A 72,089-nucleotide genomic window follows, 5' to 3' on the forward strand; every position below is an offset into this window, starting at 1 on the left:
AAGGATATTGGATTTTTCAAAGGCCTTTTCTGCATCTCACCAGGGGATCATGTAGTTTCTGTCCTTGGTTCTATTTATATGGTGTATTACATTTATTAGTTAATGTATGCTAAACCATCCCTGCATCTCTGGGATAAAGCTGATTTGATCACGGTTAGTAATCTTTTGATATGCTATTGAATTCAATAAGCAAGTATTTTCTTGAGAATTTTTGCATCTAGGTTCATCAGAGAGATTGGCCTGTAATTATTTTTTGTTTTATCTTTGTGTCTAGTTTGGGTATCAGGGTAATATTGGCTCTGTAAAAAAAATTGGAAGTGTTCCTTCCTTTTCTATTTTGTAGAATAATTTGAGGATTATTGATGTTCTTTGAAAGTTTGGTAGAATTCTGCACTGTATTCATGTAGTCCTGAGTTATTTTTGGTTGGGAATTTATTTGTTTGTTTGTTTTTGTTTTTCAAGACTGTGTTTCTGTGTACAGCCCCGGCTGTCCTGGAACTTGCTTTGTAGAGCAGGCTGGCCTCAAACTCAGAGATCGGCCTACTCTGACTCTTAGTTGCTGAAATTAAAGGCATATACCACCACCGCCCAGCTAGTTGGGAGAGTTTTAATTACTGCTTCCATTTCACTGGTTGTCATTGCTTAAAGACATTATTTTGATTTAACTTTGTATGTCATATATATCTAGAAATAATTTATTTTTGTTAGATATTCAAGTATAGTAGAAAGCATATTTTAAAAGTATCTCATGCGTCTATGGTATATCTATCTACCCTGGTATTTATTGTCATGTTTTCCTTTTCTTCTCTGATTTTATTAATTTTGATTTTTTTTCTCTTTCTTACTTGGCTAAATACTTGTCAATATTTTTAATTTTTTCAATGAAGAAACTCTTCATTTTGTTGCTTTTTATTTTTTGTTTGTTTGCTTCTATTTCATTAATTTTAGCTGTGATTTTCATTTTATCTCCCTGTCTAATGTTTTGGGGTATGGCTTACTGGTTTTTCAAGGCCTTCAGGTATATTCCTGAGTTATTAATATAGGATCTCTCTCTCTCTCTCTCTCTCTCTCTCTCTCTCTCTCTCTCTCTCTCTCTCTCTCTCTCTGAGACAGGCACATAGTACTATAAACTTTCCTCTCCTGGTGGCTTCTATTATATCCCATAGATTTTGATATGCCATGTTTGCATTTTAATTCAGTTCTAGGAATTTTTTTTCTGACCTTTTCACCCGGAAGTGTATTGTTTAGTTTTTGTGAGTTTTCTACTGCTTTATTCCTTTGTGGTCAGATAGAATGCTGGATGTTGTTTCAATTTCCCTCTATTTGTTGACACTTACTTTGTGTCCTAATATGGGGTTGATTTTGGAGAAAGCTCCAGTGTCTGCTGGGAAAAGTGTCTTCTTTAGTGTTTGGGTTGACTATTCTGTAGATGTTGGTAGAGTCATTTGATTTATGTTGTCACTTGAGTCCAAAGTTTCTCTGTTCATTTTTTGTCTAAATGACCTATCTATTGAGTGAAAGCAGGATATTGAAGCCCCCTCCCCCATCATTCTCTAGAGTAAGCTTTTGGTTTTGATCTAATAGTATCTTTTTTAATTGGGTGTCTTTTTTGTTTGTTTTTTTTTATTAAGAATTTTTTTATTCATTTTACATACCAATCACAGAACCCCTTTTCTCTCCTCCCATACCTCTAGCCTTCCTCCACTCACCCACCCCGCATTCCCTCCTCCAAAAAGGTAAAACCCCTCATGAGGAGTCAGCAGAGCCTGGTACTTTCAGTAGAGGCAGATCCAAGCTCCTTCCCCTGCCTCAAGGCTGTGCAAGGTGTCCCACCATAGGTAGTGGGCTCCAAAAAGCCAGCTTATGCAACTGTGGATGGATTCTGATCCTACTGCCAGGGGGCCCCTTAAGCTGATCAAGCTATACAACTGTCTCGCTTATGCAGAGGGCCTAGTCCAGTCCCATGCAGGCTCCACAGCTGTTGGTCTGAAGTTCATAGGTTCCCACTAGTTTGGTTTGATTGTCTCTGTAGGTTTCCCCATCATGATCTTGATGCAAATTGGGTGCCTTTTTTTTTATTTAACTTTTTTTTATTTTATACACCAATCCTAGTTCCCCCTCTTCCCCTTCTACTGACCCTCCCACCCTTTCCATCCCATGCCCCATCCACTCCTCAGAGCTGGTAAGGACTCCTTTGGGGAGTCAACAAAGTCTGGCATACTGAGTTGAGGCAGGACCAAGCCCCTCCCTGCTGTGTCAAGGCTGAGCATTCCCTAGTGAATGTGTTCCAAAAAGCCATTTCCTGCATAATTGAGTATCTTTTATGTATTTGGTGTATATATGTAATATCCTCTTGGTATATTTTTCCTTCAATAAATATGAAGTGTCCCTTATCGTTTCTGACTAGTTTTGGTGTATAGTCTATTTTTTCAGATGTTAGAATAGCTATTCCTGCTTGATTTTTTGATCTATTTGCTGGGAATACCCTTGTGAATTCTAAGGTGGTGTCTATCATTGATTGTGAAGCACGTTTCTTGAAAGCAGTGAAAGATGGATCCTTTTTTCTAATTCAATCTTTTAGTCTGTGTCTTTTTATTTGGGTAATTGAGGCCATTAATATTGAGAGTTATTATTAGACAACGTTTATTAATTTTGTTTTTTTTTCTTTTGTGTGTGTAGTATATTTTCCCTAAACCACTTTTAACAAACTGTTCTGGATTTGTTTATGTAGGGAGCCGCCATTCAAAGATGGCACTGGCTTCCTGGTAGCCTAGCTGTAAACAACTCCATATTTGGCTATGATGCACGAGTATGGTAATTGGCCTTATGTCCTCAGCCTATCCCGTGGCTCCCCGTGCTAGCATTCTGGTGGGACCCAATCACAGTACGGCACGTTTGCCTGATTCCCTATATAAGCAGCTGCAGTTTAGTCCTCAGGGCCCCTCATCTCCCGCTCTCCCTTAATCAAGAGGCGCTCCAATAAAGTGTGATCTGAGACGGATCCTCGCATGGTGGTCGTTCTTCCTCACTGGCCGAGGAGCGCGCCGCATGTTTATTCTTTGTGACTTCTTGTGTGGGTTGACTTTCTCTTCAGACTGAAATATTTTTTTCCAATATCCTCTATAGAGCTAGTTTAGTGGTCATTAATTTCTTGAATCTCTTTTTATCATGAAAAGTTTTTCTTTCTCCTTCAATTACAATTGATAGTTTTTGCTAGGTATAAAAGTCTGAACCCAGGAACTAAACCTCTGTAGTGTTAGAAGATTCTTGCTGCTGATTTTCAGAAGTGTGTGAAGGGCTTACTAGATTCTTTGTTGGTCCTTAAGTGGCAGGTCTTAGGTAACATCAGGCATGGGTAGTGCTCCCAGAAGGCAGGATGGAGGTTGCCACACTGTCCTCAGGTGGAGATGTGTGGGATGGAGGCTGGGCTGGTAGTTCCTACGTGGGTTCAAGGCACAGAATGCAATGCAGTCCCAAAGACATCTTGGACGCTGAGGTGGCAGGTAGGCTCAGGGACTAATAACTTGGGGTTGAGGCTACAGGAAGCCATGCAGTTTTCAGGTAGCATTGTGGGTGGGGTGGCTGGTTGTAGCTGATGTTGTCTCTAGTCCTGCCTGGTCCACAGTCAGGACAAATCTCTCCACTGGCCAGTCCCGCAGCCACTCAGACCCAACCAAGTAAACACACAGAGACTTATATTATTACAAACTGTATGGCTGTGGCAGGCTTCTTGCTAACTGTTCTTATATCTTAAATTAACCCATTTCTATTAATATATAAGTTGCCACATGGCTCGTGGCTTACCAGTATCTTAACATCTGCTTCTCATTGTGGTGGCTGGTTCTCTCTCACTCAGCCTTCCTGTTCCCAGAATTCTCTTCTCTGTTTTTCCCACCTATACTTCCTGCCTGACTACTGGCCAATCAATATTATTTATACAGAGTGATATCCACAGCTGGTAGTCAGTTCAGGTGCTGGAGATTCTGACTAAGGGTTGGACTCATAGGATATCATCCTCCTCTTTAGCTTTTTCTATTGTTTCTTTGCTTAGTATTTTTGGCATCTTGAATATAAGATGCTGTGGAGAGTTTCTTCTTTTGTCTTTTTGGACTTCTATATGCCTCCTGTATTGTGTTGTGTTTTTTGTTTGTTTAGTTTTTAAAGACTGTTTTTATGTCCATTTCATTCTCTAGATTTTTGGATTTTTCTGCTATTTTTCTTCTTGAATAGATTCTCAATGACTTTTGTTTCAACCTCACTTTTTCCTTCTACTATAGGAATTTATAAGCTTGGTCTCCTCATAATGGACTGTTTTCATGTTGCCGACTTTCTTCCTCTGTGTTTCTGAATTTCCTCTAAGGTATTGCATTGATTCTTTGATTCATTTGTCTGCTTGTTTCTAGCCCCATTGATCATTTTTGCTAGTTAGCTTTTGAGATCTCCAGCTGACATTTCCCCAATTTTAGTATCTTTGAATGCAGCCACGCAAGAGTTATATTCTTTTGGAGGAATCATGTTGGCTTGCTTTCATATTTCTTGTGATTTGTGTGTCTGCTGGTTTGGAAATCTTTTCCAGTTTTCTTTGATGATCTTGTTAGTGTTCAGTTTACTCTTGAGAGTACAATTCCCAGTACCACACAGAGAAGATAAAATAAGCTTAAATTTTTCTTTATTTTAATCTTCTGCTGCTTCTCCTGCCCCTGCTGGAGATCAGCACAAGTGACACTACTTTCATCATGGCTGTCTTCTTTTGTATGCATTTCCCCTCTGTTTCTCTTCATTTTTCAACTGTCTAATCACGCCTGTCCTTTTCTGAATCTCTTCTCCTCTTTGGAATAGAGTATTTTTGGTTTGGTTTATTTTATTTTTGTTATACTGTCACATATCTTTCACTGAGTTACATGGAAGCAGTTTCTAGACCACTTCTTACCAAACTGACATTGTCATCATTTTTAAAGGTTGCATTTACTCTGTGTGTGTTGCACACATCTGCCATGTTGCATGTGTAGATGCTAGAAGACAACTTGCAGGAGTTGATTCTCTCTTTCTGCCATGTGGGTATGTGGATTTTATGAAAGTGGTCAGGCTTGGTGGCAGGTGCCTTTACCTGCTGAGCAATCTTTCCAGTCCTAATATTGTCACTTTTGAATATTACATTTTGAGATGAGTTGTTACATTCTGATAAAAAAATCTCTTTTCTTTCTTAATCTAAGATAAGTAGACAGGCCAAATAAAAACACTCTCTGATACATCTGAGATATCCTGGAGCACTTTAGGGTTTACAAAAGTCACACACTGGTTATTTGTCCTACTCTGAGATAATTCAGCTACTCCAATGCCTTCATTTTACAAGTATAAATCCTGAGGCTTAGAAAGCATTGATTTGTCCAGTGGTAGGAGATAGAGCTCAGTATGAAAAGTGCTTATCCCATATGCTTGAGCCCTGTGTTCAATCTTCAGGATCATACAACCTGGACATGGTGTTATATGTGAGTAATTCCAGCATCTAGAAAGCAGAGCAGTAAGATCAGGAGTTCAAGTTCATCCTTAGCTATGGAGACAGTTTGAAGTTAGCCAGGCTATATGAGGTCCTGCCTCCTCCCCATAAGTAAGTGTTAACTTGCCCAAATTCACATGTTTAGGTCTCCACATTCCCTAGCCAAGTTTTCTTGCTATGAAACACCATCAAGCTATCTTTAGTTTTCAAGTGCAATCTGAATTGATGTGATGTCATAGTTACCTCATGCACAACAGTTTTCATTTAGTACTAAATAACATCCCTGTGAGTAAACACAATCTGTTTCTAATTTGAAGTCATTGAAATATCCAAACCTGGCCCAAAGGGTTCATGTCTATAGTCTGAGCTACTTGAAAAGCTGAAACAGGAAGATTGTAAATTCAAATCCAGCCTGGCATACAGCATCAACTCATGTTTAGCTTAGGCAATTTACTGAGATTATGCCTCAAAAGTTCAACACTACTGCATTTTCCTAGCATGAGTGAGGCTCTGGATTCAAGTGCCATACCTATATCCCCACCATGATATACAATGACCGTCATATTGGACATGAAAACCACCTGATAATTTAGTTATGAAATGAAAATAAGATGCTTGCAAGATAAAGAAATATTTATAACAATTCTTGCTAAAAGTTGTACCATACTTCGGAAAGTACAAATTACGGTTCTCCCAGTACTAATATAGCAGCCATTGACTGGGCACTTCCTTTGTGCCAGGCAATGTGGTGGATTTCAACAATATACAATGAATGGGACAGTTCCTTGCCCTCAAGAAAATTTAACTTAAATGTTAAATGACTTGCTCAGGTTCATATAGCTACCCACTGACAGATTTGGGTTATACATGAGGGCAGACTACCTTCAACTACATACAATTATCTTGCTGAGTTGTTGGGCATTCTTAATTTTAGTCATTATATCTTTAACAGGAGAGTTTTCTCTAAAGTTCTGTATCTCTGAGGACCCTTTGGCATTTACTCTCTGTAGGATTTCCCATTACTAGCTTTTTCTAGATGAGATGCAGATTCATCTTTCCTTGTGGGGTTGGTGTATCCTGTGCTAGTGTGTGGTAGCTGCATTCCTGAGGGAGTGCCTTTATATAACTCACACTAAACATAGTTATTTCAACAAGAAAATGAGGGATTTGGAGATGTACCATTTAAACTCACACAATGGAGTAATTTTCCCTGCAGGCATTTCAATAACACCCTGTGTTTTTGTAGCTTTAAGTCTATAGTTATGATGCTAAACACCCCTGGGCAAACTCAATCTTGATTATATCTAGTTTTTGACTAGAATGAATAGCCTTTTTAAAAAAAAATTCTCTAAGATTATCACATTTTAGTCACTTTTATCACATTTTTGTCAATTTTGGGATAGACATATCACAAAGCCCCTCAAGTGGAGAAGCTGACAAAGTTCTTCCCTCCTGTCAGTTCCAACAGTATAGCCATGGATATAATTAAATTTCAGTAATCAGTGCCTATTTAAACAATACTTTTGGATGCCTGCCTAATGCCAAATCCTTAACTTGATACTAGATACTTGATACTAGAGATATAGTGGTGCGTGCGCGCATACATACTGCTGTTGTAAGATATACATTCCAATAGGGTAGATGGCCTGTAAAAAGAGAAACAAAAATGTAGGGTAATACCACAAGGTGGTTAGTGAACAGAGAAAATGAAATAGTACCAGATGATAGCCAGATCATACAGATGCTGGGAGTTGTTGAAAGACTTGAATTTTTGTCTCTAGATGTACTACTCCCCTGAACACGTTTGATCTTGTCTGATCTCAAAAGTTAACTGGGGTGAAACCTGGTTAGTACTTCCAACAATGGACTTGTTTTTTTTTAGTCTAAGTGTGGTAGAAGCTACAAGAAGATTTTGAGCTGGAAATGCCATGCTGTGATCTATAACTTGGAAGACCCACTCTGGCTTCTGTAGAACAAATGATAGAAGATTAAAGTGATAGCTGAGGAAAATTACGAAGTGATCAGATATGATTCCTCTATAAGATGAGAAGGTTCGGGTGCAGCCAACTCATTTTTGCACAGGAATTAAGGGAGCATATGTGGAAAATAAAGACACATTCAGAGGGAAGCAATGGAGGCAAAGCCTACTGATGTGAAAGATGCCGATCAATTCTGCAGGCAGCTAAAGCTCCACCCCACTGTAGACCAGCTAAGAGTTCAGCAGAAGTGAACCTAAACTGTTCAGCTCCCAGTTCCTATTGGTCTTGCTTGGTGGCCCTTTGGGGTGTTCTCTCTCTGTCAGGCTTGTGTGTGAGGAAGAGTGACAGAGAACTTCTCTTTAAGAAAGGGACAGCAGAGGCACATAGTTCACACCACCGAGGATTTTAGTGGGTATGAGCAGACACATGGTGAGAAGTCATCTTTGGGTGACAGTATGAGGTGGCAAGAGAGGGACAGATCCATGAGTCATTTTAAGATGGCTCTCTGAACATTCTCATAGGGACAGAAGTATCTATTTTTTTCCCCACAGTAAGCATTGGTCACTAATTTCATGACAACTTATCTCTGGTTTTAACTTCAATTCACTGTCATATTATCATTCACAACTACTTTTACCTATTTAGTTTGCATCAAAGTTTAGTATTTGAAGCAAAGAAATTGATGAAGACTTAATAACATGAAGGGGAAGGTGACGGATGTATTTATTTACTTGGGTATAGTCATTGTTTTGTTATATATATATATATCAAAACACACATACTTAACACATATACTATGAAAGTAAGTTAACTATGGGCTAGGGATATGACTCACTTGGTAGAATGCTGGCCTGGCATGTACAAATTCCTGGGTTTGAGACCCAACGTTGAACAAATTGGGCATGGTAGCAGATGGCACTTGGCTATAATTCAACTCTTGGGAGGTGGACACAGGAAGATCAGAAGTTCAAGATCATCCTTGCCTACACAGTGAGTTTAAGGCCAACCTGGGATATACTACACTTTGTCTCAAAAATATATAACATTAATTAATTTTAAAAAGTTTAATACTCTACAACCAAATTTGTGCAGCTTTGGGTGACTTCTCAGTGTAATGTATTTGATAGATTATAGAATTATTTGAAGATGAAGCAATGAGAACAAGTTTGAGCTTGCTGTGATTGGGACCTTAAAGTGCATTGAAAGAGTAGGAGACTTACAGCAATATCAGAAATGTCTGTTTAAAGGTTAAGAAACAGAAGATTATCCGTCCATTGGTCATGGTTATTCAAGTTTCTTATATCATGCTAACTGAAAGCCAGGAACATAATTCTCATAGCATGAAATTCGACTTTGTGAAAAATAATATATATCAGGACATGTCTTGGGAAAAGAGGAACATCTGCAAGCTGTCAAGACAGAACGTTCCTTATGGCTGAAGGTGCCTAGGAGGGTAATTCTAGAGAAGACCACTTCAAATAATGTTGGTGAGAGCCCAGGTGGAGACGCTGAACTGAGGCATCTTATGGTGTCAAAGGTAGCCGAGCATCTTCTGCAAAGCTCTGTGGTATGTTCTCTTGGCAGCGTTGTCTCTCTGGCCCGAGACAGGACCTTTTTGTATTTCTGTCCTACACAGTCCCTGGAAGTTTTCTGTGTATCCTGGTTTAAGCAACGTGACAATGGTGCTGCTGATAATGACTTCTATTTGACGAATCCTCTTTTGTGTTATATTCAGCTGTATATGCAGATATGCAATGTTAAAGAACATTGTTGAATTAGCTGGACTACAGCCTATAAGTCGTTCTAATAAATCCCCTTTGTGTGTGTGTGTGTGTGTGTGTGTGTGTGTGTGTGTGTGTATGAATATATATATATATATTCATACTATAATTTCTAGTACTCTACAGGATCCTGACTAATATAGGAAGCAATGCAGCAGTGTTAAGACTATGTATTAAAGCTCTGTAGTTTTCTTCATTCAGCTGTCCTCCATAGCTCTTCCTTATGTAGTCTCAGATTTATCCGTGTCCTATGATGTTGCTCTCTATGTTCTATGTCTCCCAAACGCTCTTGACTTCCAGTTGAGTGTGATCAAAGCAAAGTACTGACAGGAGAGGAACTAGGAGAGGGGAAAGTCAGGACATTAATCTCCTCCTTTCCTGTCTTGCTGTGGTTTGGCCACTGGTAGAGTTTCTCTATCAAGGCCCATCTTTCTTACATGCACAGCTCTCATCTGGTTTCAACTATGTCTGTCTTTGTCCTTGTCCAATGGTTGAAAGGTGATAATAATTCTTTTGGGGAGTCCCTTGATCTGTTATTCTTCTTTTCTTAATTCTCTTCATACTTTATCAATTTTAAAAATTTTTTACGGTACTAGGGATTAAACTTAGGCCTGCAAGCATGCAAGGCAAGTGTCCTGCAATAGAATTATTTCCCAGCCTCTAGCCACACTTTTATTAATATTCTCAGTTTCTTCTTTGAATATATACCTGCCTCCTGTCTTAGATTGTTCTTATTACTATAACAAAGATACTTTAAACTGTGTGTCTAATAAATTGCAGAAATTTATTCTCATGCGAGTTCAGGAAGACCGTGATGCAGATGCTGGAAAATTCAGCCAGGTCATGTTGGCACACACCTTTAGTTCCAGCACTCTGGAGGCAGAGGCAGAGGCAGGTGGATCTCTGTGAGTTTGAGGCCATCCTGGTCTACAGAGTGAGTTCCGGTGCTGTGGGCCGCAGGAATATATCATAAGAACTCAGCAGGTTTTGGCAAAGTCACTACCTAGAGGAATCAGGAAATTCCTCCAGAGGAAGCCAAATCCCAAGGAGTTTTTGGTGTTACTTGGCTTGTTATATATCAGCTGTATGCTGTTACAAAATTTATGTGTGCCTTCATAGTTTTCCCAATTGGCTTTTCCCTAAGAAGGGCTAACAGTGTGGACTGTTCATTCTCTGGACATACACATTCCAGGCATTTGGAGAACAGCCTCAGGAAAGGCTTTCTCTTGAATCAGATATCTCCCTTAGCCACTTTCAAGGACTACAGGAAACACTGCCCAGGTGGGTGCCCAACTTTCAAGGACTAACAGGCCCAACTTTCAAGGACTAACAGTGATAACAGCCCATATACAAGTCTCCTGACTTAAGGTAAATTCCACAAGGGGATACCACCTAGGTCAGGTGGACATTAAGTAGTAGCTTTACACAATTTGGCTCGGACCCTCCCTTTATATACCAGGACTTCAAGGGCACCAGACAGAAAAGAGAAAAGAGAATAGAAGAACTATATTGGTAAGAACTTGAGAGGAACAAACTGAGATGAGGAAGAACTAGATTGAAGGGCTAGAAGAGAGGACTAGAGGAATGAGATGGAAGATGAGGAGGAGCCAGATGGGAAAGAACAGATGAGGAAGAATGAGATGAGGAGAGAGTAGGAGATGGGAGAGGAGATGATATGGGAAAGAAAAAGATGGATGAGAACCTAGATGGGGCAGAGCTAGATGAAGGAAATAAGATAGAACCTAGAGGGGACCGAAGATAAGTGTAGAGAGAAATCAGGCAAGAAATGAGCTAAATATGAGAGCAGAATATAAGCTTGTAACTGACACAGAATAATGAAGTATATGGGCTAAGGAGTTCCGTGTACATAGATTCATTTCCTTTCATCAAAGATTAATTATCAGCTGGTTGTAGATTCTTCCCAGACTCTGGGAGGGGACTATCGAGGGGCTGGACCCACATAGTCCCCAATATTCCAGGACAGCCAGGGCAGTTATACAGAGAAACCTTGTCTTGAAAAACCAGGAAAAAAAAAGATGCTGGTAAATTTGATGTCTATAAGTACTTTCTTACTGTGTACTTGAATGGTAGAAGAGGGAACAGATGTTATCCATTTGTTTATAAGGGTCCAAATATTATTTGATGCCTATGCTTTCATACACTTGTGATCAGCACCCAAGACACTCATCTCACATTATTGCTATCTTGGGGCTTAGGGTTTTGACATATAAATTGAGGGTGAGCTGCCTGAGTTTTCAGTTAATTGAACTACCAGGGTGTTACAGTGTGTGACCTTGAAAACATTACTTGTTTTCTACCGCTGTGTTTTTATTTTCAAAATAAAGTTGAGAATGACATTATTGTGGTATTGATTGTTGCAGGATGAAATAAACTGACAGACCTAATGTGCTCTGCATATAAAAAAATTAGATATTATTATGAATACGATTTCTCATGTAATCATTAAAACAAAAGTACAATGTAGGCATGATGAAGTTTAGGTAACAAAGCTATGATTCAAAAAACTGGTCCTATTTGCAAGCTAAGTTTTACATTATTCTGTAAAGTGAGGTTTCCCACATAGCTTTAAGGGAGATAACAAAAACAGTAAGATTAATAGCAAGCAAAAACATGATGAAACATTGTAGAGATGATGGAATGTTGACTAGCTTTGCGTCTGAAGAAACTAATCTCTCAGAAGTGACACTAGACAGTGAAATGTTGATTTAGTGCCATGCCAATCATGCCATAGAATATGGTGTTTTACTTTTTTTCCCTCAAAGAATGATTGCCATTCACATCTATCTGTCTATGTATCTATCTATCCACCCATCTATCTAAAGTCTTCAAGCTCTAATTCTAGAAAAGGACTATTCTCATCCTCCTCATTGCTTGGAAAGATGTGAAATCCTGTGATTAGCTAGACAATTCTCATTCTTCTTTTCTAAGGTAAGACTCTTTACTGAAGGTTGGATAGAAAAAGGGAAACTGGATTATCTCAGTTTCACATTAACCCCCTTTAAAAACGCAACTGTGGGTGAGGAGAGACAAGAAGACAATGCCGGTGATTTAAGTTGGATTTATCTAATCTATCTGGGCAGACTCACTTGAAACTTGTTTTGAAGGAAATAAATTCTTCTTGGTTTCTACAGCTTAGTAGAGGCATTATTTTTCAGACTGAAAACAAAATGATGGATCCTAGATGAAGATAACCTGGGACTGTGTGTGTGCCACAAGTCACTCAGGCTTGTTAGAAGACAGCGGGATCAGAAGATGGCAGCACAAAGGAGTGTAGCAGGAGATTGGTCAGAGGTTCAGAAAATGGTGTTACTGTGAGAGAAGCACACCAAGGATAAAAACAAATAGGAATTGATTAAATCCAAATTGAAAATTGAGTTTATGTGTGTGTACATGTATCAATTTAATCTCCCACATAGAGAAAGAACTGATTTGGGACCATAGTAAATTAGGTGGCATGGGAGAGATGCTAAGCAGGCCTTGAATAATTTGGTGAGGTCATCTGTATAAACCCACATGCAACTCACCAAACTCACTGCTTTTAATAAGCCCAACCAAGCTTTGTCAGTGTGTAGGGACGCCTGAATCAGCACACATAGGCTGATTGTAACAGGAAACATTCTCCACAGCTCAGTCCTAGGATGAAGACCAGTAGAGATTTCCAGAATTTGTTTCTCTTTTTTTTGAGGAACTGTGTAATCAGTTCCTTTTCATTTCCCTCAACTATTGGAGCTCTACAATCAGGTATTTCCATTATTAGAGTGGCCACCGCCACCATAAAGAGGTGATCAAGGGCAAACACTTATGGGAGTCACCATATCAGTTCAATAAAACATCTCATTGAGCCTGTTGAGGGAGTTTTAGGGTAAAGGCCTAAGTCTGGGAGTCCTCAAGGACTAGGTTTGGCCATATATACCAGTACACTAGTTAAAAGATGAGCAACAGTGAAAAACAGAGAAAGGAGGTTCCATCAGTGTGGCTCATAAAGATGGCAGAACTCCAGGATGTCAGTCTGTGGGTCGTATAGAATTGTTTCTTTAAAGATAAAAAAATAAACAAACAAAAGAGAAGCAGATAAAGGTATCGGTGACCTTACTGAGACCAGGCAATTCCTTGCTCTAAGTTTCCCTATATTGCATCACATAGCAGTTTTCCAGGCTGTGCCTTGCCCACAGAAGACCCCATGTTACAAGAAGCTTTTGACCAGTTTGAAGGAGAAGGTACCATCCGCCCAGCACATACAAATACATGAATTATTCCTGAGAGTAGAAAGGGAGTCACCCAACAAATTTATTGAAATGAATTAAGACTGTAGGGGAACATGGATATATTCAAAATTGTAGTGAAACCAGGCCCAAGGTCTTAATGGACATTCCAGACCAAGGAATGAGTATTACTCCCTTATCCGGAATACATAGATGCCTAACATTGGGTACTTCACGGTCCCCCATAAATCTGTAATATGATATCTGTCAGAACCAATATCATGATATTGAAACCTGATATCATGAGCCAATAAACAAAGAACTCTCTGACTATCCCTGCACCATGGGTGTGCCCTGCTAGATGTGAACAATTGCACTGCCTGCCTATCCACCTGTTTACCCATTTTGACCTGACTTTCATTTCCTGATCTGCACCCATTTCTGCTCTTGGAATATGGTTTTTCCTTTCACCTCTCAGCTGAAACCTGCAGCTTCTCTCTCGAATCCTAACTCCAGCAGCTCCATCAGTACCACCCTCCCAGCACTGGTACGGTTTATTATCTTACTAATACATACCCAGTCCACCTCCAAAGCCTCTTGCATTCTGCTGCAACCTCATTAACTTATATTCATTCTGTAAACCATATATATGCATATAAATATATAGATACAGTTAATGTGTGCTCTGTCTTATGAATTAATATTGGTAATTAGGATTTGGGAGAAATAATAGCATTCACCTAGTCCAGGTTACCAAGGTAGACTAGATTATATGACAAGTTGTTGTCCCTAAGACTGCTAAACAGTATGAATTTATTGGAGCAGATGGGCAAGAGTCTTGGTCAAAGTGTGGTCTGATGGCTCACTGTCTCTGTTCTGGCTCTAAAATGTAGACCAACCTATCCCTGTTGATGGAGGGGAGTGATCTAATTCCCATAAGATGATTAACCCTGTTGCAAGGTGCAGCCTCACCATCTAAGATAATCACACTCATGTGTCTGGTTATCTAGTCTACTTTGTTCTACCTAGAATCCAAGGTGGCTATGTCTCTTAGACAATGAGTCTTTGTGTTTTCAACCTTGAAGGGGAATAAGATAAGGTAGTGTTGTGAGCTCTGTCCTCTGGTCTTGACGTGGCCATTGTTACCTAGAAATCAGAGCAGCGTGACTACCTGCAGGAGATACTTACAAGATGAGACCTATTAATATTCCTTCACTGAAGGGGAGGAGAGTTCATGAGTAAGTTCATGAGACACAGGAGACACCCCTCCTAACCCACTCCTACCCCCACTTAGAGGGTATATGCCTTTCAATGTTCCCAGAGGATGACTTTACTTCACTGGTCTAGCTGCTTATAAGATGTGCATGCTCCTGGAAGCAACCCCAGCTAATCACTGGCTGTCTAAGGTAGACTTAGATGAAACTGTTCCTTTGGATTTTGTTTCTGTCACCTCTGGGGTGAATAGATATTTATTCATGTCCCCCTAGGGAAAATGTACCAACAGGCAGTGATCACCAATGTCTTCGATGTACTGAGTGATGAACATATTTGTGCAGAGGAGAGAGCTGCAGAACAAAGCAGAAATTCCAGGCTTCCATTCTGGCTTTAGTACCTTGTAGGCCCAAATGAGTGAGGAGTCAGTCATTTTGCATGACTGCTGTATAAGATAATGCTTTTATAAAGATGACCATGAAAATACCTGGCCATGCCTATAATCCCAGCAGTGGGGAAATCTGAAGCAGGGGGATCTTGAATTTGAGGCCAGTCTGGACTCATGAATCTATGTCTCAAAAAAAAAAAAAAAAAAAGAAAGAAAGAAAAGAAGAAAGAAAGAAAGAAATGTTTCATATATTCCTGTGAGAAATGTTTTCATTTTTCCTATCAAAGATAGCTAGTCTAACAAAGGCCAAAATTCCATGAGTCTTCCCCACCTTGTAAAACTTATGTGTAAATCCTTTACTGTCCCCAACATGGTAAAACTTTGATTATTCAAGGTCCCGCTGTATCCCAGGAATGTGATGGCCTGGAGTGACTGACCTCGGCTCTTTTTCCTGCATTTCCTTTGCACAAACTCTTTTAAAACCAACGAGTCTCAAAAGATTGTGATGTTGGACCCCAACCAACGGAGAAGAGACACAGTCACCGCCCACATTATACTAAAAGCCAAGAGAAATTGCTGCTCCGGGGGGCTTGCTTGTCTGGTTTGGATCTTGACACACCTTTTTTACAAAATGGTTTGTGTGTTTCTTTCTGCAACATCAAAAATGTTTGTTTCCACCATTTTCATTTTCTAGATTAAGCAATGGAAGCATAAACTCTCATTACCACAGAAGTCAGTCTAGAATTCTGACCCGTTTATGTTTAAGTCTGAAATTTGTACCCTTTTCTACTTTTTAATAATATTTTAATATTCAGAAATAGAGGAAAAATCAGAGAGGAGATCTGACAATTTAATTCCCTTTCCACTTAGAGTAATGTGTGGAAATCTCTGGAAGGCTTGGTCAATTCCTAAGAGTTACCCAGTGTCATCTTGTTCTCAACACTGTGTATCTCAACACCCAAAACTTTGCCTTTTCCAAACTTACCTAGAAACTTAGGTCCTTTCTGTGTTTGCACAAAAGCCCTACACAGACAAAGCATTCTCTCTCTCTCTCTCTCTCTCTCTCTCTCTCTCTCTCTCTCTCTCTCTCTCTCTCTCTCCCACACACTCCCCATATATACATACATTGTAAAATTTGCTGAAAAATTGAGCCATGTGTTATGTTGTTAGTCAGATACCAGACAGTTTGAAGGTCACCAAGGATGGACTCTTCTTTTGTAAAGCCAGGATCAGAAAGAGCAGGACTTTGATTACTGTTCAAAAGAATGAGATCTGAGTTCTCTCTCTGGCCTTGGGTGGAGACATGACATTCTGAACTGCCCAAAAGATTATAGGATTGCTCTCTAGCCAAAGACCTTCTGGTAAGGAACAAAGACATACTATTGTACCTTCCCAAAAGAATTCATCAAAATTGACCTGTCAGTTATCCAGACAGGAAAATGCCCTTAGGAAAGCCATTTGTTCTGGGGACTTCAAGAAATGGTGTAAAGCTTTCTGGAAAATGCAGGGTTACACAATGGTCTCTCTGGCCATTGACCACTTGCACCCAACTCTGCTGTCTGTGTCCCATTTACATTCATTCAGTGGAGATCACGAGGACTGGTGAGCTGAGGAGAGGCAAAAGCGAGATCTCATTGAAAGTTGGGAGACAGCAACACAGCAAAGAGCAAAGGACTTCCATGTGAACATCAGGTTCCCAGATTCCTTAGCCTCAGCACTTTCAACTGAGAGCTTTGTCCTAGCCTCAGGCTGTTTATTCCCCTGGTTACTTTCACTTTCTGTCTTCTGTGGCTTCTCAAAGTCCCTACATTGCTAATTCCAGTAAGTGGTATCATTGTGTTTTCTATGCTTTCAAACTCTGCTTCCTTCCTTCCTTCCTTCCTTCCTTCCTTCCTTCCTTCCTTCCTTCCTTCCTTCCTTCCTTCCTTCCTTCCTCCTCCTCCCTCCCTCCCTCCTTCCTCCCTCCCTCCCTTCCTCTCTCCCTCTCTCTCTCCCTTCCTTCCTTCCTATTTCTTCACCTAAATCCTCCAAAGAACCCAATGGAACAAGCCTTTCCATTTAATAGACAGTATCTTAGAAGACAAGGGACAAAGACCTGCCTAACCTCAAGAGCCACTGCCCTGCAGTGTGGGTCTGTTTCTGCAAGGACTTAGCGGAGCCTGGGGTCGACATGAAGGACCACTCCAGTATTCCATGCCTTTCCCGATGGACTGGATCAAGCTGATTTCCTGGAGACTAATTGCACTGGATCTGGATCTCTCTGTCTTCCGCTGTCTCTGGGTTAGGCCGAGGTTTTTGAAACTCAGGAGATTTCTGTGGGCTTCTGGGCTCCTTTAAGGGCATTTGGCACCCTATAAAAGAAGCTCATTAAAGGAAACAGTTGGAGTGCTTTCCTTTTAATAGTCTGGCCATGGAAAGTTGACCCACTCAGAGTGTTTGGAGGTGGAAAGCTGGAGACTTGGAGACAGTGGACAAGCCTGTTTGGCAGGGCAGAGCAAGACTGCAGAGGGGATGGGCCAGTCTCTTGGAGTCTCATTCCTGGTGGTCAGGAAAGCCCACTGAGGGCTCTATAAAGAAATAATAGCAGCAGTTAAACCAGTCAGGGGTCCAGTTTGGGGTTGAAATTCCAGATCCTGCTCCCTCAACTCTTGAGGTTTGGCTCTCTACATCCCCTCTTCTTCTGAGGTCCTGTTAACTTGAATGTTTTTGAAAGCTTTGAGGGTGGGAAAGGGTGGCCTTGTCACAAAGGAAGGCTAATTGGCTGGAACTCCCCAGTCACTCCCTCCAGCTGGCCTGAATCTCTTTGGGTTTTAGGTCTTCCTAAAGAACTGAAAAGAGAGTCCTGCCTCTCTTTTCAAAATATTTAAAACCAAATAAATTCAAATTAGGTCTTTTCTTGCTGTCAATGGTGTTTTACCCTTGTTTTCAAGGAGGAAAGCAGGGTGCCACGGGGACATATTGGCTTCATAGTAAGATATGCGCCCAGTTAACTCCTCCCTGCAGAAAAATGACCAGGTTGTGACATCCTTTAAGCAAGAATAGCAAATTCTGAGCATGCATGTGGCTCTTATGATTCTCTAAGATATAGCAGATACACCAATGGACCAAAGCCTTGTTCCCCCCTGCTGAGCATGGAAGTCTCATAATTCTTCTTGATATAACTACCCCTTGACTGTGGCCAGTAATCATTGTAGCTCCAGGCCTGGAGTCTGTTTTACCTCTTTGTCTTTGTCCCAAGTTGCCCCAGAGCTGAAAAGGCATTGTCTAAGTGACAGAGGCTCAGCCCATGGCAAGGTCAATTGGGTAAATCATAGGTTTGTCTCCAGATCCCAAGTGTTTTCATCTTAGGCTTTCAAGCTTCTTGTGCCTTCCTTTTCCTCCTCCCCATCTGCCGCCACACTTCCTTTTCTTTGAAATGTATTGCAGCTTCTTGGGAAGGACTCCCTGGTTTCCAATGTGCTTGTTACCACGAAACCCAATATTAGTGATGAAAAACGTCTATTTAATCCAACTGAGACTATGCCAGCCTGGAATTTATATCACTCACAGAGAACTTTTGGGGACAGGCTTCAATTAAAATGAAAAGAAAAGTTATCTGGAATGAACTGTGATCATTTTGGACCTGATGTAGTGTTGATTGGATATTGCAGTATAGTGAAAACAGCATAGGTGGACAAATAGAACTGTTCTCACATTGCAACTACATCATTTCCTTGAGTGTCGTTCAAGAATTTAATTAAATTTATTTAAGGGTCTGTTTCAATGTCAGTAAAATGAGGGAAATAATAAGCCCTTATTTCAGATTGTGAGGATAAAATCAGTTTCTACCTATAAGATGACATTTGGCATTGTTTTGAATATGAGGTGTTCCTTAAGGTTCCTGTATTGTGGTCTTGGTTGTTAGCCAATAAGTGATTGGATCCTGAGGGCTTTAAGAACTGATGAAGGATTAATCTTTTGATGTATTCATGATATGATGGTCTTATTGAGACGAGGTACAAGCAGGAAGCAGGGCTAGTGCCAGGAACCAGGTCATGGATGTTGCATCCTTGCAAGTTATATCTTGTCTTGGTCCCTTCTTCTATCCCTTTTTTTTTTTTACTTCCTAGTTACCATAATGTAAGTTATTCCAATCTGCCATGCCCTTCCTTCCATGATGAACTGACACTATGACCTCTAAATACCATCCCCTCTTTAAACTGTTTACATGAGGGGTTTTGTCACAGCAACACAAAGTCTCACTAACACATTTAAGATATTTTGGCAAATTTTAGGCTTACGTCAATCCTTGTTATCCCTAGATTTATGGAAGAAGCTTCATGGACCAGGACACTTGGGAGAGTCAAGTTAACTTTATCATTTACTCAACAGCCACTTGACAAAGAGGTAAAATTGGTTGTCCAAGGTTGCATAGCTAATACGAAACAGCTAGACTTTGTCTCCTGAATTTCATGGACCATGTTCGTAGTCACTTCAATGCCTTCTACTTGACCTTAAGTAAGGCATTATAATTTTCAGCTTCTTAGAGGGAAAGTGGAGATGAGTGAAAGTTAATCTCAATGAGGTATTCTAAGGATTAAATCAGTCAGTACTTGTAACGTAGTGCTTGGCCTGTTAGGATGCATATTATTACATAATCATCATCATAGCTATTGTTTTTTTTTTTTTTTTCTGAATCATTCCCTATGTCCCATCATCCACCCTTGTAGTTGGCACAGAGTGTCAGTGTGTGTGAGCAGCCTGTTGGAAACAGCATATGATATTGTTATCCCAGTAAAAGAAGAGGAGTGGATGGCTTTCAGAATGGAGAACTCTGGCTGACCTTTTGGCTACCTCATAAATAATTCTAAGAAATCTCTTTCTGGTTGTCCTGGGGAAATCCTGGAGGAGTAAGTAGCTCAGGCCACGCAAGCATCAGAGCTTGCCCAGAACATCCAGACTCTTTGCCATTCATGGCTATCCTGTAAAAGCTGACCTTCTTAAAGACTATGAAACAAAGCCTGTTCTCATGTTTAAGAGGGAATAGCTCCAGGACCTCTTGTTTGTAGACAGGGCAGGCAATGGTGGAGATCTCATTAACCTTTGTGTTCTTGTATTTAACACTACATGCCTGGAATTGACCACTCTTACTGAAAATTTGTTACTCCATCAAGAGTTTGAAGAGATGAATTCCCAGAGAAGATTTATCATTTAAGTTTTTATAATTCTTCTACCCAATCCAGAAATGACTAAGACAATTAGTCTTGCTTAGGTCCTCAGTAATCATTTTCTTCTTAACAATATGTGAATTCCAGGAATGGCAACTTCATATTCTACTGGGTAATGACAATGGCATGCGATACTACATACATACATACACACACACACACACACACACACACACACACATATATATGTATGTGTGTGTATGTATGTGTATATGTATTTGTATATGTATATATGTATGTATATATAAATATGTATATGTATGTATGTATATAAATTTATTTATTTATTTTACATCCTAGCTGCGGTTTCCTTTCTTCCTTTCCTCCAAGTCCCTCTCCCCAACCTCCCTCTGTTCCCATTCCCCAGTCCACTCCCCTCCATTTCTGTTTAGGAAAGGACAGGTCTCCCATGAATATCAACAAAACATAGAATATCAAGTTGCAGTAAGACTAAATACCTCCCTGTGTATTAAGGCTGGATGAGGTGACCCAGTATGAGGAGTAGGGTTCCAAAAGCCTGTAAAAGAGTTGGAGACAGCCCTTGTTCCCACTATTAGGAGTCCCACAAGAGGACCAAGCTACAGAACTGTAATATATACTCAGAGGGCCTAGGTCAGTCCCATGCAGGCTCCCTAGTTGTCGATTCAGTCTCTGTGAGCCCCTAAGAGCCCAGGTTACTTGATTCTGTGAGTTTTCTTGTAGTGTCCTTGACCCCTCTGGCTCCCACAATCCTTTCTCTCCCTCTTCTGCAGGATTCCCCTCAAACTATGCCTAATGTTTGGCTATGGCTATGCATCTTTTTGCATCAGTTGCTGGATGAAGCCTCTCTGATGACAATTGGACTAGGCACCAATCTATGAGTATAGCAGAGTATCATTAGGCATCATTACATTGACATTTTTTCCCTTCTAGTTGTTTTTGGTTCTTTCCTAGGTCTCTGGGTCATCCAGCCTGTGGGACCTGGTGCTGCAGGAAGTGTCAGAGCTGAGCTTACTTTCCTGGCATGAGTTTTAGTCTAGAGCAGTCATTGGTTGGGCACTCCCTCAATCTATAGGTTACCCTTACCCAGCACATGCCATAGGCAGAACAGACTGTAGGCCAAAGGTTATGTGGACACAGAGTAATCTTTGTAAGATTAACCTAAGAAATGATAGATAGCTTCATGTCTACCCCTTTGAAGGAGTAGCTACATGTATTATATGGCATTACTTTGTAATTGGCATTTGTTTTATTGCTCTCATTTGCTCATTTGATCACTTACATTAGCAAATACCCTTTATATTTATTCAATGCATTAAGGTATAATAAAATACTTCTTCTTTATTACTGCTCAAATTGTTCCTAGGAGTGCCATCACATGGTTTCTATGTTCCTTGAGCATAGCTTTATCTATTTTTTTTTTTGGTATTTATTTCATTTAGTTTCTGGGACAACAATATCCATTAGACTCATTTTGCATAATTCTGGTCATATTGTATGATGAGCCTGGTCATATTGTATAATCAACCATTTTCTAAGGAAGCCCTGGTTCTGAGATTGGTATTAGGAACCATGATCTAGCAGTCTCATTGTTTCTTGGTATCTTCAGTAAGTGAAAACAGAAATGTGTGTATTCAAACACAAACATTTATGAATATATATATATATATATATATATATATATATATATCCATTTATTCTTGTTATTTCAAATTCTAATCAAGTCTCATTCTCCTTGCTGGTAAATTTACTTCTCACAGTAAGAAACCTGAATCCAAGTCTGAACCAGGGAGCCTGCATGAGACCAACCTAAGCCCCCTACATATATATGACAGTCGTATAGCTTGGTCTATTTGTGGAACTCCTGACAATGGGAGCAGGGACTGTCCCTAACACTTGCAGGGTTTTGGTAACCTATTCCTCATACTGAATTGCCTTGCCCAGCCTTAATACAAGCAGAGGTGCTTAGTCATACTGCAATGTGATATGGCATGCTTTGTTGATACCCATGGGGGGCCTGCCCCTTTCTGAACAGAAACAGAAGAGGAATGGATTGGGAGGGGGTGGAGGTGTGGTGGGGGAGGGAATGGGAGGAGAGGAGGGAGGGGAAACTGCAGGCAGGATATAAAATAATAAAAGAAAAAGAAAAAAGAAACCTGAATCCTACTATTGACTTACTCGTGAATTGCAGTATAGTGGTTGCAGAATTGTTGAGATGTAGCCCCATGGGAAACAGCCTGGTCTATGAGAGTCCAGGGCTGTGTCCAGCTCCCTTTGCACTAGTCTCTCAGTCTCTGCTCATCGCTTACCTTTTTCTGGGGAGTTTGTTTTATGTGCTTGGGTTTCATTGAGTTCTTTTGTCACATCTCACTCTATCTGGGATTCTCCTGATTTTTACTTTGCACATATCAAGCTTTTGTCTATACTGAAGCATTATATGGAGTTTGAAAAATTATTTTTATTTTATGTTATGAGTATGAGTGTTTTGTCTACATGTTTGACTGTGTACCATGTGCATGTCTGATGGCCCAGAATGTCAGAAGATTTTGGATACCTTTAAACTGGAATTGCAGATGGCTGTGAACTGCCCTTAGGTGGAGGAAACCTGGGTCCTCTGGAAGAGCAACAAGTTCTCTTAACTGCTGAGCCATCTCTCCAGCCTCATTATATACATTTTTGACAACTCTATAGTGCTACTCATGTAGTTTTTCTTTTCTTCTCCCTACTCCCTTTCTTCTTCTTTCTCTCTCTTCCTTATTCCATCCTTCCCTTAATATACACCCTCTCTTCCTCCCTCCCTTCTTCCCTCTCTCCTTCTCTCTCTCTCTCTTTCTTTTTCTTTCTTTCTTGTGTGTGTATGTGTGTGTTGTATACATATGTGTATGTGGGTGCATTACCCATACATTGATATGTGGAGAACAGAGGTCAATGCCAGGTATCTTCCATTATTTCTATCTGCTTCAGTTTTTGGAGCAAGGTTTTTCACTGAACCTGGAGCTTCCTGTTTTGGCTAAACTTGGCTATCCAGCTAGCCCCTGGGACCCTCCATCTCCACTTTCGAAGTGTTGAGGTTACAGGCACATGCTGCTGTGTTTGGCTCTTACATGGGTAATATGGATCAGAACACATGTCCCTTCTGTTTACTCAGCTAGTACTTTACCAACTGAGTTGTCTTCCCATTCCAGCCTTTCTTTGTTTTCTTTCTTCTTCTAGTCTTTCTTTTTATCTATCTTTATTCTTTCCAGGTAGGGTGTCACTATATAGCCTATATGTAGCCTACATTTGCCTCAAACTTGTTATGTATCACAGACTGGCCTTGAACTTTCAATTTTCCTGTGTCTGCCTCTTGAATGCTTGGGATGACTAGTGGACCTCCTACCTCTCCCTTGCACACACACACACACACACACACACACACACCCTTGAATTTTATTCCACTTAGGGATGATGCAGCCAGAAGTCTTTTACCACAAGCCATTTCCTCATCCTGGGATTTGCATCCTCCAGACACCTGAGGAATACATTTCTGTTCATTATTAACTATTCAGTCTCTTATATCAGCACAACATTAACGGGAAGAAGATCATCAGACATCAGAGGCTTCATTCATTGATATGGCTGGTGTTTCTTAGAGCTGAACTTTCTAGACACACACTCTGCTCTTATTTTGAAGCAAAACTTCATATTTGGTTTTTACAAGGGCTGTTTCCCATACTTGGTCTCTTTATAGAGCTGGAGTTGAGATCCTTTCTGCTTGAATTGGGATCTCTCAGTCAAGAAGCAGTACCTTAGGATCATAGGATTAACAGAAAATACCCTTTGTCTTTGAAAGGGTGTCGGAATAAAATCCTTTCACTGGTCTCAGATTCAGGCAGATCATTTCTAAGATAACTATTCTCTCCTGAACTGTTTTCATTTCTCAGTGATGTCAGCATTCTGCCTCCCTGGGAGGCCTCCCTCACAGGGATCATCTTCGCACCATCTTGCTCAGTCCTGGAGATACAATCTGCTTGTCCTGGCACATGTCCCAGGCCAAGACATGGTGAGAGCAGATATGGCTCCTCCTTGTCTCACCCACAAAGATGTGAATCTCAGCACTTTGAGTGATGGTTTTGTGGTTATAAATGGTGAGAAATGTTCATGGAATGGAAGGAGCAATGCTTAAAGGTAAGGGCACTGCATAAAACCCGAATGTTGAGTCTCCCAAGGCTGTAAAACCTTGAGGACTTTCTTACTTTCATAAATATTTCTTTATTATAAATCACCATAATGATTAGCATCTGGAACTTTCTGTAGGCTGAGGGAACCATTCCATGAAAAGCTTAAGGAACTGTAACTATGACAAAAATACAATGTCATCTTGTTCTCTGTAGTGTGGTCTTTGATAGTTATGGTTTTAGATTTGAATGAGTGGGTTTATTAAGTATATAGCAAGTGAAAGAAATAAACAGTTAGCAGATAGCAAGATACACGCAGCAGATAGATTGCAAAACATTATCAAATTGGACCTTTGCAATATCCAGTAGGAATGATTGGAGTAACCCGATTGAGAGTACAAACAGAATACCATGACTGAGGAAGCCCCCAAAACGGTCATGATGGAGTAACTGATGGAGAGATTCCTGGGCACAACACCCCCATGGATGAGCTTCTGGTTTCTTGGTCCTACTACAGGCTTTTTATACCATGGAGTAAACAAGAGCAACCTCCGCTGGGAATAGTTTACCTTCTGGCAGTTCTCAAAGACAATGTTTTTGTTTGTTTGCTTTCCCCTTAACTATTTGCTGTTCTCCTTTCTTATCATCACCGAGCTAGGTGCCCAGGACAGGAAGTTCTGAAATAAATACACTGGAGTTTAGGACAGGAGAGCCCTCTTTACCCCCAGATTCTGCTCTTAACAAGCTTAAATGGTACATGACAAGTTGCCAGCAGGATACATATTATACATGTGTATAACTGGATTCAACTTTTCTTATATATACCACTGTTCCCACCAAGGAAACAAAACTGTCTATAGCTCCCTAAAAGTGCTTGATGTATTTCCCGTCGTTTGACTCATAAGAGATTTTTCTTAATACATTCCTTTTCTTCTCAAATTGCAGATTTTCTATATGGAAGCATGTTAGATATGTCATTTGTACAATAGCTATGTTAGTCATGTAGCTTGTTGTTTTCCTAACAGCCTTTTGGAAAATGGCTCCTAAAGCAGTGGAGATTTTTTTTATTGGCAGTTAGTGAGAGTTGGGGTGTAAAAGGCTCAAATTGGGAAACAGTGGACCATGTCTTGAGATTCCTTCAGTTTTAAAAGTCCCTATTTCTAAAATAGCTCTTTTTCTTTAAAATATGTTTTGTATTTAAGTAAATCTGGAGTATAACATATGGCTCCATTAATACACACCTGAGGATAGTTACAGAATATAAATACAAATTCAACTTAACCAGTGACAAGAGAACATTTAAAATGGAATGGCGTTTTGCTCCAGGTCTAGCTCTTAGAAGCATTTCAAGCTAACAGAGGCTGTGACTATAGGTGTGAATTAGGAATAGGAAGAGAACGTGATATGTCAATCACAGGCAGCCACTGTACTCTGTACCTCCTCAACACTGTGCCTGGAATTAAATTTGACTCATCAAAACATTTCTTTTTAAAACACTTAACTTGACTTTATGATTGTGAATGTGTGTCTGTATGTGTGTTTGTGCACATAAGTGCAGGTGAAGCCAGAAGGCACTGGGTCCTCTCGAGCTGGAATTCCAGGTGTAGTAAGCCATCTGACATGGGTGCTGGGAAAGGAACTCAGGTCCTCCGAAAGGGCACTGTGTGATCTTAACCACGGAGCCATCTCTCTAGCCTCCAAACATTCATTTATCTATTAAATCATTCGTTAGTTTCAAAGCAGGTTCTAATTAAGGGGTTTCAGCTGCAAACAACAGAAACTGACTTAGACTACATTTAATTTTAGTGAGTGGATAGGAAAATTAACAGAGAACTAAATAGCAAGGCTACAGTAACTTGCCTATGCTTTTTCCACCTGTCTGTGTCTACACTGTTTGCAGTATGTTTTTGTACCTCCTTATCTATTAAGAAAGACTAGCTTTTGTCTCCCTTAAATGTGGGATGATCCTGTGACTTGCTTCTTTCAATGGAATGCATGTATACCATGAAGGGACAAGTTTGAACCTGGGTTTTAATGAGCCTTGTGAGTTTCTACTCTCTCATCTGGAAATTTGCCCAGCTGAATGTGAACACAATCAACTGAGAAATGTGGAAAAGAGATGCCATGAAGGACAGCAAATGCCAGCTCAAGAACTCTAGACCTACAAGTCTCCTGTTTGCTGAGCCTGTTGTAAATTTATGTGCATGCCTCTGAAGTCCAGGAGAGATGCCATGCATATATAAGTCCAAAATGGTCATTATCAGAATTTTGAGATATGTTAGTGCTGCTGGGCTTTGGGATTTTTGCTGCACAGCAAAAGCTCACAAAGACTTTGGGAAACAGGGCCCTTGTGACTCCTCTACAGATCTGCCACTTCATGTGCTTTTCATAATTCTTGGACCCTATTCATTCCTGAGCAAAATATGTTAATTGGTTGATCTTAGGTCAGAGGCCTTTACCTACATAGGATGGATTAGAGTGGCTTAGCAGAATTGTCTTGGTTATAAAGGGTAGAGGACAAGTATAAAGGACATATCCTTGTTGACACACATCTGTAGTCTCAGCACTTAGGAGGCTGAGGTAAACCGATCCCAGGTTCCTGGTCTGGATGGATTCAGTAATGAAATCTCATCTCAGAAGCAAAACAAAGTTACAACAATAAAATCTCACAAAAAGAAATTCCTTAAAGGTAGCTGCTATTTTTAACAAAGGAAAAAGAGATCTTGGGTGCATATAATACATATCTATGCTAAGCATTTATTCTGTGTACTCATTCATTGAAGAGTTAAAACCTTCACTTTCGACAAGAAAGTCTGAAGCTAACAAAGGAGCCTGCAAAGTCATTGTGCTAGCTAGGCAGGTAATGGTGACTTGTTATCAGGAAAAGAGTTCTGAAGAAACTAGTGTTCGAACTGAACTCTGTGACGTAATGGGCTGTGCAAAGACACAGGAGTGGCCAGGAGCACAGGAGACCTTTGGGACATTTAGAGTTGTATGAGTAAGAGTTATCACAATAAGTCAAATTTATACTTGCTTTACTTTAATCAAGAGTGGGGATGTTGTGTTCCTAGACTCTGCCAGTTCCTATAGTTTACCTCATCCAGATCTGTTTTTTACCTGCTCTACTTGGTCTTGATGTCTGCTACCATGGCTAATAGGTCAGAGAACATCACTTGCTCCGAGTGACACAGAGAATAGGAAAAGGTTAGTGTGGGCCTTCAGGCTGGGTGGCTGTACGTGTTTGTTAGTGAACTTATTTTCTTTTTTCTATAAACAATGAGGAATTGTTGGAGGTAGGCGCAAGGGCATTTGGTCTTGTTTAAGTTTATGTTTCAAAGAAATTATACTAAATTAATAAGAAACATTATACTTAAAAACAAAAGATCCAGCCAGAGGCAAGTCGAAGAATGACAGCAAGGGACAGCAAAGGAGGGAGATCAATTAAGCCATTGTTTTATAGACAAGAAATGATGACTTCAGTTAAAGGGAATGAAATGTTTCAAGTTTACAATCCTTATTTAACAATCATGGTTTTTGTCCACTTTCTATTTTTATTATTTGTTAATTTAGTAAACAGGGCTGTTCCCAAGATTGGAAGTGAATCTGTTCTCTCTCTCTCTCTCTCTCTCTCTCTCTCTCTCTCTCTCTCTCTCTCTCTCTCTCTCTGGTTTTTTCAAGATAGGGTTTTTCTGTACAGCCCTGGAACTTGCTCTGTAGACCAGACTGACTTCAAACTCACAGAGATCCACCTGCCTCTGCCTCCCGAGTGCTGGGATTAAAGGTTTGAGCCACACTGTCCAGCCCATTTGTCTTCTCTTGACAGGAGAAATATCCTCACTTCAATGCAGGAAAAATCAGAGAACTAGGAGACTAGTGGCCAACTAAGAGGCTGCCATTTATGGACAATCTATTACTGACTTTGCTTATGTTCTTTAAATTGTTAAAAATAAAGAGAATGGAACACCTCCACCCCATGCCATGTGGCTGGGGTAGGTGGGACTCAACTAAATGCAGACCAGGGTTTCTAGCCCCGGTCTGCAGAGGACTCCAGCAACATCTTCAGACCAACCAGGAGCCTGCCCAGTGCCCCAGAGGTGCCTGGCAGTTGGACACTATTATGATCTCTTTGTGACGAGGAAGAATGGTCCTGCCCAGCACCATGACAGACTGAGTGGGACAAGGGACCCACATGCAGGTCTGAAACAGTTTGCCCCAGCTCCAAGGAGAAAACATGGGTCCACCTGGCACCTTGTGGTGCCAGGCAGACAGGTAGTATGGTGAGCAAATGTATGGCGTGGTATGTGAGAAAGAGACAGACAGAGTGGTTCACAGGACAGGGGCATATCAGAAGAGAGAAAGGTGAGGAGTGGGTTGATGTGGATGGCAATGGTAATGTCTGGGCCTGGGCTGCTGCTGGGGTCCATGTCTGGGTTCATGGCTCTGATGCAGGTGCTGTCTTTGTTGCTGTTGGTGGCTCCTGATACCACTAAAGGTGGAGTGGATAGGCTGTATAGAGTAGGCCCCACCCCTCACTAACTCTAGGGAGAACCGGTCCTGCCCTTTACCAGCTGAAGCACTCAGGAGAGAGGGTCCTACACCATGCCTGGGCAGCACAATAGAGCTGATCTCCTTCACAGGAGCATGGGCAAGCTGGTCCTGAGGGCATGAGAATGGGAGAGCACGTTGAGCCCTCTCATCTGCTATGTGGTGGCATGGGTGAGGGAAAGATGGCCTCCTCCCCTCACCACCTAAAGCAGATGGGAGACCTGACCCAACCCCTCATCAGCTGCAGCACTCGGGAGGACAGGCCCTGCATCTCGCCTGGGCAGTGTAGTAGACTTGACCCTGTAGACAGGGGCATGGGTGAGCCAGCCCTGAGTGTGTGAGAGGGACATGGCTGGTACTGCCTCCCTCATCTGAGGTGCGGTGGTGGGGATGGGGGAAAGATGCCCTCTTCCCTTCCCCCATCATCTCTAGCTGGCAAGGGAACTGACTCTCCACTTTACCAGCTGCAACACTTGGGCCCTGCACCTCACTGGGGTAACAGTAGAGCTGACCCACCCTCATCTGCCATATGGTAGCATGGGAGGGGAAGAGATGCCCTCCCCACCACCCTTGGGAGGGAAGAGGGTGGGAGAGCTGTCCCTGAGGTCATAAGAGTGGGAGAGCTGCCCCTGCTCCTCCCCAGCGGCATCACCGAGGAGAACAGGCCCTGCACCTCCCCTGGGCAGCACAGTAGAGTTGACCCTGTTGGTTGATGTGTGGGTGAACCAGCTCCAAAGTTGTGAGTGTGGGTCAGCTATCCCCACTACTCATCTGCCATGCCCTGACATGGGCAGGGGAGAGATGTCCCCCCTTACCCTTTGTGGCCTGTGACAGATGAGGAAGCTGACCTTTACCAGCTAGCACTCAGGAAAGTAGGCTCTGCTCTTCACTTGGACAGCACAGTAGAGCTGGCCCTGAGTGTGTGAGCGTGGGATAGCTGGCCACCCCCATCTGCCATGTGGTGGAAAGGGCGAAGGAAAGATGCCCCTACCTCCTTCTCCCCACTACCTGTGGTGAGCAAGGGAACCGATCCTTCCCCTTAGCTGCAGCACTCAGGAAAGTGGGGCCCTGCGCCTCGCCTGGACAACACAGCAGAGCTGATCCTATTGACAGTTGCGGGTGAACTGCCGAAAATGTGAGCATGGGAGATCTGGCTCTGCCCACTGATCGGCCGTATGGTGGTGTGGGCAGGGGAGAGATGTTGTCCTCTCCCCTAACCACCCGTGGCTGGTGGGAGGCTGGCCCTGCTCCTCATCAGCTGCACTGCACCTCGCCTGGGTAACAGAGTAGAGATGGCCCTGATGGTCCAGGTGTGGGAGTGTGGACTCTGACGGTGTCAAGGCAGGACAGCTGGTCCTGACTCTTGCTCATTGTTGCAAGGGTTGAACTAGCTGGGGCAGTGCTGAAGGGCTCACCCTGGTGGTGAGGACAAGGGAGAGCTGAAGGGCTGACCAACCCTGCAACTATCCAGGCCCAGAACCAGGGTTATGAGTCTTCCCACCCCGACATCTACCCAAGCTATGATCTGCGTGAGCACACAAAGGGGCCAGTCCTGCAGACCCAAAGCTGCAGGATCTCCATGACACAGGGTGTCAACAGGATGCCCAAGAGGAGTCCCAGTGAGGGCCCAGCATAGATAGTGTAGCAGAAACCGGAGGTTTCGAAACAGACCAATGACACTTTGCAATGAACACTTGCAAGTAAAGATGTATAGACAAAAGGATTTACTGCGTGGCTCACTATGTCACACTGCAGCTTCCATGATGAGACTATTTTTCTTTTTTCCTTTCCTTTTTCTGTTTTCTTTTTTTTTTCTCTTAAATTTTATTTTATTTGGGGGGGGTAGAGTGGCAAAGGCAGAGAGTGGATATGAAGGATTGAGATGCATGATGTGAAAGACACAAAGAATAAAAAGAAAGTTAAAAAAAAATAAAGAAAATGCACTTATAGCAGCAGCTATGGAAAAGTCAGGTGAAAAGGAAAGTAAACAGCCTTAATATGGTGGGAGATCTCTGCAGAGAGGCAGCCATGTTGTCACCAAGTCTGATTCTGTAAAGTTAAGGAGGGCCAGCATTGCTTCCCGTTTGTCACTGGGATAGGGAAAACAGAAGACACTTTTCAAGTGAGGGAGTTGAGAAAGGTCTCTGCAATCCTGGTCACTACTGGTCAGTCAGGGAATATGCTCCTGAGGTACCAGAGAAGCCCAGGCCTGACAAATAGATGTGGGGCAGGCTGCTGGTGACTTTGCCTTGACCACTCAGTCTTTGGGATGAATGCCTTCCCCCACCCCCATCCCCAGACTTTCTCTGTCCCCGACACAAGCCCATGGTGAACTGATTAGCCCTACTTTGCTTGTATGTAAGCCTGAGAGTCTGGGTGTGAGGCCTGAGCTAACTCTCCTGCCAGGAGCCCTGGGCCTGACCTGATGGGCCTGCCAGAATTGGCACCGAAGAGCAGCATCTGCTCTCCCTCCGCTAGGGTTTGCTGGCTGCGCTGAACAGTTTATTGTGTTATCTTTGGGCTTTTTCTTCCCCTCTTCTGCCAAAAGTAAGGGTGATGGGTCTGGCTTGCTGGATGTCTCTTTCACATCGTTGGGATATTTCCTTTTATCAAACTGCTTCTTAGGGTGGGTATAATTCAAAGGAAAAGAGATGCTGTATTTAGGGTTGGGCCTTCACAGTGTTCCGTATCCTAACATCTGGAGGTCTCTCTCTGCAGCATATCAAGCACATTAACTGTGCCCATGCTCCACACTAAAAACCTTCACCTTAAAATTTTATAAGGATTTTTATATTTTTATTTTATAAATTACTTGGCTCTATGTAAACTTTCTTTTAATTTATGATTGGTTTATGGGTTCTCTATAACCAATTTGTATATTTTAGGGAATCTGTGAAGTGAGAAAACTGAATCATTAAATTGCAGTAGATATAATGAAATCTTTTTTAATGCTAACTAAGACAGGTAATGACATCAGCATGCTGGTGATTTTTTGCAGACATTGAGTTACATATTTATTAATTTTAATTCTTATAATTTTCTTTGGTAGTCCTGAAGCCAGTAACTGTTTTTCTACCCAAGTCTGCCTTCTACATTTTCTAGGACCCCAACAGACTCTCAGCTCTGGAATTTCATTACCCTGCTGAGGGTTTACTACAATGGTGCTTCTCACAAGATTTTGGCTCTAGCACACTTTTGTGCTCTTAAAAAATTAAGAACCCTTCCCAAAATTTTATTTTTACTCTATATCTTAAAATATAGATGATATAAATAGCTATTTATTGTACTAGAAGTTATAACTTGTTGAACATAATAATGAATTGCTTTATATCATTGACATTTTTTAATTTAATATTTTTTTGAGAATTTCATATGAAATTGTATTTTGTATATTGTATTTGTATATTGTATATTGTATTTTGTATATTGTATTTACATCATTTCCATCTCCCTCCCCTCTCCAGTTCCTCCCATGTCCCAACACCACCCCTCGCAAATTCATGACTTCTCCTATAATTACTATTGTTACACATATATACATACTCATATATTTACAATTTAGTCTAAGTAGTGTTGCCTAGATGTACATGGGTTTAGGACTGACCACTTAGAATTGGGAAACCTATCAGGGGGCTCATCATTGAAAAAAACTGATTCTCCCTCTCTCAGCAGCCATTGACTGCCTGTAGCTTTTTATCTAGAGATGAGCTTTGTTAAATTTATCCCTATCCATTTTGGCATGTCAACAGGTGTGGTCTTTTTCAGGCAACCATATCATTGAGAGTTCATGGGAGCAACATCCCTACCATGTCTAGAAGATACTGTCTTGAGGCAGTTGTCTTGGTCCTTTGGCTCTCACATTTCTGCTCCCTTTTCTGAAATGTTCCTTGAGCCTTAGGTGTTATGATTGTTGGATATGTCACAACTGGGGCTGGGTGGTTTGAGAGACAGGGTCTGACTTTGTGGTCTAGGCTGGTTGTAACAGCTTTGTAGCTGGCCTCAAACTTTTGGCAATCAGCCTCTTGAATGCTGGGATTCCAGTTGCCAGCAACAGCTTCAGTTAGAATTAACATTTTAATTATGACAAACAGTTACATTTCTCTAAAAAATATAGCTAGAAAAGTGACAGTTTTGTGAATCTTAGTGACTTAGTAGAAGACACATTCTCCTAATTCATTTAGAACTTAATGTGTTCCTATATATTGATTTAATAGTGATTAAAAATAGCTTCATGTAGATATGCATTTGTAGAAAAAAGAGGTATATTTTAATGGGTTTTCTTGATACTACATCAAAACATGAAGTCAGATTTTGTGTGTGTGTGTGTGTGTGTGTGTGTGTGTGTGTGTGTGTGTGTGTGTACGCAGGTGCATGTGTATTTGGAGGCCAGAAGTCAATGTTGAGTCTTTCTCAGTGACTTTCCACCTTATTTTTGTTTACTTTTTGAGACAACCTGGAATTCCTTGCCTTGACTAAGCTAGAATGGCTGGCTAGCAAGCTCCATAGATCCTTCTAATTCTACCCTCAGAGCACTGAGATTACAAGTGTATAAAGTCACCATGCCTACTTAACTTAGGTAGGTGCTGGGGATCAAATTCAGGTCCTTGTGCTCATGGAGCAAGCAGTTTACAGATTGAACTCCCCAACCTTTTGAATGCAAATTTCTTGAAAGTTATCTGTAGTGTAGATTCAGAAATCACAATAGTGGAAAATTCATATTATGTTAAACTCTATGAGGCAGTTTGTCCTTAGAAGCTAATCATGCCAGCACAATGCCTGAGTCTCAGTGCCATGGGTGCGCATCTGTTCTTTCAAGCACAAATGGTAATGCTTGAAGAGTGAGTCTAGTTAAGACTGCAGCTCCAACACTCAGTCAGGTGCCTTTCCTCAGGCATCAAGATACACTATGAGCTTCTCATTTCCTCATGCAGAATGATAAGGAGTCATGTGTTCAAGGGTTGAAAAGCAGTACTGTGGATAATTATTCTCTTTCATGAAATACATGCTTATGTAAAGTGCCACTGTTTTCTACTGCAGGTTGATGGCAAGGAAGAAATGAATACCACTGGTAGAGTTTTGAGGTGCCTTGGTTGTGCTATGGTGCTGGTAGCTTTCCTATCTTTCCTATCTCACTATCAGTGAAACCAGGACCTGTCCTTAGTGCATGAGCTGGCTTTTTGAAGCCTGGGGCCTATGCTGGGACACTTTGCTCAGCCTGGGTAAAGGGAGGAGGGGACCTGCCTTGACTGAATCTACCAGGCTGAGCTGAATCCCCAGAGGAGTCTTTGCCCTGGAGGAGATGAGAATGGGGGGTGGATTGGGGGAGGGCGAGTGGGGAGTTGGGAGGAGGGAAGACAGGGGAATCCGTGGCTGATATGTAAAATTAAATTAAATTATAAAATTTAAATTATAAAATTTTTATCTAAAATAAAAAAATGTAAACACAATAGAAAGCGAAAACAACTTCTTAATGTTAATGTGAAAGTCCTTTAGATTTTATAGAGTCCTTGGGAGGGTCTTGGGGACCCAGAACTGTACACGAGAACCTCTGTGGTACCTGGCCTTAAGGTAAGCATCTAAGATGATGTCAGATGCATCACAAAAGTCCAGGCGCCTGTAGTGGATATGTGTTTATTCACTTCATCACACAGTTATAGAAGTGAGATGCAACAAAGTATGTCAAATGCTTGCCCTAGTGAAGGGCACATGTGTTATAAAGATGAAGTATAATTATGAATATCACAATGATAAGTCATTTAAAAAATTTCCCTGGAGATCACTGGCAGCATTCCTTTGTGTTTCTATCACTGGTGTTTGACCAGACTCTTTCCTCTTGAGAGGAAATCCCTCTGTTCCCTTTCCATTTCACTGAGACTGTTGTGACTTCTGGGGACTTATTCCTGTGTACACTGGGAAGAGAGTCCCACTAAGGAATTCCCACCGGTTTGAGGGCTACAGAAAGCAGCGGTCATTTTTTTTTTTTTTTTTTTTTCTCAGCTCTCGAAATCTAGTCTAGACATTCTGAGGAGGTGGAGGATATAATTACAGCTTGAAGCACTTTGCAGGCACCAGCAGTGCAACTCCACCAGCACATATGTGACTCAAGTCCCAAGAGGGCAGTGAAATCTGATGATTCACTTGCCCAGATAAGCTGGAAGTGAAACTTTAGAGGTCCCGGGTCCAGTTGTCTTTTTTACATTCCCTTTGCTCATAACTGATTTCTCCATTTGGCTTGTGTAATTCAAAGTAACAAATGTGTCTTGAGCACTTACTAGGAGCATCCCCTTTGGGGGCCACATTGCATCTGTTATTGTGCTGTTTGTTCTCTGATGGTGGCTCTAGACCCATCTCCACTTTTGGGGGTTGCTGCTCTGAGTTTGCTTTATATGGATGGCACCCCAGGCTCTGGCACCCAGTTGGATTCTATCTGCAGCAGGTGCCTCGATGATCTGAGATTGGATGGCAGAGTAGAAACAGGCTGGCTTCCCATCTCAGAGCTGGTCTGATGAGATTATAACATGTGCTGTGTACTCCTTTCCCACTGTTACAGCTGACTATATCTCTCATTGATGGTTAACCTTATGTCAATGGCTAACTTTATGTTTAAAAGTTTAAAAATTACTGTGCTTAAAAGAACTATTAAGTACAATTGAACTTCCATTGCCTGGTCTTATACAACTTTAACAAAACTGTTTATGCAAGATAGTAGGTCACAAGGTTAACCATTGTTTATACTTCTGTAAACCAAAGCTTGTTTTGCTTGAGATAACCAAGACTTTGCAAAAACATAATGTAATCTTCTGCTTGCATGTGAATGTAACTTTATGTTTCATGCCTTTACAAACTCCTGACTAATGTGGTTAGGCAATACACTTAGGGAATCCCTTGTCTTGGATGTAAATATGGCACCAGGATCTGAATAAAAACCTCTTCTTTTTAGTAATGGTCAGACTGATAAATCCATGAACAACCCCAGACCCATAACAACAACAGCAGTAGCAGCAGCAGCAGCAGCAACAACACACACACACACACACGCACACGCACGCGCACGCACGCACGCACGCGCACGCGCACACATACCCACAGAGTTCAGGTTTAAAAAGAATAGAGAAACACAAAACCCCCTTTATCACCAGGTAGATAGAAAATGCATGTATTTGCTGTTATAGTCTGAAGGCTGGTGTTCCTCCCAACTTCATAGGTTGAAATCTTAACTCCAGGTGATGATAGTAGGAAGAAGAGGCTTTGGAAAGCAATGAAGTGATGATGGCAGAGTCTTCCTGGCTGGAATTAGTGACCCTATCAGAGAGACCCCAGAAAATTATCGGCTTGTCTCTTCACCATGCAAGGATTCAGTGAAAAGCTGCTATTCATAAGCCAATGTGGCAATGGCAACATAATACAAATATCTCTTACATTCTAAAAATCTGGGCCTCATAGACAGAGTTAATAAAAACAAAAAATGAAAGTTACTTAAGATTGCTAACCGATTGTGCCCTCAGCCTGTTTGTTTAACCTTCCTTTAGAGAACAGTCTAACAGCCAACCTTAACTTGCCTTCAATTTCCCATGTAATGAATGTTTACAATACAAACTAAATCTTAAATTATCTACTCTTCCATCCCTAACCCAAGAGTAACTCATGTGCTTTATGATAATCATTATCTTGAAACAACAAATAGGCTGGAAGTGGCCTTATATGTGAATATCAGCTGTAGCATATGGATATTGCTTGCTGAACAAAGATGTTTGAAATACTGTTTGTTATATGGGTCATCTGGGGTCAGTTGGTGTTGGTGACTTAATACCCTGAACAACCCTTAAAATTTTTCTGTAAAGTATCCCTCATTCTTTCCCCATATGATGTTTTATGTGCTGTTCAAAGAGAAAGCAAAACCCTTTATAGAGACAGACACAACAGTGAAACTCCCTCAGACATATACAGACACACTCAGACAAGCAGACAAATGGACAGACAGACAAAGACAGCTTCACAAGACAGCCTTCAGGCTGGCAAAGATGCAGTTGTACAACAGACAATTTGGACTCAGTCTTGGTTGAAGGAGACCAAGGTGAAGGGCTTTCGTTTCTGTTATTAATGCAATACCAAAAGCCTATCAGTGACTCTTGAGTTTATTTTTAATGCATTAAAACAATTTTTTTTGTGCCTCATGTATGTGAGGAATCATTAGTGCACTAACTCTGTACAAGCCACGAGATTGGTGCTCATGAATCTCTAAATCACTCAGTGCCTGGTTGTTTGTTTGGTTTTTTCTTTTCTTTTTTTACTTCTCAGCCTTAAGAACTCTGGAGAAATATACTTCTATTGTCTTAGTTTATGTTTGTGTTGTTGTTTTTATTACAATGCAAGCTAAGACACCAAAACTATAAGACAAGAATGAAAACAAATGAAGTGAAAACTGCTTCAGTGCTATCATGGTTAAGAGCATGGACCTGATGGCCATAAATCTGCAATTCCAGCTCTTCAGAAGGATGAGGTGGGAGGTTCACAGCTTCGAAGCTTGACTAATCTATGGGCCAGTTGAAAGCCAGCATCAACAACTCAGAGAGAGCCTGTTTCAAAATGAAAAGCAAAACAAGGCTTCAGATAGAACTCAACCTCAACGGCAGAGGACCTGAATCATAGATTCATCTCCATCACTGTAACAGACAGATGAAAGACAGAAAGACAGACAAAACCTGGAGAGAGGGGGCACATACTCTGAGACTCTACACAGATTAGGATTCTGGTTCTCCCACTTCAGTGATGTGATTATAAGCTACATTAGCTTTCTGTGCATCCGTTTCTTTGTCTGTAGTTTAGGAATAATGATTCACCTCTTCATAGAGTGTTGGACATTAAGTGACTTTATGTACATAAATGTTTGTTAAGTATTTAAACGATACCAGGCACACGGAAAGCCCCATATGGCATGAAGCTGCCTTTGCTCTGTTGATGATAGTGGTGATGATGACAATGAAAATGGAATTATCTACCCAGGCTCTGAGCAAAGGGATAAAGATACATCAGCCCGAGATAGAACCTCTCTGCAGCAGAGTCCAGACGGAAACGAAGGTGACAACTTCTTTACTATGTGATTTTGTGTTGTTTGCTTCTGTGTGTGTTATCAAAAATTTGTGCCACCCAAATTGGCTTAGGTGTCACCAGTAGACTATTTCCGATAGCTGGGAAATCTGGTAACATTAACAAATGACTTCGAACTACAGAGCATGAACAACAAGCAACGTTTGAGGAGCAGCTCGGAGCAAGGAGCCTCAAGCTTAATGTGAGTTGGAAGGAAGCTGTTGGCTAGTCTCATCAGTTAGGGCTGGGAAATTGGCATACAAAGCTGCCCCAGGAGGGTAGAAGTGTTATCATACTCAGAGCCAGGGGAGTAAGTTAACAGGAAAAGACAACATTAAAAACACACATAAAAACCCCTCCTCCCCAGAGAGATAGCAGACATTTCTGAGGGAGTTGACTGGAGAAGCAGTTCCCAAAGTGTGTTTCCCAGAGCCTTGTCTACAAGACCTGCAGAAATCCAAGTCCCACAGGCTTACCCCAAGATCTACTGAATCAGAATCACTGGGGGTTGATGAGTCCTGAAGGGATGAGAATCTCCAGTCTGGGGGAAGATGAGTGTATGCTAGCAAAAGCCACATGTAAGATTTTGTGCACATTTACTGAGATATTTCTTTAATCAGCTGGTATACTGCAGAGGTGGGATTTAAACCTGTAAGGTTTCACATGAGAGTCTTACTCCTCCCTCCCTCCTTCCCTCCCTCCCTCCCTCCCTCCTTCCCCTCTCTTTCCTTCTCTCTTCTTCCTTCTTTCTTTCTTTCTTTCTTTCTTTCTTTCTTTCTATCTATCTTTTTACTGACATATTTCTAAGCATCTATTTCTATGCCGACTGTTTGACTTCCCCGGCTCCTGTGATCCATATGTTAAATCTGACAGATACATTGATATGCTCATTTTACAGGTGAAAAAATTGAGACTTAGACTTAATAACCATTTGTTCACAAGCCTTTGGGACCTCGAATAATGAAATCATTGGGTGGTACAAAGAAGAGGATGGGTTATAATGAATTATTGGACAATTGTCTAGACCAGCACTGTCCAGAAATTTCTATCCTGGTAGAAACATTTATATATTTTTGTGTAGTCTGACATGATGAATATCTATGGTGTGATGGAAGAATTGAATGAACAGTTTTAGTTAATTTAAATATGAATAGATACATAACTATCCTTTTTGACAGTGCAAGTCTAACATCCTAGAGCTAGTAAGTGTTGGGGCAGGGCTGTCCAACTCACAAACCTATGATTTTTGTTCATTTTTTTTCTGACCACAGAGATTTTCTTGCCCACTCTCTGAAAAGGACTATGATATCTTCCTGTTCAAGTGTCTGGGAAATTACCCTGGGAGCTAGGATGGCACCAAGTACCCTAACATTACTCAGTCATTTGGAGGGAATGAATGGGAAAGAGCCCCAGCAGGCTGTTAAAATACTCCCCATGGTGGATGTCAGTGCTGACTGGTAGCTTTCAGGGCAAAGAGAATGGAGGAGGAGCCTGTCATTGCCCAGCAGTTGCAGTGGCCCCCTGGCCACTATGTTAATATGAGACTGTGGATGAACCAGCCAGAGCCCTCTTGAAGACAACTGTTTAAAACTAAATTGTAGGACTGGAGCACATTTTGGTTTCTTTTCTTGCTCGTCCCCGGAGCTGATGGAACATTGAAAACTCCTGCTCACAGGAATTCTTGGCCTCATCAGCCCTAGAAATTGTTCAAATATCCCCCACCCACTTTTCTTTCTGTCATTCAGGAATCTCATTATTCCAGGCAAGAGACTGGCAAATGCTTCCTGTAAAGACCTGATAGTGAATATTTTAGGATTATGTAAGTAAGGCCTCTGTTTCATGTTCTTCTATGTGTGAAGCTCGACTTTTGTGGGGTTTTATTTTTGTTTTTTTTTTTTAAGCAATTCTTTTTAAATGTAAAAATGATGTTTAGACTCAACTAACCAGTATTTGATTTGCTTCCGAGTTTAAACATTAAGCACAAAGACTTTGTGTCAGTTAGCTTCAACTACAGGCCAAGAAGGGTATTTCTGATGCAAATTGCACTGGTCTACCTTTTGAGAAATACTGTCCTAGGGGGAAGGACTTAAAGAGGTCTGTCTAATAACCACACCTTTTCTTTAACAAGTCAGGGAGCTGAAGTCCAGGGAGATGAGTCTATAACTTGCTCTGAGAGTTTGAGTTTGGGCTACATAGGGACCTAGCTGTATGTGAGGGGGATGATGGCACCACCCCAGGGAGAGCCAGGAGATGGGAAGAAACAGGAACCCTGATGGTTCATTTTATAAAGTGTCCCTGAATGTGGCCACTTCAATGCACTTTCAACAACCTGCCTCCCCTTGGGATTTCAGCCGCTCTGAGTCAGCTTTTCTGGATGCCAGGTGAAGATGCTGTAATGGGTGCAGCCTCCTCCAGCCGCCAGCCTTCTTTGATCCTCCTCTTTTGAGAGAAATTTCTTTGAAGGAATCTTCTCAAGCCATCACCCAAATGTTTAATCCTTTAAACGTGCAGACCTTTGTAGTGAACTGGGCAGGACACATGTAACTCTCTGCACACAGAGGCAAAATAGATATAGAGCTGTCAGCAGGCCAGGCCCAGGACTGGGACATGTGACTTTCAGTCTTGTTTGTATCAGCAAATACCCTAAAAGGGCAGAGTCCCCAACAAACCCTCTGGGACTTGCTGTCTCACGGGAAATGTCGAGGGGCAGAAAGGGCCATTCCAGGTTTCTTTTTGTTAGGTGTTGTCAGAAGACTAATTGTTAACACTGTTTTCATAACTCATCCTCTCACCCTCCCTGTTCACTCACTCTGTCTGTCGCCCTTTTTATTTGGGGTGGTGGTGGGGAAACAAACAAACGTAAAAATGAAAGCATTGACTTTGGCCAAATCTAGCATTTCCTGGCAGAAATTATACTCCTGAAAAGCTCATATATATTCACAGTTAAGTCAGCAGCCCTCAAAGGTTTCTCTAGGGAGCCTGAGCATTTCCTTCCAGGTTTAAAGAATGGAGCTGACAACATGAATTTGGGTAGGGGAAAACACATCCAAACCCTCACCATTTATTAATAAATAATAAGGTAAGCCAATTGAATATTATCAATAACTTTTCAACAGTGTTTTGGTCCATTTAGGGATATAGTTAGCACAAATTACCTGTGTCTGGTACCCCAGCTGGACAGCCCCCTTCCTGGCAGGAGGATTTCCCTAATTCTGCCTTTAACATGCTGTGACAGGAGACTCGCAGGCCAAGGGAGTTAAAACTCACAGTCACATAGACTTAGTGTTGCTTGGTTTTTCATAATGCCTGTATTTTTTCTTTTAAACCCTAACGCATTACATGTTCGAAGTGGGGAAATGTAGTAAAATTTAAAACACACAAAGGCAAGAGGCAGCCACACAAATCACATATAATCCCACAACTCAGAAATGACCACATTGGTTTAAAAACCAACCAACCAACTAACCACACCACAACAAAAAAACGCCTTTGACTTCTTTTCTAGTCACCGAAGCAATATATTCTCAGTGCTCTAGCAAACCCTAAAAGAGAAGTTAATCATAGCTAATTCCTCAGCTAATGCTGCTTCCATGAAGTGCTTTGCTTCCTCAGCTAATGCTGCTTCCATGAAGTGCTTTGCTTCCTCAGCTAATGATGATGCTTCCATGAAGTCCTTTGCTTCCTGAGCTAATGAGGCTTCCATGAAGTCCTTTGCTTCCTGAGCTAATGAGGCTTCCATGAAGTCCTTTGCTTCCTCAGCTAATGATGCTTCCGTGAAGTCCTTTGCTACCTAGCCCGCTGCTTAGCTCTCTTTTGCACTGCTCCCAGGCTCTGTACTTACGAGGGCTGTGAGCTGGTAGAGAGGCTCAGTCATGTTTGCTTTAGTGCTTTGGAACGATGCCTCCCTGAGGGCTGGACCCAGGAGAAGCAGCATCTCCGACACACAGGGGATACCACTGTCCCTCACTGTACTCAGCAGAATTTAAACAAGATGTCTGGCACCCTTCCAAAAGGGGTTTCCAGCTAGTGTGAATGCCAGCTGGACTCCCAGGCAGCAACAGGACCCGGGAGGCTGCAGTACTTGCTGAGTTAGCTGCTGATGCCCTTACACTGTTGGCTGCTTCCCTTTCCAAACCAGTGTTGTTGCCGTTTGTCTTATTAATTCTGCCAGAAACACAGCCACTCTTCTAATGCCCAACATCCTCTCAATTAATTGCCCAAGACAGGGTCCAAGAGCTAGAACTTTCTATGTAGCTAAGAATGACCTTGACTCTTGACCCTCCTGCCTCTGATCGCACACATGAACCACCATGCCTAACTCAAGCTCCACTTTTTTTCCCCACACTGCCCTCCATCTTTTCCACCTTGCCAAAAAAAAAAAAAAATGCTGAGCATTATTTTCTTACTGGGTATGTGAGAAGCAGCAATGTAACGAACACTCTGTTGGCTTTGAAGTCTGATTGACTTGGATTATGTTCTGGTCAGTGGGCACCATCTATGCTCAGCTGTTATCTTCCCCTTCAGGGAAGCAAATATTTACCCTAAAGGGTATGTTGAAGACTGAAGAAAAATTTGGCAGAATCTAACCAATCCATGTGCTGTGCTTTTTTTTTTTCCTTAAAAAAAAAATCTTAGAAAGTTTTCCTTTATAAATTTTATAGTTTTGTTTTTTAACCCTTTTTTTTCTTGATGACAAGCTTGCAAAAACAATTTACTACCTTTTAGGAATGCAAATGGTCTATAAACCTGTAATGACCAGAACATAAAAACACAATAGAGCATTGTAACCTCACTATGTCCAAGGTACTGTGTGGTACATACTTTAAATGAATGATTGTAATGGGTCCTTATGAAGCCACAATTCAAAATGAGGTTGAATCACCAGAGCCTGAAACCTAGTCACTTTTACTAAAAGATGTCATTCTAATATATTTCTTAGAGTGAGAGGTGAGAATGGGCAGAAGGAGGAAGGATAGTCTTTTTGGTCATCCAGAGAAGGGCATTGGTAGAAATTTCGATGGCATCTAGCATGAGGGTACCATTGCAAAGCCCAGTGTCATGGAGTCACACGGAGCAAAGCCTTGGCATGTGGGCCCAGGCACTTGTTAAGGGGACCTCCCAGTCTTGTCTTGATCACACTTAGGCATCTCGGATAGGCTTTGGGAAGGAAAAGCCTTCAGTGCAGGGGACCTCAATGTAAAAATCTGGGGCGTATGTTGGTGTGTGGTGGGAAAAAGAGGTGTAATTATTTGGAGCAGAAGGAGGTTTGGGCAGCAAAATCTTTCATGGTTTTCTTTGTCCTTCACTACTGCAATATTTCCTTTGCTTTGTGTGAGAAGAGGGGGAAGAACTGATTTTTTTCAGAGCCCCTCCCTTGTCCCAGGTGTCTTGTATAAATATCTCCTCTGGTATTTGGAGGTAGGTAGGTGGTGCTAGTACTTGTCCCGTTTTAGAGGGGAACACCAAGGCCCAGGAAGCAAAGGACATTTGCTAGTATCTTGAAGGCACAGCGTGACTAATCTGGAGTTTCAAATTAGTTCCTTTGGACTAAAAATTCCCACTGAACCCAGAAACAAAACTACACCAGTATGAGTGAAGGCCAAGAAGCATTTACCAACTGATAGACGGATCTGCTGCAATGCAGCTAACAATAATTCAGTTCCATGTTCAACCAAATATTCATAGGAAGGAGTCAAGACTAGTCTCTAGGAGGAGAGGGGGAGAGAAATGGGGAATTCTTCACATGCTTACACTGTTTCCTAAGTGAGGACACTTGTGGTTTTATTCCAGAAATTACTCCTTTTCCCCCACTTCAATTTCATTTGATAGAATGAAGAAGCTCTGGATGAATGGCAGAAATTGTTTTTGGGGAGTGACTGGGCGGTGCGGTGACTTGCAGTGAGTGAGCTCATAGAAAGGCATTTTTATTGGAAATTTCTTTCATTTCAAGCTGCCTGTCCCGGATGGATGGCCGCTCTGAGAGCCTTACTTCAGCAGCTTGTCCTGAAAGCCTTGCTGGACCCCTTCCCTCGGGCTGAGAGATTCTCCATCTCTGACCCATTTGCTGTCAGCCCATGGGATTAGTGGGATTTGTGTCTGAGCCAGGGGGACCTGCCCTGGCAAGCTACTCAGCCATGACAAGGTTCCCGTCTGAGACAAACAGTCCTGCAGCCTGCAGACCTTCCTTATTCCCCCACCATGGAGAGCCTGTTCAGGCTTTTACCTCCTAAAGCCTCTTGGTTTCCTTAGTTTGGAGTGGGGCAGGAGGGGAGTGTGAAACAGATTCCAAGTCATGAGTGCAGAGCGCAGCCAGGGCCATATTGTCCCTTTCTGGCAGGCAACCACTCACGGAATTTTCCCTGCTGTCCCTACGGCTCTCAAGTTTCCCAACCTGTCCCTCAGAGTACATGGAATTGGCTCTCCACCTCAGAGAAAATACTCATAGCTGCTAGGCCACCATTTAGCCCTGTGGGGGTTACAACTGAAGGGGCCTCTTTCCCAACGATGTAGTTTATTTCCAAACGTAGGACATTGCTTACGTTGTCACGAGGCCAACAGGAGGGACTATAGGTAGAGCATGGCTGTAGCCATGTCCAACAGCTGCGGACCTCCTTCTCCCTGACCTATTTAAGTCATGCTCTGTGATTGATGATTGGAATGAGAAGAAGAAGGAGGAGGAGGAGGAAGAGGAGGAGGAGGAGGAGGAGAGGAGGAGGAGGAGGAGGAGGAGGAGGAGGAGGAGAAGAAGAAGAAGAAGAAGAAGAAGAAGAAGAAGAAGAAGAAGAAGAAGAAGAAGAAGAAGAAGAAGAAAGCCACTATAGATGGATAGCCAATGGGAATTCAAAAACCAACATTGCTTGTTCCTGGCACATGTCTTTGCCTGACATTGAGGAGGCACTGTGAGTGGCACAGTAATCAAAAGCAGGTGTTAATGGAGCCAGACAGAACTGGATTCAAGCCCCACGCATTTTACTAATATGGTGACTCTGGGTGTAGTCCAACCCCCTCCCCGCCCCAATCTGGGCTTTAAAGCCCTGGGAGCGGGAGAGAATAATAGTTCTCTTAGTCCTGTTCCGAGGGTTAAATGAGATAAACAGGGGAACACGGCACTTAGAGCAGGGCCTGGCGAACAGCCAGTGCTCAGCCAACGCTGGCTGTGATTATAGAAAAATGCAGTGCAGCATCCAGTGCCAAGGACACGCTCCGCGAACGTAGCTGGGCCCTCGGATCCTGGAATGCCAGGACTGGAAGGGACCTCCTCGAAAGGCAAATCCGTTTTCTCATCTCCTTTTGCAAATGAGCCCGCTGAGAGCCCAAGAGGGTCACAGACCATTCCGGAGCCATGTTCTGAATTCAGCTGCAAGAAGGGCGGCTGCATCCGGCTTCCTGCTTCTTTTCCCTTCAGAGAACACCCCGAGTCCCGCGTGGCCCTTCAAACTCAGTGTGTAGTTCTTGAGGGCGGAGTTGCTGTGGGAATTCTACTTTTATGGTGTCTCTCTGAAAGAACCAAGGCTGCAGGTTTCATTTGATTTAAGAGCTAGTTGTAGTATGGGGAAATCGAAAATGCTAGAAGTCGGTTTGAATTTGACCCACACAGCTCATTAATTTTGTGGTCTCTATACAGTGACTAAACACTGAGACTCAGTTTCCTCCTTTGTAAAATGGAGATGTGAGCAATAGTCACCTCAAAATGTGCTTGTAACAATCAACTTAGTTAACCTGAAGATTTTAAAATGATGCCTGAGCCGGGCGGTGGTGGTGCACACCTTTAATCCCAGCCCTCAGGAGGCAGAGCCAGGTGGATCTCTATGAGTTTGAGGTCAGCCTGGTCTAGAGAGCGAGATCCAGGAAAGGTGCAAATCTACACAGAGAAACTCTGTTTCGAAAAACCAACCCCCCTCCCAAAAAAAAGATGCCTGTCCAGAGCTGGTTTGGTTAACAGCATTTTCTGCACAATCGTGAAGACAGGACTTTGGATCCTGTACCTGCATACTAAGCTGTGTGTTCTGAACATGCCTATAATCCCAGCTCTGGAGGTAAACAGGAACAGGAGGATTGCTGGTGTTCACTGTCTTCTAGCCTATCCAGGCTCCTGGAGAGACCCTATCTCAGAGAAATAGAAGGAACGTGACAGAGGAGGACACCGGTGCTCTCTTCTGGCCTCACACATATACACCCTTACATACATGAGTATATGTACCCTGCACTCAACCGCCACACACGAAATGAAGTCTTAAAAATAAAAATAAAATGGTATTTTGTTCTTGACAAATACCTACTGCTACTAAAAGTCATTTTGATAGAAGCCGGTACTTAAGAACTCACCCCCTGCCTCAGTGTCAGAACTAGCACCCTAGATCACATGACAAGGAGGAGACAGAGCTGCAGTCAACGTTTCTTGGATTCATGGGAGAGAAGAGGATTGGCTTGCATTCCTGGCATGGCTTTAGGATACCAGCCTGGCTTGCCTCTGTGGCCTGTGGCATTGGGAGTCACATATTGCATCATTCTTCATATTTATCTTTCCCTAGAGCAAAGCAGAGGCTTTTCTTTGTTCAATTAGGAGTCGTGGGCAAGGCCAAGCAGTGAGGGGGCAGCTGTCAGGAGAATTCAGGCTGGAGCAGGCTCAACAGGGAGGAACCTGGGAAATGTGATCTGTACTGCCCAAGTGCCTCCCCATGCCTGCCCCTCCCGGGTCCAGCTGCTCAGGAGAAGGGAGGAAGCAAGCGTTTTCCCACTGCCATTGTGTTCTGGACAGGTTCATCAATCTTAGCTTATCTCTTCCCCATAGTCACTCAAACTGGTTATTGGCCTCCTTTATGGAAAAGGAAGAGGAAACTCAAGGATAGAGGCAAGGGCAGCATTCGTGCCCAGAATCTGGGACTCCCGAGCCCTTGCTCCTTGTGGCACAGGATAAATCCTGCTGGCCCAGTCAGGCGATCGCCAGAAGCATCTGGCTTCTCATCAATCAGTGCAACCCACGGCAGGAAGCAACAGAAATAAACCTAGAGGCCGTGGTTCCTGGAATTAATGACAAAGGCAACAGAAGATCAAGCCTGAGGCTCTGTCCTGGTTCCTATGCCCCTCACTCTCTTCCCACTACCTGCCTCTTAGCCTTACTGCCCCTCATACCTCCAAATGCCCCGGGATGAACTCTCGCCTGGAGAGGGCACCTGTCCTGGTGCCAACCCAGCATGCTTGGCCTTCACAACAATAGCTGGAAGGGCCTCTTAGAGCAAATACTTCCTGAAGTGCCCAGAGCAGCCACTGTCCCTGCTGCTCAGGAACAATCACACTCCATACCAGCTTCCGTGTGGTGCTCCATTTCCAGCCTCCTGGGCCTGCAGCTGCAGGCCTTCAGCTCTCTCCGAGAGTCAGGCAGATGACATGCGCAGGAGGCCAGGGCTCAGAATACTAATGGCCCTAAACATTCACATTCTAGGACAATTTTAAATTCTTTCTCCAGAAACTATACTTGGAGGAAAAAGAATGAGAATTTCCACTTTGCTTTATTCTTCCTGAACATCCACTGCCTAATCCTTTGTCCTTGTCTCAGTGGCAGAGTACTCTTCAAATATGTGTCTCTCTCTCTCACACACACACACACACACACACAGACACACACACGTAAAGGGTAGGGGGATAGAGGCAGAGAGACAGAGAGACAGTGGTAGACAGAGAAAGAGACAGAGGAGGGAAGAGATTCAACATGGATATACATATATATATGTATATATATATACACAAACATATATGTATATATACATATGTATATATATATGTGTATAGATATTATGAAATATATATGTATATATATAACATTTCATAATGATAGCACTTCTAACAAGTCCCAGGTATCACTATGTGACAATACCCTGGGCAGCTTGAACTCCACCCATGTTAACTGCTGGAGATGGCCCGAACCCAACTGGTGAAACTGAGGATTTATTGTCAAAATGCTGGGAAATGGAGCACAGAGTGATGGAAAAATGGACAGCAGAGTCAATTAACTCTCACCAAAGGGCTGAGGAATGAGGACAGGTAGTTGGAGAGTATAAAGAAGAGGACATTAGATTTGTGAATGTGTAAACAAATGGATAATTTTAAAAGAAATATAAAGGAGGTCCATGAAACAATAAGATTACATGAGTGATGTAATGTTTAGAGTCTCTGGACCTTAGCCTGCCCAGTTTAGCTGCATCTCTGGTCCACTTAGTACTGTGTCTCCTTGGCCAAGTGCTTAATCAACTTTATTACTCAGTATTCCTGTCATTAAATGAAGAGCAGGACAATAAAGCAGCCACCTCATACTTTGCGGTAGAGACTTTAGAAGTGTAAAGTGCTGGAACCATACCTGGCATACGGCAGGAGATACATAGGAGTGTCAGCTATGATTCGGAACAGGGAGGAGTGGAGCATGGGGCATAAGAGATTTCAGGAGTCAGTCCTAATCCTACACACCTCTAATGTTCTTGCTCCAGATGATAGTGAAACAACAGTCCACAAAGTCTGGCTTCTGCAGGGAACTTGCAAAGCTGAGTTGCTGAAAAACTTGCATCTTGAAATCAGAGCACATAGCATCTGTGTGGTCATGGGCAAATCATCTGTATTCTTAGAGTCTCATTCTTCTTTTGTGTAAAATGGGCGCGATCATAGCCATCCTTTATGGGGTTGGGGTGAGGATTGACTGAGATAATGTATGTCAACCACCTAAAAGTTAAAATGCTAGAAAAAGTGGGAAAGCTGGCAAGAAACTGAAGAGCTATAAACACGAGAGAGATCCCCAGTCAAAGATCAAGCAGCTACCCCCCACTAAACTCTATTTTGCATCCTTTGTTTTTATTATTGTCTGTCAATCCACAAAGTCTCTTTCACTCATAAATGTATGTCCGGCACTTATCTCCATCGTAACAAGCCAATACAAATTTGCCAAAATGAACAAATAAACACAAATACTGCCCAGGATCGAACCCTTAAAAAGGGAGAATCTGGAACCTGTTCCTGAAGCTCAAGCAACAGCCAGAGAGCGTGATTTTTTTCCTAAGGTCCCCTTGCACTTCTGAGGCAAAGCAGCATAATTCGCGGCCCTGGTCCTTTGCCAGGACATCAGTGTAACTGATGCGTCCACTGTGGTGAACCTGAGGGCTGATTAAGAGTTTATGTAAATGCTGAAGCTCTTGGCAGTACTCCTCCCTCTGATTTGGACATGACTCAGGGCAGGAGAAGTTTTCAGAGAACGAGCTTTGAGAGAATACCCACCCGCAATGGTGGAAACCTTAGAAGAAAGGACCACAGAGGAGCACACCTCATCAGGGATTAGGGGATGCTGGGCAGGTTTTCAGAGGCATATGGAGGCAAGATGTCAGTATGACCTTGCTTCTCTAACAGAATCTGAAATGCGTTTTAACCAGTGAGTTCCTAAGCAGCCTTTAAGCAGAGAGGACAGCATGGCAGGTTTATAAAGAGATGGAGGGTTGGGATGACTTCTTCCTGGTTCCTGTGAGAGCACCATGGGAAGAGGAAATCAGGTCTTGGGTCAGTCGCTTCCATGCTCTTTCTGTCGTGTAGATCAGCGAGCAGGAGGCACAGGAGCACTGGATGAAGAGGCTGGAGACTTCCTCCAGCCTTACCTAGTCCTGGCCTTCTGACCTTGTCTCTGAAGAGACTGTGACCCTAGCAAAATGTATCAGCCATTTTCAGTCACAGTTTCCTGGTCTGCTCAGTAAGACTAAAACAACCCCTGTCCATTCTTTTATAAAACTATCTTTTAACTATGGTAGCTCAAACTTATCTAGCCTTTGCTGTGTCAGCCCTTGTATAACCTGTCCGGCTTCACAGGAGACAAAGAAAATCTAGCCGGAGAACATCCGGCTAACAGTGGTGCAGCTGGGATTCGAACACAGGCTGCTTAGCGTGGGAGCCAGATCTAATGGGTATGTTGTTATTCTCCTGCCTTCAAGTGGTTCTCAACCTTCCTAATGCTGGTGACCCCAAACCATAGAACTATTTTCATTGCTATTTCATAACTGTAATCTTGCTACTGTTGTGAATCGTGATGCAGATATCTGTGTTTTCCAATGGTCTTAAGTGACCCTGTGAAAGGGTCGTTTGACTCCCAAAGGGGTCTCGACCCCCAGGTTGAGAACAACTGCTCTAAAGAGGGCCCTAAGAAGAAGAAACCCCAGCTGTTTGGCAGCTGATCAGGATCTCAACAAGTCTTCAGCGGACAGGAGGAGGGTACAGTAGTTAGGAAAGGGTGATAGTACGCGTCTATGGTAATTGTTTCCCCAGAAGATGAGCTTGCATTTTTTATGACTAGTATTAGAAAATGAAAATGTATAGACTCTGACCTTGGAGACAGAGATAGGTTTGAATCCAGGCTTGACCACATGATTCCTGATTGGAATATTTCAATTCCCTTAAAAAAACAAACAAACAAACAAAAACGAGGAGTATTAAGGTTGTGAGGGCTGTATTTGGGTTACACCGGATGTGTGGTGTATGTGTGGGTCATGCTCGTTTTTTCAGATTCACTTCCTGCAGTGTGATTCATTTTCCTTATCTGTTAGTCTGAGCCAAACCACCATTTCTAGAGTTTAGGTTAGGGTCTGAGCGCCATTTCAGTGATGACCTGAAATGGACAAGGAACATGGGGGCCAGTGGGTACCATTCACGTTTCCTGGACACCTGAGCTTTAGGAGTTTGAAGGACTCAGCTAGGAAGTTAAGGACCTTATGAGAGCTTCTATCCAAGAAGCACAATTTCTGGGGAGCCAGAAGACAAATGCAGGGAATCCACAGGGCTCCCTGCCGTCATCTATCAGAGAATCATGACACAAAGTCCAGCCAGAGCCACAAAGAACTGAATCTGTGTTGAATGACAAAATAGTAAAGATGCACAAATACCCAAGGTAGATCCACGTGACCCGAGCTGACAGAGAAGACGGTACTGGGTGTATGAGTCCCAGATGATTTAAAACCAGGTGGTGTTTCAGGCATTTGGAAGACATCCAGATAAAACTTGGGGTGCCCTGGACATTCAGGAAGGAATTCTACATTGTACAGGAAGGAGAATTGACTGATTTTTGGTCCCTACTCATAATTAAAGATAGTGGTATATATTGGACAGTTAATGTGGGCTGGAAAGTGTGATCATACACTCTCCTTTAATCTCTGCAACAGTCCTATAATGTAGGGGACTGCTTTTCCTACCTCACTGATGGAGAAACTGGGGCTCAGGAATATGGAATGACTAACTCTTGGTTAAGTAGCCCTAAGCAGAAGCCCTGGAGCACTTATGCTTTATGGCTTGGCTTCCTCCCAGCTTTCTTGGCTCCTAAACTTCCTGTATCCTCTTCTTTTTCATCCCAGCCTCACTGGTGAGGTCCTTGAAAACTCTTGTAGTCTAACTGGTACCAGACGATTTTATTCACTGTCCTTTTTTCTCTACTTGTAGAGGTGTGTGTGTGTGTGTGTGTGTGTGTGTGTGTGTGTGTGTGTAGTGTGTGTGTGGTGTGTGTGTGTTATGTGTTGTGTGTCTGTGTGGTGTGTGGTGTGTTATGTGTTGTGTGTCTGTGTGGTGTGTGGGTGGTGTGGTGTGTGTGTTATGTGTTGTGTGTCTGTGTGGTGTGTGGTGTGTTATGTGTTGTGTGTCTGTGTGGTGTGTGGGTGGTGTGGTGTGTGTGTTATGTGGTGTGTGTGTGTTATGTGTTGTGTGTGTATGGTGTGTGTGTGTGTTATGTGGGGTGTATGTGCAGTGTGTGGTGTGTGTGTGTGTGTGTGTGTGTGTTATGTGTTGTGTGTCTGTGTGTGTGTGTGTGTGTGTTATGTGGTGTGTATGTGTGGTGTGTGGTGTGTATGTGTGGTGTGTGTGTGGTGTGTGTGTGTGTATGTGTGTGTTGTGTGTGTGTGTTGTGTGTGTTTTTGTGTGTTTGTGTGGTGTGTGTGTGTGTGTGTGTGTGTGGTGTGTGTGTGTGGTGTGTGTGTGTGTGTGTGTGTATGTGGTGTGTGTGTGTGTGTGTGTGTGTGTGTGTGTGGTGTGTGGTGTGTGTGTGTGTGTATGTGGTGTGTATGTGTGGTGTGTGGTGTGTGTGTGTGTGTGTGTGTGTGTGGTTGTGTGTGTGTGTGTGTGTATGTGTGTGTGTGTGTGTGTGTGTGTTGTGTGGTTGTGTGTGTTGTGTGTGTTGTGTGTATGTGTGGTGTGTGTGTGTGTGTGTGTGTGGTGTGTGGTGTGTGTGTGTGTGTGTGTGGTATGTGGTGTGTGGTGTGTGTGTATGTGGTGTATGTGTGGTGTGTGTGTGTGTGTGTGGTATGTGGTGTGTGGTGTGTGTGTATGTGGTGTATGTGTGGTGTGTGTGTGTGTGTGTGTGGTGTGTGGTGTGTGTGTATGTGGTGTATGTGTGGTGTGTGTGTGTGTGTGTGTGTGTGTGTGTGTGTGTGTGTGGTGTGTGTGTGTGTGTGTGTGTGTGTGTGTGTGTGTTGGTGTTTAGGCCAGAGGAGCATATTGGGTGTCCTGCTTCGGGACTCTCTACCTTATCCCCTTGAAATAGGGCCTCTCATTGACCCAGGGTTTGCTGGTGTGCTGAATTTTAGTTAGGCTAACTGACTAGGGATCTCCTGATCCAACTTCTTCTGCCACCTTTAGAGCTACGCTTCCAGGTGCACACAGCCATGCCTGGCCTTTATGTGGGTCTTCAGGATCTGAACTCAGGTCCTCATGCTTGCTTTCTTCCTCACTGAACCATTTTGTGAGTTCTTAACAAGTAGCCAGTGTGCTCCTCACATTCTGGTCCCTTTAGAGGGGCCTCTCCAACCAGTATTAGACTGTCAAGGGTGAGCTTGTGGGTGCCTCACAAATGTGACCCATCTGCAGACTGATGGTGTTTCAGGACAGACCCTTGAGACTATATCATTCTACTTTCACTGAATAGTGTGCTTGTCCACCAAGAAGTCTTCTGCTTTGACACTTATCCATGGTCTTCAACATTTAGCCCAGTGTTCTGAAGGTAGACTGTGTGTGCCACGGCTTTTATAGATGCCTACTCAAGATTGTGTGAGTTCTTCCATGAGGCCACATGAGGTAGGAAGGTGGGATTCTCTTTTATTGGATTGCAAACATAAGACTTAGTCCGTTTTCTCAAGGTCTTGGGCTTGGATAAAACTTCAGGAATGCCCCCCTGCTCTGTCCTGTCCTCCCTTCGCTAGGGGTCTGGGGACCTGTTTTGAGATCAACTCAGTCATAGAGGGATGTAGAGGACAACCCCTTCCTTCTACCCCACTCACTCCATATATTTACTTTTGATGTCCAGCACATGCCAGAGAGTGTTCTATTCACAGATGGCCTGAGATAGCCCCTGTGTCAGTAGACCCTGCAATCTCCCAGGGTAGTTACAACTAGCAGTATGATATGATAGATTGTCTCATCAAGGAAGTTGTAGGTAGTATAAATGAAACACTCTCTAATGAAATCGTGGAAGACTTCTTGGAAGAAGTAAAAACCAAACTATGACCACACGAACAAAAGTCAGTAGGGAGGGAAACTTTCCATGAATTATGCTAATTGAGGTTTGGGAATTTTCTTATGCCAAACGGGATAGTCACATTCAGTGTGTATATCAGGCCTGTGAAAAGATGTAAGAGGAAGAGGGGGAATCAAATTTAAAACTCATGCTTAAAATTAAAAACCAAACAATCTGAGCTCTCTTTCTTTCTCATCTTCAGTCTCTGAAGATCTGACTGCATAGGGTGCAGTTCTCTGAGCTCTGGCTGATACCAGCAAACAAGAGCATATTAAAAAATCGGTCACCAAGAGGTGGAGAGAAACGAAGCCTCATTGCATGAGGCCTGAGTTCCTTCTGAAAGGCGTAGAGCCACAGGCAGGGAAGACTTGCCTCCTGTCTAGTAATCAGCAGGTACCACCCTTCTCCTCTTTGCATACACGTTCCACACGGACTGCCCTAGCGATGACTCAGAGGCATTAATAGCATGACCACTTGTGCGGCTCACAGATTAGGCAACCACGCCAAGAGTCTGTTGTGTTGAAGGGGCTCTGGGTAGGAAGCACTCCGGGGCAGGGTCTGACTTGCCAGGGGAGGTTTGCAGAGTGTGCAGACTGTGACTCACGGAGGTCTGCGATGAATAAATAGTTCTTTCTGCTGTGACTGGTGACAGCATTGGTGACAGCTCACCTTTGCAGTTGCCAAGGAGAATCTGACTGGTTTTTGACAAATTCAACTCTCCTGAGCAGCCAGGCCCTGCAGCGGGACCACCGTGAACAAATGCCTGGCCAAACCCAAAGGGTGATGAAGGAAGGGTCAGTATTGGTCAGCAAGCCAGAAGACCAAATCTCTCCTGCTCGCCAAGGAAAAGTATCACTGCATGGGGAGGCTTCGCAGAAGGCAGCCTTGCGTTTCCAGGGTTGAGGGTGGGAGGGGTCTCCACATGCATCGCCTTCCTTTCTTTTTTTCTTTCTCTTTTCTTTCTTTTTTCCTTCCTTCCTTCCTTCCTTCCTTCCTTCCTTCCTTCCTTCCTTCCTTCCTTCCTTCCTTCCTTCCTTCCTTCCTCCCTCCCTCCTCCCTCCCTCCCTCCCTCCCTCCCTTCCTCCTCCTTCCCTCCCTCCCTCCCTTCCTTCCTCTCTTCTTGTTTTCAAATCTGGTAAGATTCAAAAGTCTGGTAAGAAGGTAAATTATCCTCTTTTACCCATATAATTTAGGGTTTATTTGGTGACTAGTAACAAGCAGGAACTCTGACTACTAAGTCATTGAGATGTTTAAGCCCCATGACTGAAAGTCTAGGGACAAATAATCTAAGGTGAGAACAACACTTTAACAGTGTTATTGACAGTATTATTGAATGGCAAGCACCTTTCTGTCTTCCATACTTATGCAGGACATCAAGTCTTCTGCTATCTGACTTATGGCTGCAAGATGACTGCCGCATCTCCAAGTATCACAATAGTATTCGAAGTTATAAGGGTGGTATGAAGTGGGATGGGGAGTTTGAAGTGGCTTACTCTTTTGATGGATCAGAGCATTACTGACTAGAAGTAGCATCATGGGATGCAACTTGGGAAGTGAGTGCCTGACAAATGATAAAGAAGTGTGACCTATCCAGACCAATCTGGATTCACCTCTTCTAGGATGCAGTACTTTGGACTCTTGAACAGGCTAATATTCTCTTGGCAAGGAAGAAGGTTGTTGGAGGCAGGGGAATTATTTCTGTCACATTGGAAAAGTAGCCCAGCATTATACTATGAGAACATACCACTGATTAGAAATAAAATAAAGCCAAGTGTGGTGGCATAGGCCTTTAATCCTAGCAGGGAGATTTCTGTGAGTTCAAGGCTAGCATGTTCTACATAATAAACTCCAAGACAGCTAGGACTATATAGAGAGACTCTAGCTCAAAAAAAAAAAATTAATAATAAAGAACAGAGATAGAGGTGTGAATTTGGGACATTTTTAAGTGGGAAGTCTTCAGGCATGTGGTAAGTTCCTAAGATGTCAGTGTCTCATAATAGAAGACTGCAGAGAAAAGCAAGCCATTTGTTACTTGGAATGCCCATTGTTACATTTCTCCTTCAAGACTCTGGTCAGCTTGACCTGGTTTGTGAACATTCCAAACTCTTCATGGTTAGCTAGCTGTTTGCTTCTGAGCCCAAGTGCGTTCAGCATACCCTCATGTGACAAGCATTACATTCTGAATCTCAGGATTGATTGTGTCCGTGTGCAATTTAGCCTCATGCTTGGTGTCTCTGTAGGTTCAAGTGAGGCCTGTCATGGCTTCCCATTGTCAGCAGGTAATAGGTATTAGTGGACAGTAAACTTGGGTGAACTTTAAACTGGTCTCGCCAGACCCCGGATGCTGACCCGGCTGACCAATTCAGATTCACCTGTACCCACTCTCTTCCTTAGAATGTTGTGTTCCATCCATTCTCAGCCCATAGAAGCCACTATCTCTGCTCTCTACATCTTTGCGTCACAAGGTTTCTACTGCACGAAGAACTCTTCTTCTGCTCCACCCTCTCTTGATTTTCATTGTCTCTGGAAAGCCCTTCACAACCCCAGGCTCAGACTAGGTGGCCTTTCTCTGTCACTTTTCCCACCTGCATACTATACCTCTAAACACACTGAGGTATCTACTTGAGTGCCCAGCAGTTGGACCAGGATGACTTCATTTGTTGGATGGTTGGTGGGGCTCAAGGTTCTCCATCAGATATTTAATGTTGGATCAAATGACCATGTTTATAGTTGTGGCTCTGCTCCTCGGGAGGGTGCCGAACTCTCATTAGGACTTCAGTGGAGTAAACCTTGGATGATCTGCCATTGTGTGACCATGGTACAAGGATATCCTTTCTCTAGGCACAGACATTTTTAAAGAAAGATTTGTTTATTATGTATACAGTGTTCTCCCTGCATGTATGTTGCTGGGAATTGAACTCAAGACTTCAGGAAGAACAGACAGTGTTCTTAACTGCTGAGCCATCTCTCCAGCCCAGCACAGACATTTTTAATCATCTTAATTTGCTGCAATTTACTGCATGACAACATAATTCAAATAAAATAAGAAATGCTTGCCTAGAGTTCAATAAATTGATGCTCAACTTGACTCAGAGAGGAATGGAAACAAAACGTCATTATTTATTACACAAGCAAAATTGCCAGGAAACAACCCATGGGGAGTCTTTAGCCTAGTGTATGACACACACAGTGTCTAGAAAACATCAGCTACCTTCATGATCTGCTACCTTAAAATTCCTTTGCATTCTCATGCCTGGGTCTGTCACCTTACTTTAAAGCACATCAGTAGAAGATGGCCTGAAAACCAGTTCTCCTGGGTCATTCAGCATCACAATGGATTCTTTTTAGTTCCAATTATTATGGCTTTAGCAATAGCATATTTTTGTGCTTATGGTGTTGGCAACTTTTTGAACATCTTGAAAAAATGGAAAATATGGTAGATGCTAATGAGAATTAAAAACATGGGTGGAAGCTAGGATCTGCTCCAGTGGACAGCAGTCTTCAGGCCCCTGTGTTTATTTAGGAACCTGTAAAAAGGGCTGAGACCATGGCTGTGAGACAGTTGGAAAGCAAACACTACAGGAGCTTACCAACAATTAACCTCGAATTTTATAGCTTCTGCAAGAAGGACTGTACTCCAGATGGCAATAAAAATCTAGCCCTCTAAAGGAGTAGCCCCTTGTGCCACTTACGAAGAAACTAACCTACAGAAATATTCATGAGATAAACATCTTCCTCCTCTTGTCTTCAAAGCTTCCTAGGGGTAACTTCTTGCTAGAGCCAAGCAGGGCATGGAGTGTAAGTTCCCTGAGTATGAGCATCTTTTTGGATTCAACCACTTGGAGGATTCAGTCTTAACACAGAGACTCAAAAAATGTTATTCTGGTGTGCTGTGATATGATGTGCTGTGCTGTGTGTGTGTCTGTGTGTCTGTGTCTGTATGTCTGTGTGTTTAGGTGCATTTAGGCTAAGGTGCATGTGTGGAGGCCAAAGAACAACTTTTGGAAGTTGGTTCTTTTTGTGGGTCCTGGCGATTGAGCTTGGATCATCAGGCTTGGCAGCAAATGCCTTACCCATTGGGCCATTTCACTGGCCCTTAACATAGAAACTTAAAATACGGACAAAACTTTATGTACTCAGAGAAGCTGAGTACAGCCTCATTCATAATAACCCCCAAATGGGAAGCATCTAAAATTACATGCTATCTGGGAAAGAACTTGGTAAATTATGGGATGTCCAAGGAAAAGAATATACAGTTGATGTTTGCAGACACTTTGGAACACACACACACACACACACACACACACACACACACGCACGCACGCACGCACGCACGCACGCACGCGCACACACACACATGCGCGAGCTAGCACATGTAAACTGCTTATAGCATATCAACTGAAAGAGCAAAGAGATAGTAGATGTTTGTCTGTTCTACTATTGTGTTAGGAAAGCAATCCAAAAGTTATTTGTGGTTTTCCCTCCAGGCATTTAGAGTACAGGAGAGGGCTTCTTCCCCCTCCTTGTTACAAGTTTTCATCTTTTACAGCCAAATGAATAGCACAGTGTTTAAATACCTTGGACGTCTTGCTTTTGAGCCCTGCCTCCACTGGCCTGCCATGTCACCTCCTTTTCATCTCAGTTTTCTCAAGCATCTTGTGGGAGTAATGTTTATTCCTACTTTGTAGGACAAATGCAGTGTAAAGATAATTTAAGAAGACAAGCTTGATGCAGGCAGTGCCCACCTGGTGAGCACTCAGAGATGCCAGCTAATATTGCCTACTTTCAGGTTGCAAAACTTCCCAACAAATCTGGAAACTTTAAAAAGAGAGGGGTTTGTCTGTTCTCCTGCCTTAGATCAGTCAAAGATGTAGTTTGCAGCTTTTCTTTTCTTTTTTAGTTCTTATTTGCCTTATGGCTAAAAGCATTTTATTTTGGAGGATTGCTTTTAACCCCGGCAGGCTTTGAGTCACTATTTCACTGAGGATGACCTTGCACACTTCTAACTCTCCTGCCTTCCTCTCCACCTCTACCTCCCATGTGGTGAGATTACAGACGTGTGCCACTGTGTTTGATTTATGCTGTGCTGGGGATTAAATTCATGGGCTTGTGAATGCTGGACAGGTGGGCTACCAGTGGAGCTAGGTCACCATTTCAACACCCAAAATACTGTTTTCTGTGTATGAGTGTTTGCCTATATGTATGTCTATGCATCATGCATGTGTGCCTAGAGCCCTTGGAGGCCAGAAAGGATGTTGATCTTTACATGGTTGTGAACTGCCATGTCTGCTAGGGATTGAACATGGGTACTAGAGATTGAACATGGGTCCTCTGCAGCCACCAAAGAGATTTTATTTCTCTACCTATATAGAAGATGGTCAGAGTAGTATAAAGGAGTGTATTTAATGTAATATTGCTGCAGAACAAATGGCCACCAACTTGGTGACTTTAAACAGCACGCATTGTTAAGTTTCTGTGGGTCTGGAGTCTGGGCATGGCTGGGTTGGGCCCTTCACAAGCCTCTAGTGGGGATATCAGCTGGGCTGCGTTCTCACCTGGAGGCATCCCTAGTGATGAATCCTCAGTGACAGGGTCGAGGGCAGCTTCTGATGTGGGCCAGACTTGGTGCTGGAAGGTCACACCCAGTTCCTAGATGCCTCCCATGGTTCCTTGTCTCAGGGGCTTCTCTCATAAGGAAGTTGTCAGCTCCACAGGCCGCTCACTCCACCATTGCCCAGGAAGCTCTCTAGACTGCGTCGGCTATTGGGTGAAGTCTTAGAACACATGCCTAGTCGAAGCTCAGCCATTCCGCCACCTTTGTCATTCCCATTGTTAGAGAAAGGTCACCAGTCCCTCCCTGTGCAAGGGAGGTCATGATTATTAGGACACTAGTAGGTGAAGACTGTAAAGTATCTCTTTCAGTCTCTCCACCACCGTAAGGAATGGCTCTCTCTCTCTCTCTCTCTCTCTCTCTCTCTCTCTCTCTCTCTCTCTCTCTCTCTCTCTCTCTGTGTTAATAATAGGCACTTTGGAGTTGAGAGACTATCTTCCAGAGACTTCCATGCGCTGGCTCTGCTGTCCTTCCTGCTAACTATCTTCTCGCTTTGATCATAACCTGAAGGCTGCTCCTCTAAGCCCTACACCCTTCAAAGAGGCAAGAAGGGGAAAGGGCAAAAGACACCTGCCAGCTAGGCCAGCTTCTCTGTCAGTAAAACAATAGGTTCTCAGAAGTCTTGCTCTCTGACTCATTACCCCCATTGCCTTTTCTCCACCTCACCTGTATCGCCAGGCGATCTAGATTGTGCAGGCCAGAGGGAAGTTTGCAAGCGCGCACGCGTGTACACACACACACACACACACACACACACACACACACACACACACACTCCAATACCCACTGTTATCTCCACACACACACAAAAAAAAGCCAGACTCAGCCCTTCAATGCCTGAGAACACAGGGGAAATTTATGTGAATAAGTTGCAAAGCTTGATTAAGAAAACTGTGTGGTTCCTGGTCCATAACAGAGTGTCCAAGTTGCCTCTTTTCTCTTTCTCTTCCTGTTTTTCTTCTACGTTGTCCCTACATCTGGGCTTTAAATGCTCCAAACACAGCAGCACTTCTAGAGTTAAGCGCCCAGACAAGCAGGCAAGTCTGTCTTCGGAGCTCAGAGGGAAGTTTATGAGGGAGGAATGTAATAGCCCCAGCTGGAGTGCTGCCAGGGGACTAGCAACTGCAACACCCTTATTTGCTCTGGGGAGGAGCAGCTTGGAAACTTTTTATGAGATTCCAGAAGCAGCAAGGTCATCGGTTTTATGGCCATCCCGCTCCATTTGTAAATACGGCCTTTGAATGATAATGTTTGGACTCCTTGACAAGAACAAGGCTGGCAGTTAGCTCCTCTGAAGCAGGGGACGATAGAGTAAGAGATGTTCTGTTTAACAGGATTGCAAGGCATGCAGAGTAATTTTAGATCCCAACAAACAATGGTGATCCACCATTCCTACTTTCAGAGAACTGAATTTCCAAATGGCCTCACTATAAAGTTCCTGGGATGTATCAGAGGCAGGTAATCTGATTAGTCAGGTCCCAAGAGAAACAGCATGTGTTTACTGTCATGCTCATTTCCCAGGCAGCCCAAGTGTCTGGAGGAGAGCTCTTGTTGTGATACTGTCAAGACCAAGGAGGAGGGACGGCTGCGCCCTTGCCAGGCCCCAAGTATTCTTTCAAGTCAGAAAACTTTCTCCAGTGACACCTGGGCCTCTTTCTCTAGCTGCTCACTGGACCGTGCTTTTCATTACAGATGAGTGTTTTCGAGACTGGGCCCAGGGACTGTTTGGCACCGTTTGTCCAGGTGTCAGGTCTTATGTGGGTTGCAGTTAACCATGGGAATGGGATAATTCCACCATAGGGTTCCTGTTGGGGCTAGAAGGCAGCAAAGGCAGTATCAGCTTGTGTACTCAGTGCCTGAAAACTCAGCTCAGTTAAGTGCTGGCATTTGTTAGATCTGAAGTTATTCATAAATCCTAGTAGTCACATGGAGCAGAATAGATCTTAGTTTCTTCTTCTTCTCTCTCCCCGCTCCCTTTCTCTCTGTGTGTGCACGTGTGCACATATACATGATGAGGGGTAAGAGATGATATTGAAAATGAAGGGTTTAGTGGAAAGTTTGTTCAGATCAGATGGTGACCACCTTGGAATGCAACTCCTCAAGGCTAGGCATCTCTTTCCAAAGGAGGCCAGTTAAAAGGCTGTTCTCTGAAGACCTTGGTCAACTTTAGACAAATACCTTCCCTGTGGGCTAAATCAGAAGTTCCCCTTGTGATGATGTCTCACTGCCTGAAGACCTTAGGGGAAGCCTAAGTTTTCTATTGTGTGGTTTTTTTTTTTTTCCTGGTAAACATTGCATCAGACCATGTTGTCTTTTATATACAAGTAATAATTGAGAATTTCAGTTATTAAAATGTTTCATGTCATTCTAACTTAAAATTTATGATTGACATATTATTGAAATATAACTTTAAGTAGAACTTTATGTCAATCATATTGATTAAGCTAATTATTAGATTAATTTTTTATAACTTTGTTGATCAGATGATTGAGACTATTTTGTTTGTTTGTTTGTTTTTCATTTTTTGAAACAGGATTTTTCTGTGTAACTGTTCTGGCTGTCCTAGAACTCCTTTCTTAGACCAGGCTGGCCTTGAACTCAGAGATCTGCTTGCCTCTGCCTCCTGAGTGCTGGGATTAAGTGCTTTTACCACCATTGCCCCTCCTCGATTGAGACTTTTAAAATTAAATTTACTTATAAAATGCAGTTAAACTATCTGAGGAATATAACTCCTTAAGTCTGTAAATATAACCAGCCACTACAGAACTCTTTAAAAGTGCCTTGTTGATTGAATATTTAATAAAATAAAGTTTGTAGGCTGAATAGAAAAACAGAGAGAAAATACACATTAAGATTTATAACTTATAAGTGAATGATTAGCTTAAAACTGCAGGTTAAGGAGTTGAGAGATAGCTCAGTGAGTAAAGCATTCTTCTGGCAACTCTGAGGATCAGAGTTCAGATCCCAGAGTCCACATAAATGTCAGGTGGCCCCCCTGTAATCCCAGCCCCAGGAGGCAGAGTCACACAAACTGGCTAGCTAGACTAGAAGAAACTCCGTGAGCTCTGAGGTTCAGTGACAGATCTTGAATCAATATATCCAGTAGTGTGATTGAGGAAGATACCCAGTGTCAACCTCTGGCTTCCACACACACGTCCTTTCTCATACAGAGTGCCTGCATACATGAACATGATGAGCATATCCACATACATCACATACACGTACACATGCCAAACCCCCAAAACCTTCAAGATAAACATCTCAATAGTATTCTCAGTGCTCCCAACTTACTCTCGAGCATCAAAAGAGTTGGATTGAGAGAGGTGTCCACCCAAGGTCACATGGCCAATAGGTATCACAGTAACAATGTAACGCACAGATAAACCTGCTGACCTTCATTGCTCTGTTTTCACTCACTTCTTTGCAGCACTTGTTTGATTTTGATCAAGATTTGGTCATTAACCTTCTGTGTCTTATTTGACTGCTTGCCTCTGCTCAGCTGCTTACCTTGTAGTCTAGGATGGGGTAAAACATAGAGGAACTCAATACACGTATCAGATTCAAAAGGCCGCAGCCCTAACTCCTGAGGAAGGATGGCTGGTTGATATTGAGTTGAAGAGAATGTCATCTTCTGTGCCCCTGTTGAGTTTTAAGAGAAGTTGAGCTGCAGCCTTGGACTTGAGAGGTTCGTACTGTCCAGATATGACTGCCTATAAGCCCTGTGCTGTTAACCATATTTTACTGTTGGACTCCATGGGTATTCATCTCCCTGCTCTCAGGAAAAAGGGGCACCTCCTCTGCTCAGCAGAGCCCATGTGGTCTAGCCCTGACCACCTCTGTGGTCTATCCCTGCCCACCTCTGCTCTACCTGCTCTGAGGACACTGGCTTTATTTAGTTCTTTGACCACACAAGGTCTTCTTTAGATATGGTCTGGTCCCATTTTGGTCACTTCTGGGGCTCCTTGAGCATCTCCTTCAGGCACTTCCTAGGATACATTTTTACTTGTAATTGTGCAATATCTGCCTCATGTGGAAAGCCTTTTAGTTCCACGTGCCTTGCCCACTTTGTTCATCGTGAGTAGGGGCTTAGTAGGGGCCTGTTTTTATTTTTGTTAATGTTAGCACTCAGTACTTATTTGTTGCTAAGACGGGTGAAAGAATGGATGTGTGGCTCTCAGCTTTCTTATGAGCTTTTGGACTGGCTGGCTCTCCATTCAGCCAGGAGGGATTTTAGATGAAATTTTATCAGACAGATAGGGGACATGATGTCTGTGATTCCTTCCAGGCCAGTGAGCCTTTTCCTTCAAAAGGGCTTTTTGTCACTTTGCTTTAGCTGTTGCTTTTATCTTTATTATGGAGAGCTGTGTCTCTCTCTCTCTCTCTCTCTCTCTCTCTCTCTCTCTCTCTCTCTCTCTCTCTCTCTCCTCTCTCTGGTGTGTGTGTGTGTGTGTGTGAGAGAGAGAGAGAGAGAGAGAGAGAGAGAGAGAGAGAGAGAGAGAGAGAGAGAGAGAGAGAGAGAGAGGGTGGAGGGAGAGCTGATTTTTAAGGTGATTTGGAAAGGTCAAGAAGGAACCTAGAAATGACCTTGGTTTCCCTGCTTGCCTCACTCAAGCAAGTGAGGCCTCATTTGGAAGGGAGATGGGGGTCAGCTGCAAATGTCAAACTCCGGGACATCAACGAGTTTTGTATTTCCCAATGAAGGTTTATGATTAAACTCCAATAACTCAAATGCACCATCCGTGAAGAATGCCAGCTCCAACTGGTAATTCTTGTTTTCCCTAATCTCCTCCTCCTTTATTTAAAAAAACAAAAATCTCTGCCTCTGAATTCCTCCAGCCACAGCCACGAGTGGGGGGCTGGTGGCATTCTGATGACACAGAAATGCTTGCCCACATTGGTAAGCCTATACTCTCTGCAGGGAGAGACAAAGAAAGCGTCTAAGGCCAGAGAGGCAGACAGTCTCTACAAAGAGTCAGTGCCATGCTGTCTTATTCAGAAAGGCTGGGCCAACAGTGGCCTCTACCTGGAGATGATGTGAGTTCCACTGGTACCTTCTGTCCGGCTGAGGGATGCTGACTGGCAGCATTGTGGAATTAAAAGATAGCATATTTGAAATCTACAAATCTTCTTCATACCCTACTTGATTTCCCGTCCCTTCGGTAGATGATGTCATCAGCATTTATGTGGTACATCAGCATTTATGTGGTACATTCATGGGCTCCTATATTACTCTAATTACTCCCAACAATGTTGCCAGGTAGGCTTTACAACACCCACTTTTCTGGTGGGAAAACTGAGCTCAAAGGGTTTTGTAACTTGCCTAGCACACACAGTATGAGATACCCGAGCCAGTATTCTAAAGTCAAATTTGTCTGCCCTAAAGCTGGTCCTCTGGCTGCCACTGAGTCTTAACAGAAATCCCAGCAAGGGGTAGGGGCCTGGCCCTTTCTCCTTCCCAGGGGCCTGCTCTCTAGGAAAGGTCTCTCAGCCACTAGACTTCTTTGCTCTACTTCTTTCTACATTACTAATTCCTGTTTATAGTCAGAAGCCAGGCCGACTTTCCTTCCAGAAAGACCAGTCCCCTTATAAAAGCAACCAGCTGTCTCCAAGCCCTTCACCCTCACCCCACCCTCATAGACCAAGAGTTCTTTCTGTTTTAAGTCCCAGGGTGGCTGGTTAGCATGTATAGGTGAATCGGCCCAATAATGACTTAATGAAGAGTTTGAAAGCCCACTTGGGGCTTGAAATGTTTAAGGAACTGTAGTTCAGTTCTCAGTTTACTGTTCTCTGTGTAAAATGCTTTAGTTGAGTGTGCTGTGATTAGTAAAAACATGGAGGTAAATAATTTAGTTTTCTCTTTGAGTAAATGACTGAGGTGAGCATGTGGGTAGTGAGAAGCATGTACTAAGAGTGGGGGAGGGGCTTTGAAGACAAAACCGGGACATTTCCGTCCTTTTTCCAGTGCGTTAGCTGATGTAAGGACAGTTACTGCTTATGGAATGGATGCTTCAGCATGCCACACTGCCAAGTGTCCTGGCAGGTGTCATCATCATCCCACCAACAGACACAGCTGAGAAGTAGCTGCGGCTTGAAAACTGGGACACTGACCCACTGGCCTTTTCCATCATTGCTCTGCTCAGAGAAAAGAATCTAGCCCAAGGCAACTGAATGTGTTCCTATTAATACCCAGTTTATCTTACTTATTATCTCAATTTGTAGTATCTTATTATTTAAAAAAAAACCGTTATTGTCACTTAGGTAATTAAATAATCACATGTGAGGTTTTTTTCTGACATCTTTTATGAATAAAATACTCCTTTTGTTTTAAAACTTGGATTATAATACATAGGCCGCAGTTTTCAACTTCTTAATACAGCAATATCATCTTTCCAAGGCTGCAAACACTTCTCTTTAATTGGGCCATATTTATTTATTTACATGTGTGCTTGTGTGTGTGTGTATGTGTGTGTGTGTGTGTGTGTATGTGTGTGTGTGTATGTGTATATGTGTACATATGTGGAGGTCAGAGGTCAACATGAGAAGTTCTCTTCAATCACTTTCCTAGTTTTTGAGGCAGAGTCTCTCGCTGAAGCTGGAGCTCACCTGTTTAGCTAGCCTGGGGCCCAGGGATCCTCCTGTCTTTCCACCCTCTGCCCCCACCCTCCCACCCCACTTTAGGTCAGGTCTGCCCCTGTTTTTTTTTTTTTTTTTTTTTTTTTTCTTTTTTTAAACACAGGTTCTTGAGAATCAAGCTTAGGTCCTCATATTTGTATGATAAGCCATTTATCAACTGAACCATCTTTATTTATTAAGCACACATTCCCACATGATTTCATTAGCGAATCACTCAGTGTTGAGAAGTTTGGTTGTTTGTCACAACTTTCTCTTCTAAGCACCACCAGAGTAAAGCTACTAGCACATGTGTGGGATGTATCCCTAGGATCAATGTTCTGACGCTCCTTTCTATGTTACTTTTGAAAATGGTAGACTTCTAGTGTTTAAATCCTTCTTTAGGTAAATTGTACCAATTTATGCTTTACCCGTGAGTGTTCACTTCCTCACACTTCAGCGTTTGCACAGACTTCTTAACTCACTAGTCAGTAACACACTAAGAAAATAGACAAATTTAACAACTTGAAGTATTGTTGGGGAGCTCCAATTTGGTAGAAATTCATAGACAACAAGGTATAAACACGGTATTCTGCAATCGGGGTGAATGCAAATCTAGCCAGCCATTCTTCGGTTTCTATGTGAGATGAGTTCTAGGACTCCCTTAGATATGAAAATCTGTGTCTACTCAAATCCCTTATAAAACTACAGTATTTCAATGTAACAAAGCACCAGCTCCTGAGCTCTTTAAAACCATGCTTAGATTACAGTAGCTATCATAACACTATCACTAGTTGGTATACATATGTTTAGAGAGTGCTGACAAGAAAGTCTATGTATGTTCAGTGTAGAAACAGTTTTAAGTACTTTCAATAAGAAGTTTGAATCTGTCTATATGGAGAACAGGCCATATACCAAGACCAGACACGGTCTACAAGAAACTCATGGCCGAGTGGGTAAATTGGATGAGGATGAGCAGAATGTGTCCTGAAACATTGGCAGCCTGGTGCAGCTGGCCCAAAGCTGAGGATGGATAATGGGAAGAAAGGGACGGGGCATTCCCAAGTCCTCTCAGGGCTCCACTGCTTCCTTGACAGTGGGTAACTATCAAGGCCTTTGAAAGGGACCAACTGTTGTGAGTGGATTTGAGTTTGTGGAAAATCCTTCTGTCTACACCTCCTCTTGGCTCATCTCCTCTTGATCACATGTTTGTTTTGCTCACTCCAGGAAGGAAGGAAAAAAAGAGAAAAAAGTGAAAGCAGGAATAAGGAAAATGGAAAGTTTGATCTTTTCTGATGTAAAAATGCCTTGATTTTGAATTTTTGCATATTCAAATATATTTTGGAGACATTTGAGAAAAATAATAGCAAAATTTGTAACAATCTCACCAACTCTGTGGTCTGTAGCTGCCTTCCCTTTTTCATTCACACAGGTCATAACTCCGGAGCGGTTATACTCTGGTCATGACTCATGACATACAATCCCACAGAAAAGCAGGAGCCTTGCTCAATTCTGACCTTCAGTCTATATATAAGCAGATCTACTTTTGGGCCCTGGAGAGATGACAGAAGATAACAGACATGCAATTAATCTGAAAGGCAAGAAAAAAAAAAATCATAAATTTGAGTGTTTAAAAATAATTGTTCCTTTTTAAAGTTAGATTTGGTATATATAACACAGTAGGATATGCATGGGATTCCATGAACCTGTCTTCAGAACAAATCTCATCTCTTCTGCACTGTTACTAACACAAGACCAATCCCAAGTTTACGATTGGTCCTGGGGCTGGAAATGGCTAAATAGTCAAGTGTGCCTCCTCCTCTTACAGACTCCCAGCACCCAAGTCACAGGGCACTCTACACCCTCTTCTGGCCTCTTTGGACACACATACACATGTGGCATAACTTTTACATAGTCATCCACATAAAAAACGTTTGTATTTGTGCATCAACTGCCTCTAAAAACTAAGACTAGGTTTACCCAGAATTCTTTCATTGTAGATAATTTTTACTGATTTCTCTTACATTATCTTATATATTGATCAAGAATGTTATCAGCTCTTTTGTTTAAATGTAAATAACAATAAAAATTTAGGTGGTGGTGGTCCATGCCTTTAATCCCAGCACTTGGAAGGCAAAGGTAAGTGGATCTGTGAGTTCTAGGCCAGCCTTGTCTACAGAGTGAGTTCCAGGACAGTTAGAGCTACACAGAGAAACTGTCTCAAAAACCAACCAACCAATCAACCAACCAACCAACCAAACAAACAAAACAAAACTGTGTGTTCAGTTGGAAGCTCCAGCTCAACCCTGCATGATCCAGAAAGCTCCATTCCTTTCTATGTCTCTCCAAACCCCACCCTCTCCAAGAATCTCCAAGAAAGAAAAGGCACCAAAAAGTCCAGTTCCATGTTCTTGGTGGCTACTGCAGTTCCTCCCCTGAAGTTGCCAACAGCCCAAGTCCCTGCCCAGAGTGCTCAGCTTTTGACCATACTTGGGCACAAACCCAGCTTATGACAGATACATCATCACCCTTCATCTACAGGGTATATAAGCTCCCTGCTTTAGTTCAGGTGAGTGACTTGTCTGGCCTGACCTCTGGGGCTGGAGGACTTACCCAGGAGTTGCTTTGCTCAAATAAACCTGTTCTTTTACTTTTGAAATTCGACTTGATCTGGCTTACTGTGTTAGTGGAGAAACCAATTATCACGATACAGAAAACTTGCTATAGAGTAATCTAATCCTTATATTCAATAATTTCTAATAGGCATAATTTCTGCTGGCATAATTGTCATTTTGTTAAAATGGGTCATTCTTCACATCTACTTTTACTAATGACGCATCTGTAGATTTCTGAAGCATAAGTTAATTAGAGACTGTAAAGAAATATCCAGGTGATTTTTGTTCCTTGTTTTCTGCTTGAGACATTTGAACCTCTCAATTGTCACTCCTTAAAAATGCTGATGAATTCTTGAGACCCACCTCTCTCGGTATTTTTATCTCTCACACCATAAATACATGTTTGCATATATGAATGTATGTACATACATATATTCCTTATTTGTGGCTGGAAACTCCCCAACTTCTCTTCAGTCTTGCAGGCTCATAACAAGCCCATGATATCTCATTTGAGCCTGAGCTGCTGAGAAATGTCAGCTCATCCAAGGCCACTAGCTCAGCCTCAGAACTGTGATCGAAGGTCTTAGTTCAGAAGAAATGAATTGATGGTCCTGTCTCAGATGATACTATTGATGGAGGACTCAAATTGCCCAAGTTGACTCTTTGTTTCAAATTCAATGAAATATGGGGACTCCAGCCCTCACCTCCCACCCCAAGCCATCCTTCTTGATGGAAGTGTCAGGGGCCTTCTGTTTGAAAATCCAACTAGTGTGGACCCTTACAATAGAGACAGAGCATACTCTGAGAGAGGTGATATTTACCATGAGCAAAATGGAAGTTGTTGGAAAGTCCCTGCTTATTTAAAGTCCAGGGGCCAGATTTTGAGATAAAAACAATCTTAAAAAAAAAAAAAAGTCCTCTGTCCACAAATAAGCATTTAGTGAGGATCCAGAGCATGAGCACTGTGGTACAAGTGTGGCCTTTACAACCATTGTCCAAACTCAAATGTCAGTCTTGGAGAGGACAAGGATGTGGTTGGGACAAGATCTATGTACATATTTAGATACAAAACTTTAACAGTTGGTAACAGCAAAGTGAGATCACCTTTGGGTGTGGAAAAAGACAAATACAAAGGGGGAAATTTACCTAAGAAAATTCATTTCTTATTAGCAACATCAACATAAGGATCTAAAATTATAGAATGTGTTCCAAAGATTTAACTCTGCGAGAATATTCAATGGATAGATAATTTACATAACTTATCCATGACATGGAACTGCACATATAAACATACACATACACATAGATGGAGACTATCTCCACTAACCAGATCAATATACTGTGTACACAAGCCAGTAAGACTCTCTCTTCATTTTCCACAGTTGGAGCAAGAGACAGTTAATAGATATACTGGTAAGTAGCACATTTTTTTCTTAAAAAGGCAATAACAATGATCCCCAAAAGTTGACTGCAGGTGGATTTTTTTTTCATCAGGATTACTGGCTCCCCAGTAATGACATGGAGACTTATCATTAATTATAAAATCTTGGCCATAGCTTAGCCTTGTTACTACCTAGCTCTTACAACTTAAATTGACCCACTTTTGTTAATCTATATATTGCCACATGGCTTGTGGTTTTACCTGTCCTCTAGCATGTCTTGTTCCCTCTGAGTCTCCTGGCATTCTGTGTCCGGCTATACTGCCTATACCTCCTGCCTAGCTAATGGTTGTGCTTTTATAATTAATAATAAGTCCCCATGTCATTACCGGAGAGCCAGCAGTCCCAATGAAAAAAATCCGCCTACAAATGGTGCCTCATGTTGAACACCAGAAGAAGTGTTTATCTAATTATTCTTTATCAATAAAAACTTGGGAGTCAGATATCGGGGTAAGAACCTGAATGATCAGAGAAGTAGCGGAGAAGCAACCAGTGACCTCCTCTCTCTCTTGTTCCTTGATCCAAAAGGGGCCGAGACTCTCTCTAAGCCCCATCCTACTACTTCCTGTCTCTCTATCTGTCCTCAGTGCTCCAAAACCTCAATGGTTAATTTTGGTTAGCTAGTAGCTAGCTCCACTCTCTGATTCAAAGCAAACTTTATTGTGATTTATTGTGATCAAAATACCACACAGCAGTTGATTCTATTGAATTTTTGTGAAAACAGGAAAGATTCATTCAGGTTTGTTTCCCTTCCCCCCATCTTCACCTATTACCTTGTTAGGCTTTTAGTCCACAAAGAATATCACTAACTCACTTTTGACTCTGACCTCCAGAGAATGAGAACTAGAAACTCTGGAAAGAGTTTCTGCTCAAAGTAGTAGAAATATAAGCCTGTTTGCTTGTTCCTTGGTTATTAACAAGAGCATTCCAGTTCATTCCAGTCTGTCTCTCTAGATTTGGAGTGTTTCACATGAAAGCAAGGGTGATGTTGCAGTGGCAGCCAGGAGGCTGAGTGGCCCATGGTGCTGGTGAGGTGGTAGGACCGGGCCATAGTGTGCTTGGTGGATCCTTTAAAAGATCTGGTTTTTTGGTTGTTTGTTTTTGACAAGGCAAAGGGATGCCATGAAGGAGTTTAGGGCCAGAGAGTGACAGGATTTGATGTGTGAATTTTCAGATCATCCACACCAGCTGCTTCATGTAGTTAACACATTGGAAGGACTAATGGCTTCAGGGTAGCCTATCTGATGAGATCTCAGACTCTTCCCAGTTGCCAGACATTGGACAGTGATATACACGGGAGGGAAGAGTTAAGGACATGGAGAGTACCACTTAATGGATAAGGTAATTGAGTTTCTTTGCATCTAGGAAGCCAGTCTGGAAGGAGAGAGTAATATGTTTCAGTAACTGTAAACCACAAAGGAAAATCCTCCCCATGGAAGATAAGGATAGTTAAAAAAAAAAAAAAAAAAAAAAAGAGCATCCAGGCTAGTGCCAACCTGGCTCTGTTGCTGCTAGTTAACATCAAGATACTGCATCAACAACATTAAGTTTATTAATTTGTAGAACAACTACACAATGATTTTCCAGTGTGTGGAGAGACTCTGATTAGAAGAGATGAGGCTGAAGCCAGAGTTCCTGACAATGAGATCTTAGAGTAGAAATCAATGAACACATGAATAAAAACAACAGCAAAAAAACAATTTCAGTCAGTGATAAGGAGTGGGAAGGGATAAAAAAGTGCTTGTTAGAAGGGCCGCTGTAGGGGCGAGCTGTCTGTGGACTCTTACCAGTAATCCAGGAAGCGTTTCTGGGAAGATGACTTTTGTACTGAGATAAGAAGGAAACAGACACGAACAGATCTGGGGTAGGGAATACACCTGCCTCATGAGGCTGCTACCCCAAGATGTAACAAGCTTGGCAAAGGACAGGAAAGCTCTTGTGGTTGAAGGGGCAGAGGAAAGTAGATAATACAGAGAAGCAGGTAAGGGGAGAGCCATTAGGGGCTTGGCAGCCATTGTCATAAGGGTCTTGGACTTTGTTCTAAGGGTGGCTTGGAAGCCCTTGAAGACTCTGAATGAAGGGCAGTTGAGCATGCTGAGGACTGGGAGGAAGATGACTGCAAAGCACGGAAGCAGTGGTCCAGGCAAGAGAGAAACCAGGGTGGCTCAGGCGAGTGAGGAACTCCAGTAGAGTCCTGGCTGGGAAGAAGGTCATGTTTCAGTGTGAGTTGTGAAGCGTGAGGG

Source organism: Peromyscus leucopus, chromosome 4 (assembly GCF_004664715.2).
Source record: "Peromyscus leucopus breed LL Stock chromosome 4, UCI_PerLeu_2.1, whole genome shotgun sequence".
Taxonomy (NCBI): domain Eukaryota; kingdom Metazoa; phylum Chordata; class Mammalia; order Rodentia; family Cricetidae; genus Peromyscus; species Peromyscus leucopus.